Below are 72,089 nucleotides of genomic sequence, written 5' to 3' on the forward strand. Positions count from 1 at the left end.
AGTAGAATAAATAGAGCATGCCCATGGGAGGCATGTGTCCTGGTCTAAGATGTTCGCAGTGTCATGGTCCAAGCTGATGTCCTGCAGCGCCCGGCCCGTCTGCGACTGAGGTTCCCTGCAATGTGAGGCTGTGCACACAGGAAAAACATGCTTATCACAAGATTTATGAACATGCTATGTGACACAGAGTATTTAAAAGTAATAATAATAATAATAATAATAATAATAATAATTAATTTAACTTCACAGGGGCTACCAAGATGTAGTAGTTGACAGACCTAACCACAGCTAGCTAGCTACACTATACCACTGAAATGACTCACTTTTTAAAACATTTCGACAGAAATGATTAAATTGGGGGAGTAATTAGGCTGCATTATTCGTATAGTCACACGCTGAATCGAGGTATGGAGGTAGGTAGGTAGATAGCCAAGCAGCTTTCCGCCTTGCAAGCCAGAGAATATTACGTTTTGTAATTAAAACGAAATGTGCGACATGCCAGCTTTGTCTTACGATATATTTCTAATGTAAAAATACATACATGATGTGTTTATACAGCTGGAAAGTTCTTTCATTCATTCGTTCTGTGTATTAACAGCAACGATAAACGTATTGAACAGCGCGAAAGCCAACTAGCTAGCCTGCTCTGACCATCGCTAACATGAAAATACAAATGATTCTTCTCATTTTAATAAAAATTTCATTAGAAAACGCATTGAAAGCTTACCTTTCACCGATGCGGGAGCAATGGCCGACGCGCCGATTTGAGTCAAAACGGAGGAAGAGCTACAATTGGCCGGCTAAACACGTGATGAATTTGGAACAAACACGTGTTCAATTTGGAACAAATCCGGCCATCTGATTGGCTGAGCCGCTTTGTCAAAGTTGGTGAAAGTTGTAAATTGGAACAAGGCACGGCCTCTGATTGGCTCCAATATTGGAACATATTGGAACATTGGAACAGAGAAGATCGGTAAAGTGGCCAAATCCATTCGACTTTTAAGAGGCCAGCCTGTAGTGCAGTGGCAAGGTCGGCGGTTCGAGCCCCGGTGTAGCTGCGATAAGATCCGCACAGCTGTTGGGCCCTTGGGGGATGCCCTTAACACCCCATTGCTCCAGGGCTGTTTCCTGCTTAGTCTAATCAGGACTTGTCGGTCGCTTTGGATAAAAGCGTCTGCTAAATAACAAATGATTATTTATTTATAGCTTGCATTGTAGCAACTAGACCTAACATCCTCAGAATGACCTACACCGTGGCACGGTGTCATTTTGTTGGGAATGTTAAATGAACCAAAATAAAGAAGAAGAAAAAAAAAAAGTGAAACAGCAAAGTTGGGTGAATTTTGTAACTTTGAGTTGCATCAGGCAAGTATATTTCTCGAGTTATCAAAATACATTAGTTGTATTGTAGACTGGTTTCCGGTTTAATTTTGTCTTTCAACCTATAGGTACAACACACATCAGGACATGTAGGTCTCTTTGGATAAAAGCGTCTGCTAAATAACATTTATTTATTTATTTATTTATTTATTTATTTATTTATTTATTTATTTATTTATTTATTTATTTATTTATTTATTTATTTATTTATTTATTTATTTATTTATTTATTTATTTATTTATTGCTAGCATTGTGGCAACTCAACCTAACATCCTCAGGATGGCCTACACAGTGGCACGGTGTTATTTTGTTGGGAATGTAAGGTATATTTCTCGAGTTATGAAAATACATTAGTTGTATTGTAGACTGGTTTTATTTTGTCTTTGAACCTGTAGGTACACCGCACATCCCGATAGAAACACACATCAGGACTTGTCGGTAGCTTTGGATAAAAGCGTCATCCTCAGGAAGGCCTACACAGTGGCACGGTGTTATTTTGTTGAGAATGTCTGTCCTCCAGGGTCCTCGTCGCACTTCATTGTGCGTCGCTCTGGATAAGAGCGTCTGCTAAATGCCTGCAATGTAATGTAATGTAATGTGAAAAAGAAAGAACGGGAAACCGCAATGCTGTGTGAATTCTGTTGGGTGAAACATTCGCAGCATTGAAAACCATTCGCGTTTTTTCCCCTTTACATAGTTCTGAATGAAGATCAGGTATATCATTCTGAGTACAGTAAAAAATAAAATAAAAAAGGAACTTTGTACATGGGGTATATTCCAGATGTCTCATTAAAAATGCATGTCTTACGAAATTTAAAACGAAATTAGATTGAAGGCTTCACAATAGCCCACAGTCTTGTCCCGGAGGCTAGAACCTAAAGGCATATGGTGATGCAGCGTCTTTTGGTTATTACTGCTCTAGCCTTTGGAATAGCCTGCCGATGGGTCTTCGCGACTCCAAATCCGTAGACATTTTAAAAAGAAATCGTAAGACACACCCTGTTGTAGTTCTGTCTGTAACGTGGTACACAAATAAAGTTTTGCGTAGCCACGCCTGTATTTGCACTCGGCCTACACGGGCAGATGGCTTCGTCGCCTACGGGAGATAATATTGTATTTTTCCAAATAGTTTCACTTGTTTCAGTTCGGTGCAATATGGACGCGTGCTCACATAAAACAGTGCTACTGCGGCCGGACGTCTCTCGGGTAAGGTTGCCTGCTGTAGGCGGTCCGCATGTCACGTTAACTTGGTGTGTAATTAGCTTGTTCGCTTGCTAGCTAACGACTGGTGGCCATAGTCCTTCGCCTCCGCGTCGTACAGTAACCCCCTTGTTAACAAGATTATTCCTGATACACGTCGTAAATACAGTCGTGTAGGCTATTTATTGCATTTTCTGGAAGGCAGCTGTGCGAGGATTATCCAGCTACTGAGCAAACTGTTTCCACGTGCTAGGCCGGCTGTAGCTAGCTCGTTTGCTACCTTGGCGAGGCGATGTAATTTAGTGCTCCGGTGCCTCGCTTATTGTATGTGTCTGGCCATTTTGCATGCTTAGAGATTGGGGAAGTAGATGAGAAGCACCGTACGTGGCACAGGTAAAGACAATTGTCACAACATTTTCAGAGGCCTTGTTGGAAAACGTGGCATTTCCCCCACGTAGGCCCAGCGGACGCCAAAAGTCGCCGTGTTAAGTTAGCCTACACCACAGAAGTAAATAATCGTGTGCCATAGTGGCTAGCTAACGAAAACGACAACGCAGAAGAACCACTCAGCTTGCTTTGGTTGGATATACACACACGGCAGTCTGCTGAGTGGTCAAAGAGGGAATGCTGCTTTCCACGTTTGTTTTGAGCAAAGACTCGTGTTTCGAAGAACTCGTTTCCTCCGCGTTTTCGTCCTTTTTAGTGAATTTCGAGTGCTTACTCTAAATTAACTTTTGATGAATTGCCTTGAAAAACTCAGCCTCCAGTTTCTGTTATAGTGTAAAGTACCTTTCGGGCGTACTGTATATGGTATTAAAAACCATGCAGTGTTTTTTTGTTTTTTTCTCAAGTGTCTCTATTAATTGTATGTAAACGATGTTCTTCCCATAGACTGTATCAAAGTAAGGCTCTTCCGTGCATGCACCGTCTTTTTGACGGTTTTCCCTTTTCTAGCTGGAGAGCCCTTGTGAAAGGAATGAGCCGACTGACCTCTGGTGGCAATTACTAGCAATGTACGGGGAGATCCGGAAGTACCGTATTTGAATTTGAAGATGGCGGGCTCCTTGTTTACTTTTCTTCAGATTTTACCTTTTGCTGTCAGATGGCCTGACCTTACCTATACCTAGTAATACTATTGTTTTGTTGTTGTGTTTTTTCTTTTTCTTTCAGTGTGCGATGAATCTTTCAAGCATGTTCAGCTGATGGTGACTGAGATGAGGACAGCATGCAGCGGACAGGCTGGAGGTGGTGACAGTGCAGTTCTTTGTGAGGGTGCAGCCAATAGCAGGATCGAGGCAGTCGGCTGCATAAGTCGGCAGCGCACATCCGTGGACTCCATTTGCCTGCCTCGGAGGGACATTGATGTCTAAATGTGTTCAGCTCAACATGAGAGGTTGTGTTTGATAAACCTCCTGATGCAGATTTGTCTTGTTTGTAAGTGCTGCCAGTTTAGGCTGTCCTTACGAGGCACACACGCGTGCTATGCATGCTTTCGCACTCAGTCCATGACTGCGAACCATGGCCAGAACCCGCCCCTTAGGTAGCGCAGGCTCAGGTAGGTCTCTTGTGCTCGCTCCGGCAGCACATATACTAAAATTGGAACGATACAGAGAAGATTAGCATGGCCCCTGCGCAAGGATGACACGCAAATTCGTGAAGCGTTCCATATTTTTAACCTTACCTGCGCACCAGTTGATATTTTCATGCCTAACCTGAGCTCTGGGTAACATTTTTTGTGAAGCGGTGCATATTTTGTGCCTTGCCTGAGGTCCAGGTAACATTTATTGGTGATTCTGTGCCTTACCTGAGCTCCAGGGTAACATGTTTTGTGATTTTTGTAAAACAGAAAGTTCTATTTTCATTTATACAAGCTGCTGTCCGGGTGTACCTAATAAAGTGGTCACCGAGTGTCCACTAACTCTGCTCGAGGGCAGAGGCTATTGTGACATCACAGGCTATTGTGACGGCACAGGAAATGGGTGGGCCAAATATTTGCATTTACAGGCTGGTGGACAGGTGTACCTAATAAAGTGGTCACTGAGTGTGTATGAACCGCTAGAGGGCAACGGCTGTTGTGATAGCACAGGCTACTGTGACGTCACGGCAAATTGGTGGTCTTAAGTACGAGTGTAGAGATAAACCTAATAAAGTGAAACTGTCCTATTTTAAAAATAGAATCTCCATCTCTGCCGACCTTTTTTTTTTTTTTTTTTGAAATAAAATATCCATCTCGGTCCTATTTTAAAGAGTAGAACAGGTTCTCTGTATTGTTCCCATTTCAAGGAGTGCAACAGGCCACTGAGGTGACTCGTCTTTGAAAAAGGCTTCATACGCCAGCGGACAAGTGCCTGGACATGGGCGGATGCTCTGCGTGAGGTGTGGTATGCTTGTGTGGCCCACTGGTGGGCCAGTAGCTGGCCATCTTCCCTCTGATCAAATAAACCCCAATTTCAAAGAGCAAGGGCTCATTTTTGGATGGTTGTTTGCTTTAGACTTGCAACTTGGCACTTTTTTCCCCCTCCGTTGATTGATGCAAATGTTTCTTTGTGCACTGCACACCACCTTGAGTGTATATTGTAAATAAAACTTTAAATGAGACAAATCGCTGTTGTCTGTTACTCTGACGACACTGAGTATCACGAGGGTATCTCCTAATATTTTGTGACTGTTCATATATCCAGGTCTAGCAAACTCGAATTCAGTTCTTGAGAATGTTTTGCTACTCATTGTCCAATTTCATTTCTTTTCCAGGCAGAAATTTTATTTGATAGTACAAAATGCAGAAAGGGAGCACCGTTGTGATTTTTAAAAATGATTATATTATTATTAATAATAATAATAATAATAATGACAATACAAATATGGCACAACTCGTTCACAGCAGAACATGGAGAAATGTCATGAGTACAAGAGATGGACGTGAATGGGGACCTACTTGTTGCTGCAACTAAATTCGGCAATTGTTCCAACAGTAGATAATAAACTGCCATCAAACAAAACAAGGACTGATTTGCACGTCCTCAAACTTAAACTGGAGCTATGCTGACGCCTAGTGTTAAAAGCTGAGCGTTTTTCTGCTGTTCAATATGTATGAAAATATATTTTTCACTGGCTTCTAGAGTGACTGCTATCGCGGTCACATGAGAATGATCACTGGTCTGATATTTTAATCACATAAATAAGTAGAATAAATAGAGCATGCCCATGGGAGGCATGTGTCCTGGTCTAAGATGTTCGCAGTGTCATGGTCCAAGCTGATGTCCTGCAGCGCCCGGCCCGTCTGCGACTGAGGTTCCCTGCAATGTGAGGCTGTGCACACAGGAAAAACATGCTTATCACAAGATTTATGAACATGCTATGTGACACAGAGTATTTAAAAGTAATAATAATAATAATAATAATAATAATAATAATTAATTTAACTTCACAGGGGCTACCAAGATGTAGTAGTTGACAGACCTAACCACAGCTAGCTAGCTACACTATACCACTGAAATGACTCACTTTTTAAAACATTTCGACAGAAATGATTAAATTGGGGGAGTAATTAGGCTGCATTATTCGTATAGTCACACGCTGAATCGAGGTATGGAGGTAGGTAGGTAGATAGCCAAGCAGCTTTCCGCCTTGCAAGCCAGAGAATATTACGTTTTGTAATTAAAACGAAATGTGCGACATGCCAGCTTTGTCTTACGATATATTTCTAATGTAAAAATACATACATGATGTGTTTATACAGCTGGAAAGTTCTTTCATTCATTCGTTCTGTGTATTAACAGCAACGATAAACGTATTGAACAGCGCGAAAGCCAACTAGCTAGCCTGCTCTGACCATCGCTAACATGAAAATACAAATGATTCTTCTCATTTTAATAAAAATTTCATTAGAAAACGCATTGAAAGCTTACCTTTCACCGATGCGGGAGCAATGGCCGACGCGCCGATTTGAGTCAAAACGGAGGAAGAGCTACAATTGGCCGGCTAAACACGTGATGAATTTGGAACAAACACGTGTTCAATTTGGAACAAATCCGGCCATCTGATTGGCTGAGCCGCTTTGTCAAAGTTGGTGAAAGTTGTAAATTGGAACAAGGCACGGCCTCTGATTGGCTCCAATATTGGAACATATTGGAACATTGGAACAGAGAAGATCGGTAAAGTGGCCAAATCCATTCGACTTTTAAGAGGCCAGCCTGTAGTGCAGTGGCAAGGTCGGCGGTTCGAGCCCCGGTGTAGCTGCGATAAGATCCGCACAGCTGTTGGGCCCTTGGGGGATGCCCTTAACACCCCATTGCTCCAGGGCTGTTTCCTGCTTAGTCTAATCAGGACTTGTCGGTCGCTTTGGATAAAAGCGTCTGCTAAATAACAAATGATTATTTATTTATAGCTTGCATTGTAGCAACTAGACCTAACATCCTCAGAATGACCTACACCGTGGCACGGTGTCATTTTGTTGGGAATGTTAAATGAACCAAAATAAAGAAGAAGAAAAAAAAAAAGTGAAACAGCAAAGTTGGGTGAATTTTGTAACTTTGAGTTGCATCAGGCAAGTATATTTCTCGAGTTATCAAAATACATTAGTTGTATTGTAGACTGGTTTCCGGTTTAATTTTGTCTTTCAACCTATAGGTACAACACACATCAGGACATGTAGGTCTCTTTGGATAAAAGCGTCTGCTAAATAACATTTATTTATTTATTTATTTATTTATTTATTTATTTATTTATTTATTTATTTATTTATTTATTTATTTATTTATTTATTTATTTATTTATTTATTTATTTATTTATTTATTTATTTATTTATTTATTTATTGCTAGCATTGTGGCAACTCAACCTAACATCCTCAGGATGGCCTACACAGTGGCACGGTGTTATTTTGTTGGGAATGTAAGGTATATTTCTCGAGTTATGAAAATACATTAGTTGTATTGTAGACTGGTTTTATTTTGTCTTTGAACCTGTAGGTACACCGCACATCCCGATAGAAACACACATCAGGACTTGTCGGTAGCTTTGGATAAAAGCGTCATCCTCAGGAAGGCCTACACAGTGGCACGGTGTTATTTTGTTGAGAATGTCTGTCCTCCAGGGTCCTCGTCGCACTTCATTGTGCGTCGCTCTGGATAAGAGCGTCTGCTAAATGCCTGCAATGTAATGTAATGTAATGTGAAAAAGAAAGAACGGGAAACCGCAATGCTGTGTGAATTCTGTTGGGTGAAACATTCGCAGCATTGAAAACCATTCGCGTTTTTTCCCCTTTACATAGTTCTGAATGAAGATCAGGTATATCATTCTGAGTACAGTAAAAAATAAAATAAAAAAGGAACTTTGTACATGGGGTATATTCCAGATGTCTCATTAAAAATGCATGTCTTACGAAATTTAAAACGAAATTAGATTGAAGGCTTCACAATAGCCCACAGTCTTGTCCCGGAGGCTAGAACCTAAAGGCATATGGTGATGCAGCGTCTTTTGGTTATTACTGCTCTAGCCTTTGGAATAGCCTGCCGATGGGTCTTCGCGACTCCAAATCCGTAGACATTTTAAAAAGAAATCGTAAGACACACCCTGTTGTAGTTCTGTCTGTAACGTGGTACACAAATAAAGTTTTGCGTAGCCACGCCTGTATTTGCACTCGGCCTACACGGGCAGATGGCTTCGTCGCCTACGGGAGATAATATTGTATTTTTCCAAATAGTTTCACTTGTTTCAGTTCGGTGCAATATGGACGCGTGCTCACATAAAACAGTGCTACTGCGGCCGGACGTCTCTCGGGTAAGGTTGCCTGCTGTAGGCGGTCCGCATGTCACGTTAACTTGGTGTGGAATTAGCTTGTTCGCTTGCTAGCTAACGACTGGTGGCCATAGTCCTTCGCCTCCGCGTCGTACAGTAACCCCCTTGTTAACAAGATTATTCCTGATACACGTCGTAAATACAGTCGTGTAGGCTATTTATTGCATTTTCTGGAAGGCTTGGCAGCTGTGCGAGGATTATCCAGCTACTGAGCAAACTGTTTCCACGTGCTAGGCCGGCTGTAGCTAGCTCGTTTGCTACCTTGGCGAGGCGATGTAATTTAGTGCTCCGGTGCCTCGCTTATTGTATGTGTCTGGCCATTTTGCATGCTTAGAGATTGGGGAAGTAGATGAGAAGCACCGTACGTGGCACAGGTAAAGACAATTGTCACAACATTTTCAGAGGCCTTGTTGGAAAACGTGGCATTTCCCCCACGTAGGCCCAGCGGACGCCAAAAGTCGCCGTGTTAAGTTAGCCTACACCACAGAAGTAAATAATCGTGTGCCATAGTGGCTAGCTAACGAAAACGACAACGCAGAAGAACCACTCAGCTTGCTTTGGTTGGATATACACACACGGCAGTCTGCTGAGTGGTCAAAGAGGGAATGCTGCTTTCCACGTTTGTTTTGAGCAAACACTCGTGTTTCGAAGAACTCGTTTCCTCCGCGTTTTCGTCCTTTTTAGTGAATTTCGAGTGCTCACTCTAAATTAACTTTTGATGAATTGCCTTGAAAAACTCAGCCTCCAGTTTCTGTTATAGTGTAAAGTACCTTTCGGGCGTACTGTATATGGTATTAAAAACCATGCAGTGTTTTTTTGTTTTTTTCTCAAGTGTCTCTATTAATTGTATGTAAACGATGTTCTTCCCATAGACTGTATCAAAGTAAGGCTCTTCCGTGCATGCACCGTCTTTTTGACGGTTTTCCCTTTTCTAGCTGGAGAGCCCTTGTGAAAGGAATGAGCCGACTGACCTCTGGTGGCAATTACTAGCAATGTACGGGGAGATCCGGAAGTACCGTATTTGAATTTGAAGATGGCGGGCTCCTTGTTTACTTTTCTTCAGATTTTACCTTTTGCTGTCAGATGGCCTGACCTTACCTATACCTAGTAATACTATTGTTTTGTTGTTGTGTTTTTTCTTTTTCTTTCAGTGTGCGATGAATCTTTCAAGCATGTTCAGCTGATGGTGACTGAGATGAGGACAGCATGCAGCGGACAGGCTGGAGGTGGTGACAGTGCAGTTCTTTGTGAGGGTGCAGCCAATAGCAGGATCGAGGCAGTCGGCTGCATAAGTCGGCAGCGCACATCCGTGGACTCCATTTGCCTGCCTCGGAGGGACATTGATGTCTAAATGTGTTCAGCTCAACATGAGAGGTTGTGTTTGATAAACCTCCTGATGCAGATTTGTCTTGTTTGTAAGTGCTGCCAGTTTAGGCTGTCCTTACGAGGCACACACGCGTGCTATGCATGCTTTCGCACTCAGTCCATGACTGCGAACCATGGCCAGAACCCGCCCCTTAGGTAGCGCAGGCTCAGGTAGGTCTCTTGTGCTCGCTCCGGCAGCACATATACTAAAATTGGAACGATACAGAGAAGATTAGCATGGCCCCTGCGCAAGGATGACACGCAAATTCGTGAAGCGTTCCATATTTTTAACCTTACCTGCGCACCAGTTGATATTTTCATGCCTAACCTGAGCTCTGGGTAACATTTTTTGTGAAGCGGTGCATATTTTGTGCCTTGCCTGAGGTCCAGGTAACATTTATTGGTGATTCTGTGCCTTACCTGAGCTCCAGGGTAACATGTTTTGTGATTTTTGTAAAACAGAAAGTTCTATTTTCATTTATACAAGCTGCTGTCCGGGTGTACCTAATAAAGTGGTCACCGAGTGTCCACTAACTCTGCTCGAGGGCAGAGGCTATTGTGACGTCACAGGCTATTGTGACGTCACAGGAAATGGGTGGGCCAAATATTTGCATTTACAGGCTGGTGGACAGGTGTACCTAATAAAGTGGTCACTGAGTGTGTATGAACCGCTAGAGGGCAACGGCTGTTGTGATAGCACAGGCTACTGTGACGTCACGGCAAATTGGTGGTCTTAAGTACGAGTGTAGAGATAAACCTAATAAAGTGAAACTGTCCTATTTTAAAAATAGAATCTCCATCTCTGCCGACCTTTTTTTTTTTTTTTTTTGAAATAAAATATCCATCTCGGTCCTATTTTAAAGAGTAGAACAGGTTCTCTGTATTGTTCCCATTTCAAGGAGTGCAACAGGCCACTGAGGTGACTCGTCTTTGAAAAAGGCTTCATACGCCAGCGGACAAGTGCCTGGACATGGGCGGATGCTCTGCGTGAGGTGTGGTATGCTTGTGTGGCCCACTGGTGGGCCAGTAGCTGGCCATCTTCCCTCTGATCAAATAAACCCCAATTTCAAAGAGCAAGGGCTCATTTTTGGATGGTTGTTTGCTTTAGACTTGCAACTTGGCACTTTTTTCCCCCTCCGTTGATTGATGCAAATGTTTCTTTGTGCACTGCACACCACCTTGAGTGTATATTGTAAATAAAACTTTAAATGAGACGAATCGCTGTTGTCTGTTACTCTGACGACACTGAGTATCACGAGGGTATCTCCTAATATTTTGTGACTGTTCATATATCCAGGTCTAGCAAACTCGAATTCAGTTCTTGAGAATGTTTTGCTACTCATTGTCCAATTTCATTTCTTTTCCAGGCAGAAATTTTATTTGATAGTACAAAATGCAGAAAGGGAGCACCGTTGTGATTTTTAAAAATGATTATATTATTATTAATAATAATAATAATAATAATAATAATGACAATACAAATATGGCACAACTCGTTCACAGCAGAACATGGAGAAATGTCATGAGTACAAGAGATGGACGTGAATGGGGACCTACTTGTTGCTGCAACTAAATTCGGCAATTGTTCCAACAGTAGATAATAAACTGCCATCAAACAAAACAAGGACTGATTTGCACGTCCTCAAACTTAAACTGGAGCTATGCTGACGCCTAGTGTTAAAAGCTGAGCGTTTTTCTGCTGTTCAATATGTATGAAAATATATTTTTCACTGGCTTCTAGAGTGACTGCTATCGCGGTCACATGAGAATGATCACTGGTCTGATATTTTAATCACATAAATAAGTAGAATAAATAGAGCATGCCCATGGGAGGCATGTGTCCTGGTCTAAGATGTTCGCAGTGTCATGGTCCAAGCTGATGTCCTGCAGCGCCCGGCCCGTCTGCGACTGAGGTTCCCTGCAATGTGAGGCTGTGCACACAGGAAAAACATGCTTATCACAAGATTTATGAACATGCTATGTGACACAGAGTATTTAAAAGTAATAATAATAATAATAATAATAATAATAATAATAATTAATTTAACTTCACAGGGGCTACCAAGATGTAGTAGTTGACAGACCTAACCACAGCTAGCTAGCTACACTATACCACTGAAATGACTCACTTTTTAAAACATTTCGACAGAAATGATTAAATTGGGGGAGTAATTAGGCTGCATTATTCGTATAGTCACACGCTGAATCGAGGTATGGAGGTAGGTAGGTAGATAGCCAAGCAGCTATCCGCCTTGCAAGCCAGAGAATATTACGTTTTGTAATTAAAACGAAATGTGCGACATGCCAGCTTTGTCTTACGATATATTTCTAATGTAAAAATACATACATGATGTGTTTATACAGCTGGAAAGTTCTTTCATTCATTCGTTCTGTGTATTAACAGCAACGATAAACGTATTGAACAGCGCGAAAGCCAACTAGCTAGCCTGCTCTGACCATCGCTAACATGAAAATACAAATGATTCTTCTCATTTTAATAAAAATTTCATTAGAAAACGCATTGAAAGCTTACCTTTCACCGATGCGGGAGCAATGGCCGACGCGCCGATTTGAGTCAAAACGGAGGAAGAGCTACAATTGGCCGGCTAAACACGTGATGAATTTGGAACAAACACGTGTTCAATTTGGAACAAATCCGGCCATCTGATTGGCTGAGCCGCTTTGTCAAAGTTGGTGAAAGTTGTAAATTGGAACAAGGCACGGCCTCTGATTGGCTCCAATATTGGAACATATTGGAACATTGGAACAGAGAAGATCGGTAAAGTGGCCAAATCCATTCGACTTTTAAGAGGCCAGCCTGTAGTGCAGTGGCAAGGTCGGCGGTTCGAGCCCCGGTGTAGCTGCGATAAGATCCGCACAGCTGTTGGGCCCTTGGGGGATGCCCTTAACACCCCATTGCTCCAGGGCTGTTTCCTGCTTAGTCTAATCAGGACTTGTCGGTCGCTTTGGATAAAAGCGTCTGCTAAATAACAAATGATTATTTATTTATAGCTTGCATTGTAGCAACTAGACCTAACATCCTCAGAATGACCTACACCGTGGCACGGTGTCATTTTGTTGGGAATGTTAAATGAACCAAAATAAAGAAGAAGAAAAAAAAAAAGTGAAACAGCAAAGTTGGGTGAATTTTGTAACTTTGAGTTGCATCAGGCAAGTATATTTCTCGAGTTATCAAAATACATTAGTTGTATTGTAGACTGGTTTCCGGTTTAATTTTGTCTTTCAACCTATAGGTACAACACACATCAGGACATGTAGGTCTCTTTGGATAAAAGCGTCTGCTAAATAACATTTATTTATTTATTTATTTATTTATTTATTTATTTATTTATTTATTTATTTATTTATTTATTTATTTATTTATTTATTTATTTATTTATTTATTTATTTATTTATTTATTTATTTATTTATTTATTTATTTATTGCTAGCATTGTGGCAACTCAACCTAACATCCTCAGGATGGCCTACACAGTGGCACGGTGTTATTTTGTTGGGAATGTAAGGTATATTTCTCGAGTTATGAAAATACATTAGTTGTATTGTAGACTGGTTTTATTTTGTCTTTGAACCTGTAGGTACACCGCACATCCCGATAGAAACACACATCAGGACTTGTCGGTAGCTTTGGATAAAAGCGTCATCCTCAGGAAGGCCTACACAGTGGCACGGTGTTATTTTGTTGAGAATGTCTGTCCTCCAGGGTCCTCGTCGCACTTCATTGTGCGTCGCTCTGGATAAGAGCGTCTGCTAAATGCCTGCAATGTAATGTAATGTAATGTGAAAAAGAAAGAACGGGAAACCGCAATGCTGTGTGAATTCTGTTGGGTGAAACATTCGCAGCATTGAAAACCATTCGCGTTTTTTCCCCTTTACATAGTTCTGAATGAAGATCAGGTATATCATTCTGAGTACAGTAAAAAATAAAATAAAAAAGGAACTTTGTACATGGGGTATATTCCAGATGTCTCATTAAAAATGCATGTCTTACGAAATTTAAAACGAAATTAGATTGAAGGCTTCACAATAGCCCACAGTCTTGTCCCGGAGGCTAGAACCTAAAGGCATATGGTGATGCAGCGTCTTTTGGTTATTACTGCTCTAGCCTTTGGAATAGCCTGCCGATGGGTCTTCGCGACTCCAAATCCGTAGACATTTTAAAAAGAAATCGTAAGACACACCCTGTTGTAGTTCTGTCTGTAACGTGGTACACAAATAAAGTTTTGCGTAGCCACGCCTGTATTTGCACTCGCCCTACACGGGCAGATGGCTTCGTCGCCTACGGGAGATAATATTGTATTTTTCCAAATAGTTTCACTTGTTTCAGTTCGGTGCAATATGGACGCGTGCTCACATAAAACAGTGCTACTGCGGCCGGACGTCTCTCGGGTAAGGTTGCCTGCTGTAGGCGGTCCGCATGTCACGTTAACTTGGTGTGGAATCAACTTGTTCGCTTGCTAGCTAACGACTGGTGGCCATAGTCCTTCGCCTCCGCGTCGTACAGTAACCCCCTTGTTAACAAGATTATTCCTGATACACGTCGTAAATACAGTCGTGTAGGCTATTTATTGCATTTTCTGGAAGGCTTGGCAGCTGTGCGAGGATTATCCAGCTACTGAGCAAACTGTTTCCACGTGCTAGGCCGGCTGTAGCTAGCTCGTTTGCTACCTTGGCGAGGCGATGTAATTTAGTGCTCCGGTGCCTCGCTTATTGTATGTGTCTGGCCATTTTGCATGCTTAGAGATTGGGGAAGTAGATGAGAAGCACCGTACGTGGCACAGGTAAAGACAATTGTCACAACATTTTCAGAGGCCTTGTTGGAAAACGTGGCATTTCCCCCACGTAGGCCCAGCGGACGCCAAAAGTCGCCGTGTTAAGTTAGCCTACACCACAGAAGTAAATAATCGTGTGCCATAGTGGCTAGCTAACGAAAACGACAACGCAGAAGAACCACTCAGCTTGCTTTGGTTGGATATACACACACGGCAGTCTGCTGAGTGGTCAAAGAGGGAATGCTGCTTTCCACGTTTGTTTTGAGCAAACACTCGTGTTTCGAAGAACTCGTTTCCTCCGCGTTTTCGTCCTTTTTAGTGAATTTCGAGTGCTCACTCTAAATTAACTTTTGATGAATTGCCTTGAAAAACTCAGCCTCCAGTTTCTGTTATAGTGTAAAGTACCTTTCGGGCGTACTGTATATGGTATTAAAAACCATGCAGTGTTTTTTTGTTTTTTTCTCAAGTGTCTCTATTAATTGTATGTAAACGATGTTCTTCCCATAGACTGTATCAAAGTAAGGCTCTTCCGTGCATGCACCGTCTTTTTGACGGTTTTCCCTTTTCTAGCTGGAGAGCCCTTGTGAAAGGAATGAGCCGACTGACCTCTGGTGGCAATTACTAGCAATGTACGGGGAGATCCGGAAGTACCGTATTTGAATTTGAAGATGGCGGGCTCCTTGTTTACTTTTCTTCAGATTTTACCTTTTGCTGTCAGATGGCCTGACCTTACCTATACCTAGTAATACTATTGTTTTGTTGTTGTGTTTTTTCTTTTTCTTTCAGTGTGCGATGAATCTTTCAAGCATGTTCAGCTGATGGTGACTGAGATGAGGACAGCATGCAGCGGACAGGCTGGAGGTGGTGACAGTGCAGTTCTTTGTGAGGGTGCAGCCAATAGCAGGATCGAGGCAGTCGGCTGCATAAGTCGGCAGCGCACATCCGTGGACTCCATTTGCCTGCCTCGGAGGGACATTGATGTCTAAATGTGTTCAGCTCAACATGAGAGGTTGTGTTTGATAAACCTCCTGATGCAGATTTGTCTTGTTTGTAAGTGCTGCCAGTTTAGGCTGTCCTTACGAGGCACACACGCGTGCTATGCATGCTTTCGCACTCAGTCCATGACTGCGAACCATGGCCAGAACCCGCCCCTTAGGTAGCGCAGGCTCAGGTAGGTCTCTTGTGCTCGCTCCGGCAGCACATATACTAAAATTGGAACGATACAGAGAAGATTAGCATGGCCCCTGCGCAAGGATGACACGCAAATTCGTGAAGCGTTCCATATTTTTAACCTTACCTGCGCACCAGTTGATATTTTCATGCCTAACCTGAGCTCTGGGTAACATTTTTTGTGAAGCGGTGCATATTTTGTGCCTTGCCTGAGGTCCAGGTAACATTTATTGGTGATTCTGTGCCTTACCTGAGCTCCAGGGTAACATGTTTTGTGATTTTTGTAAAACAGAAAGTTCTATTTTCATTTATACAAGCTGCTGTCCGGGTGTACCTAATAAAGTGGTCACCGAGTGTCCACTAACTCTGCTCGAGGGCAGAGGCTATTGTGACATCACAGGCTATTGTGACGGCACAGGAAATGGGTGGGCCAAATATTTGCATTTACAGGCTGGTGGACAGGTGTACCTAATAAAGTGGTCACTGAGTGTGTATGAACCGCTAGAGGGCAACGGCTGTTGTGATAGCACAGGCTACTGTGACGTCACGGCAAATTGCTGGTCTTAAGTACGAGTGTAGAGATAAACCTAATAAAGTGAAACTCTGTCCTATTTTAAAAATAGAATCTCCATCTCTGCCGACCTTTTTTTTTTTTTTTTTTGAAATAAAATATCCATCTCGGTCCTATTTTAAAGAGTAGAACAGGTTCTCTGTATTGTTCCCATTTCAAGGAGTACAACAGGCCACTGAGGTGACTCGTCTTTGAAAAAGGCTTCATACGCCAGCGGACAAGTGCCTGGACATGGGCGGATGCTCTGCGTGAGGTGTGGTATGCTTGTGTGGCCCACTGGTGGGCCAGTAGCTGGCCATCTTCCCTCTGATCAAATAAACCCCAATTTCAAAGAGCAAGGGCTCATTTTTGGATGGTTGTTTGCTTTAGACTTGCAACTTGGCACTTTTTTCCCCCTCCGTTGATTGATGCAAATGTTTCTTTGTGCACTGCACACCACCTTGAGTGTATATTGGAAATAAAACTTTAAATGAGACGAATCGCTGTTGTCTGTTACTCTGACGACACTGAGTATCACGAGGGTATCTCCTAATATTTTGTGACTGTTCATATATCCAGGTCTAGCAAACTCGAATTCAGTTCTTGAGAATGTTTTGCTACTCATTGTCCAATTTCATTTCTTTTCCAGGCAGAAATTTTATTTGATAGTACAAAATGCAGAAAGGGAGCACCGTTGTGATTTTTAAAAATGATTATATTATTATTAATAATAATAATAATAATAATAATAATGACAATACAAATATGGCACAACTCGTTCACAGCAGAACATGGAGAAATGTCATGAGTACAAGAGATGGACGTGAATGGGGACCTACTTTTTGCTGCAACTAAATTCGGCAATTGTTCCAACAGTAGATAATAAACTGCCATCAAACAAAACAAGGACTGATTTGCACGTCCTCAAACTTAAACTGGAGCTATGCTGACGCCTAGTGTTAAAAGCTGAGCGTTTTTCTGCTGTTCAATATGTATGAAAATATATTTTTCACTGGCTTCTAGAGTGACTGCTATCGCGGTCACATGAGAATGATCACTGGTCTGATATTTTAATCACATAAATAAGTAGAATAAATGGAGCATGCCCATGGGAGGCATGTGTCCTGGTCTAAGATGTTCGCAGTGTCATGGTCCAAGCTGATGTCCTGCAGCGCCCGGCCCGTCTGCGACTGAGGTTCCCTGCAATGTGAGGCTGTGCACACAGGAAAAACATGCTTATCACAAGATTTATGAACATGCTATGTGACACAGAGTATTTAAAAGTAATAATAATAATAATAATAATAATAATAATAATTAATTTAACTTCACAGGGGCTACCAAGATGTAGTAGTTGACAGACCTAACCACAGCTAGCTAGCTACACTATACCACTGAAATGACTCACTTTTTAAAACATTTCGACAGAAATGATTAAATTGGGGGAGTAATTAGGCTGCATTATTCGTATAGTCACACGCTGAATCGAGGTATGGAGGTAGGTAGGTAGATAGCCAAGCAGCTATCCGCCTTGCAAGCCAGAGAATATTACGTTTTGTAATTAAAACGAAATGTGCGACATGCCAGCTTTGTCTTACGATATATTTCTAATGTAAAAATACATACATGATGTGTTTATACACCTGGAAAGTTCTTTCATTCATTCGTTCTGTGTATTAACAGCAACGATAAACGTATTGAACAGCGCGAAAGCCAACTAGCTAGCCTGCTCTGACCATCGCTAACATGAAAATACAAATGATTCTTCTCATTTTAATAAAAATTTCATTAGAAAACGCATTGAAAGCTTACCTTTCACCGATGCGGGAGCAATGGCCGACGCGCCGATTTGAGTCAAAACGGAGGAAGAGCTACAATTGGCCGGCTAAACACGTGATGAATTTGGAACAAACACGTGTTCAATTTGGAACAAATCCGGCCATCTGATTGGCTGAGCCGCTTTGTCAAAGTTGGTGAAAGTTGTAAATTGGAACAAGGCACGGCCTCTGATTGGCTCCAATATTGGAACATATTGGAACATTGGAACAGAGAAGATCGGTAAAGTGGCCAAATCCATTTGACTTTTAAGAGGCCAGCCTGTAGTGCAGTGGCAAGGTCGGCGGTTCGAGCCCCGGTGTAGCTGCGATAAGATCCGCACAGCTGTTGGGCCCTTGGGGGATGCCCTTAACACCCCATTGCTCCAGGGCTGTTTCCTGCTTAGTCTAATCAGGACTTGTCGGTCGCTTTGGATAAAAGCGTCTGCTAAATAACAAATGATTATTTATTTATAGCTTGCATTGTAGCAACTAGACCTAACATCCTCAGAATGACCTACACCGTGCCACGGTGTCATTTTGTTGGGAATGTTAAATGAACCAAAATAAAGAAGAAGAAAAAAAAAAAGTGAAACAGCAAAGTTGGGTGAATTTTGTAACTTTGAGTTGCATCAGGCAAGTATATTTCTCGAGTTATCAAAATACATTAGTTGTATTGTAGACTGGTTTCCGGTTTAATTTTGTCTTTCAACCTATAGGTACAACACACATCAGGACATGTAGGTCTCTTTGGATAAAAGCGTCTGCTAAATAACAAATGATTATTTATTTATTTATTTATTTATTTATTTATTTATTTGCTAGCATTGTGGCAACTCAACCTAACATCCTCAGGATGGCCTACACAGTGGCACGGTGTTATTTTGTTGGGAATGTAAGGTATATTTCTCGAGTTATGAAAATACATAAGTTGTATTGTAGACTGGTTTTATTTTGTCTTTGAACCTGTAGGTACACCGCACATCCCGATAGAAACACACATCAGGACTTGTCGGTAGCTTTGGATAAAAGCGTCATCCTCAGGAAGGCCTACACAGTGGCACGGTGTTATTTTGTTGAGAATGTCTGTCCTCCAGGGTCCTCGTCGCACTTCATTGTGCGTCGCTCTGGATAAGAGCGTCTGCTAAATGCCTGCAATGTAATGTAATGTAATGTGAAAAAGAAAGAACGGGAAACCGCAATGCTGTGTGAATTCTGTTGGGTGAAACATTCGCAGCATTGAAAACCATTCGCGTTTTTTCCCCTTTACATAGTTCTGAATGAAGATCAGGTATATCATTCTGAGTACAGTAAAAAATAAAATAAAAAAGGAACTTTGTACATGGGGTATATTCCAGATGTCTCATTAAAAATGCATGTCTTACGAAATTTAAAACGAAATTAGATTGAAGGCTTCACAATAGCCCACAGTCTTGTCCCGGAGGCTAGAACCTAAAGGCATATGGTGATGCAGCGTCTTTTGGTTATTACTGCTCTAGCCTTTGGAATAGCCTGCCGATGGGTCTTCGCGACTCCAAATCCGTAGACATTTTAAAAAGAAATCGTAAGACACACCCTGTTGTAGTTCTGTCTGTAACGTGGTACACAAATAAAGTTTTGCGTAGCCACGCCTGTATTTGCACTCGGCCTACACGGGCAGATGGCTTCGTCGCCTACGGGAGATAATATTGTATTTTTCCAAATAGTTTCACTTGTTTCAGTTCGGTGCAATATGGACGCGTGCTCACATAAAACAGTGCTACTGCGGCCGGACGTCTCTCGGGTAAGGTTGCCTGCTGTAGGCGGTCCGCATGTCACGTTAACTTGGTGTGTAATTAGCTTGTTCGCTTGCTAGCTAACGACTGGTGGCCATAGTCCTTCGCCTCCGCGTCGTACAGTAACCCCCTTGTTAACAAGATTATTCCTGATACACGTCGTAAATACAGTCGTGTAGGCTATTTATTGCATTTTCTGGAAGGCAGCTGTGCGAGGATTATCCAGCTACTGAGCAAACTGTTTCCACGTGCTAGGCCGGCTGTAGCTAGCTCGTTTGCTACCTTGGCGAGGCGATGTAATTTAGTGCTCCGGTGCCTCGCTTATTGTATGTGTCTGGCCATTTTGCATGCTTAGAGATTGGGGAAGTAGATGAGAAGCACCGTACGTGGCACAGGTAAAGACAATTGTCACAACATTTTCAGAGGCCTTGTTGGAAAACGTGGCATTTCCCCCACGTAGGCCCAGCGGACGCCAAAAGTCGCCGTGTTAAGTTAGCCTACACCACAGAAGTAAATAATCGTGTGCCATAGTGGCTAGCTAACGAAAACGACAACGCAGAAGAACCACTCAGCTTGCTTTGGTTGGATATACACACACGGCAGTCTGCTGAGTGGTCAAAGAGGGAATGCTGCTTTCCACGTTTGTTTTGAGCAAAGACTCGTGTTTCGAAGAACTCGTTTCCTCCGCGTTTTCGTCCTTTTTAGTGAATTTCGAGTGCTTACTCTAAATTAACTTTTGATGAATTGCCTTGAAAAACTCAGCCTCCAGTTTCTGTTATAGTGTAAAGTACCTTTCGGGCGTACTGTATATGGTATTAAAAACCATGCAGTGTTTTTTTGTTTTTTTCTCAAGTGTCTCTATTAATTGTATGTAAACGATGTTCTTCCCATAGACTGTATCAAAGTAAGGCTCTTCCGTGCATGCACCGTCTTTTTGACGGTTTTCCCTTTTCTAGCTGGAGAGCCCTTGTGAAAGGAATGAGCCGACTGACCTCTGGTGGCAATTACTAGCAATGTACGGGGAGATCCGGAAGTACCGTATTTGAATTTGAAGATGGCGGGCTCCTTGTTTACTTTTCTTCAGATTTTACCTTTTGCTGTCAGATGGCCTGACCTTACCTATACCTAGTAATACTATTGTTTTGTTGTTGTGTTTTTTCTTTTTCTTTCAGTGTGCGATGAATCTTTCAAGCATGTTCAGCTGATGGTGACTGAGATGAGGACAGCATGCAGCGGACAGGCTGGAGGTGGTGACAGTGCAGTTCTTTGTGAGGGTGCAGCCAATAGCAGGATCGAGGCAGTCGGCTGCATAAGTCGGCAGCGCACATCCGTGGACTCCATTTGCCTGCCTCGGAGGGACATTGATGTCTAAATGTGTTCAGCTCAACATGAGAGGTTGTGTTTGATAAACCTCCTGATGCAGATTTGTCTTGTTTGTAAGTGCTGCCAGTTTAGGCTGTCCTTACGAGGCACACACGCGTGCTATGCATGCTTTCGCACTCAGTCCATGACTGCGAACCATGGCCAGAACCCGCCCCTTAGGTAGCGCAGGCTCAGGTAGGTCTCTTGTGCTCGCTCCGGCAGCACATATACTAAAATTGGAACGATACAGAGAAGATTAGCATGGCCCCTGCGCAAGGATGACACGCAAATTCGTGAAGCGTTCCATATTTTTAACCTTACCTGCGCACCAGTTGATATTTTCATGCCTAACCTGAGCTCTGGGTAACATTTTTTGTGAAGCGGTGCATATTTTGTGCCTTGCCTGAGGTCCAGGTAACATTTATTGGTGATTCTGTGCCTTACCTGAGCTCCAGGGTAACATGTTTTGTGATTTTTGTAAAACAGAAAGTTCTATTTTCATTTATACAAGCTGCTGTCCGGGTGTACCTAATAAAGTGGTCACCGAGTGTCCACTAACTCTGCTCGAGGGCAGAGGCTATTGTGACATCACAGGCTATTGTGACGGCACAGGAAATGGGTGGGCCAAATATTTGCATTTACAGGCTGGTGGACAGGTGTACCTAATAAAGTGGTCACTGAGTGTGTATGAACCGCTAGAGGGCAACGGCTGTTGTGATAGCACAGGCTACTGTGACGTCACGGCAAATTGCTGGTCTTAAGTACGAGTGTAGAGATAAACCTAATAAAGTGAAACTCTGTCCTATTTTAAAAATAGAATCTCCATCTCTGCCGACCTTTTTTTTTTTTTTTTTGAAATAAAATATCCATCTCGGTCCTATTTTAAAGAGTAGAACAGGTTCTCTGTATTGTTCCCATTTCAAGGAGTACAACAGGCCACTGAGGTGACTCGTCTTTGAAAAAGGCTTCATACGCCAGCGGACAAGTTCCTGGACATGGGCGGATGCTCTGCGTGAGGTGTGGTATGCTTGTGTGGCCCACTGGTGGGCCAGTAGCTGGCCATCTTCCCTCTGATCAAATAAACCCCAATTTCAAAGAGCAAGGGCTCATTTTTGGATGGTTGTTTGCTTTAGACTTGCAACTTGGCACTTTTTTCCCCCTCCGTTGATTGATGCAAATGTTTCTTTGTGCACTGCACACCACCTTGAGTGTATATTGGAAATAAAACTTTAAATGAGACGAATCGCTGTTGTCTGTTACTCTGACGACACTGAGTATCACGAGGGTATCTCCTAATATTTTGTGACTGTTCATATATCCAGGTCTAGCAAACTCGAATTCAGTTCTTGAGAATGTTTTGCTACTCATTGTCCAATTTCATTTCTTTTCCAGGCAGAAATTTTATTTGATAGTACAAAATGCAGAAAGGGAGCACCGTTGTGATTTTTAAAAATGATTATATTATTATTAATAATAATAATAATAATAATAATGACAATACAAATATGGCACAACTCGTTCACAGCAGAACATGGAGAAATGTCATGAGTACAAGAGATGGACGTGAATGGGGACCTACTTGTTGCTGCAACTAAATTCGGCAATTGTTCCAACAGTAGATAATAAACTGCCATCAAACAAAACAAGGACTGATTTGCACGTCCTCAAACTTAAACTGGAGCTATGCTGACGCCTAGTGTTAAAAGCTGAGCGTTTTTCTGCTGTTCAATATGTATGAAAATATATTTTTCACTGGCTTCTAGAGTGACTGCTATCGCGGTCACATGAGAATGATCACTGGTCTGATATTTTAATCACATAAATAAGTAGAATAAATGGAGCATGCCCATGGGAGGCATGTGTCCTGGTCTAAGATGTTCGCAGTGTCATGGTCCAAGCTGATGTCCTGCAGCGCCCGGCCCGTCTGCGACTGAGGTTCCCTGCAATGTGAGGCTGTGCACACAGGAAAAACATGCTTATCACAAGATTTATGAACATGCTATGTGACACAGAGTATTTAAAAGTAATAATAATAATAATAATAATAATAATAATAATAATAATAATTAATTTAACTTCACAGGGGCTACCAAGATGTAGTAGTTGACAGACCTAACCACAGCTAGCTAGCTACACTATACCACTGAAATGACTCACTTTTTAAAACATTTCGACAGAAATGATTAAATTGGGGGAGTAATTAGGCTGCATTATTCGTATAGTCACACGCTGAATCGAGGTATGGAGGTAGGTAGGTAGATAGCCAAGCAGCTATCCGCCTTGCAAGCCAGAGAATATTACGTTTTGTAATTAAAACGAAATGTGCGACATGCCAGCTTTGTCTTACGATATATTTCTAATGTAAAAATACATACATGATGTGTTTATACACCTGGAAAGTTCTTTCATTCATTCGTTCTGTGTATTAACAGCAACGATAAACGTATTGAACAGCGCGAAAGCCAACTAGCTAGCCTGCTCTGACCATCGCTAACATGAAAATACAAATGATTCTTCTCATTTTAATAAAAATTTCATTAGAAAACGCATTGAAAGCTTACCTTTCACCGATGCGGGAGCAATGGCCGACGCGCCGATTTGAGTCAAAACGGAGGAAGAGCTACAATTGGCCGGCTAAACACGTGATGAATTTGGAACAAACACGTGTTCAATTTGGAACAAATCCGGCCATCTGATTGGCTGAGCCGCTTTGTCAAAGTTGGTGAAAGTTGTAAATTGGAACAAGGCACGGCCTCTGATTGGCTCCAATATTGGAACATATTGGAACATTGGAACAGAGAAGATCGGTAAAGTGGCCAAATCCATTTGACTTTTAAGAGGCCAGCCTGTAGTGCAGTGGCAAGGTCGGCGGTTCGAGCCCCGGTGTAGCTGCGATAAGATCCGCACAGCTGTTGGGCCCTTGGGGGATGCCCTTAACACCCCATTGCTCCAGGGCTGTTTCCTGCTTAGTCTAATCAGGACTTGTCGGTCGCTTTGGATAAAAGCGTCTGCTAAATAACAAATGATTATTTATTTATAGCTTGCATTGTAGCAACTAGACCTAACATCCTCAGAATGACCTACACCGTGCCACGGTGTCATTTTGTTGGGAATGTTAAATGAACCAAAATAAAGAAGAAGAAAAAAAAAAAGTGAAACAGCAAAGTTGGGTGAATTTTGTAACTTTGAGTTGCATCAGGCAAGTATATTTCTCGAGTTATCAAAATACATTAGTTGTATTGTAGACTGGTTTCCGGTTTAATTTTGTCTTTCAACCTATAGGTACAACACACATCAGGACATGTAGGTCTCTTTGGATAAAAGCGTCTGCTAAATAACAAATGATTATTTATTTATTTATTTATTTATTTATTTATTTATTTGCTAGCATTGTGGCAACTCAACCTAACATCCTCAGGATGGCCTACACAGTGGCACGGTGTTATTTTGTTGGGAATGTAAGGTATATTTCTCGAGTTATGAAAATACATTAGTTGTATTGTAGACTGGTTTTATTTTGTCTTTGAACCTGTAGGTACACCGCACATCCCGATAGAAACACACATCAGGACTTGTCGGTAGCTTTGGATAAAAGCGTCATCCTCAGGAAGGCCTACACAGTGGCACGGTGTTATTTTGTTGAGAATGTCTGTCCTCCAGGGTCCTCGTCGCACTTCATTGTGCGTCGCTCTGGATAAGAGCGTCTGCTAAATGCCTGCAATGTAATGTAATGTAATGTGAAAAAGAAAGAACGGGAAACCGCAATGCTGTGTGAATTCTGTTGGGTGAAACATTCGCAGCATTGAAAACCATTCGCGTTTTTTCCCCTTTACATAGTTCTGAATGAAGATCAGGTATATCATTCTGAGTACAGTAAAAAATAAAATAAAAAAGGAACTTTGTACATGGGGTATATTCCAGATGTCTCATTAAAAATGCATGTCTTACGAAATTTAAAACGAAATTAGATTGAAGGCTTCACAATAGCCCACAGTCTTGTCCCGGAGGCTAGAACCTAAAGGCATATGGTGATGCAGCGTCTTTTGGTTATTACTGCTCTAGCCTTTGGAATAGCCTGCCGATGGGTCTTCGCGACTCCAAATCCGTAGACATTTTAAAAAGAAATCGTAAGACACACCCTGTTGTAGTTCTGTCTGTAACGTGGTACACAAATAAAGTTTTGCGTAGCCACGCCTGTATTTGCACTCGGCCTACACGGGCAGATGGCTTCGTCGCCTACGGGAGATAATATTGTATTTTTCCAAATAGTTTCACTTGTTTCAGTTCGGTGCAATATGGACGCGTGCTCACATAAAACAGTGCTACTGCGGCCGGACGTCTCTCGGGTAAGGTTGCCTGCTGTAGGCGGTCCGCATGTCACGTTAACTTGGTGTGTAATTAGCTTGTTCGCTTGCTAGCTAACGACTGGTGGCCATAGTCCTTCGCCTCCGCGTCGTACAGTAACCCCCTTGTTAACAAGATTATTCCTGATACACGTCGTAAATACAGTCGTGTAGGCTATTTATTGCATTTTCTGGAAGGCAGCTGTGCGAGGATTATCCAGCTACTGAGCAAACTGTTTCCACGTGCTAGGCCGGCTGTAGCTAGCTCGTTTGCTACCTTGGCGAGGCGATGTAATTTAGTGCTCCGGTGCCTCGCTTATTGTATGTGTCTGGCCATTTTGCATGCTTAGAGATTGGGGAAGTAGATGAGAAGCACCGTACGTGGCACAGGTAAAGACAATTGTCACAACATTTTCAGAGGCCTTGTTGGAAAACGTGGCATTTCCCCCACGTAGGCCCAGCGGACGCCAAAAGTCGCCGTGTTAAGTTAGCCTACACCACAGAAGTAAATAATCGTGTGCCATAGTGGCTAGCTAACGAAAACGACAACGCAGAAGAACCACTCAGCTTGCTTTGGTTGGATATACACACACGGCAGTCTGCTGAGTGGTCAAAGAGGGAATGCTGCTTTCCACGTTTGTTTTGAGCAAACACTCGTGTTTCGAAGAACTCGTTTCCTCCGCGTTTTCGTCCTTTTTAGTGAATTTCGAGTGCTTACTCTAAATTAACTTTTGATGAATTGCCTTGAAAAACTCAGCCTCCAGTTTCTGTTATAGTGTAAAGTACCTTTCGGGCGTACTGTATATGGTATTAAAAACCATGCAGTGTTTTTTTGTTTTTTTCTCAAGTGTCTCTATTAATTGTATGTAAACGATGTTCTTCCCATAGACCGTATCAAAGTAAGGCTCTTCCGTGCATGCACCGTCTTTTTGACGGTTTTCCCTTTTCTAGCTGGAGAGCCCTTGTGAAAGGAATGAGCCGACTGACCTCTGGTGGCAATTACTAGCAATGTACGGGGAGATCCGGAAGTACCGTATTTGAATTTGAAGATGGCGGGCTCCTTGTTTACTTTTCTTCAGATTTTACCTTTTGCTGTCAGATGGCCTGACCTTACCTATACCTAGTAATACTATTGTTTTGTTGTTGTGTTTTTTCTTTTTCTTTCAGTGTGCGATGAATCTTTCAAGCATGTTCAGCTGATGGTGACTGAGATGAGGACAGCATGCAGCGGACAGGCTGGAGGTGGTGACAGTGCAGTTCTTTGTGAGGGTGCAGCCAATAGCAGGATCGAGGCAGTCGGCTGCATAAGTCGGCAGCGCACATCCGTGGACTCCATTTGCCTGCCTCGGAGGGACATTGATGTCTAAATGTGTTCAGCTCAACATGAGAGGTTGTGTTTGATAAACCTCCTGATGCAGATTTGTCTTGTTTGTAAGTGCTGCCAGTTTAGGCTGTCCTTACGAGGCACACACGCGTGCTATGCATGCTTTCGCACTCAGTCCATGACTGCGAACCATGGCCAGAACCCGCCCCTTAGGTAGCGCAGGCTCAGGTAGGTCTCTTGTGCTCGCTCCGGCAGCACATATACTAAAATTGGAACGATACAGAGAAGATTAGCATGGCCCCTGCGCAAGGATGACACGCAAATTCGTGAAGCGTTCCATATTTTTAACCTTACCTGCGCACCAGTTGATATTTTCATGCCTAACCTGAGCTCTGGGTAACATTTTTTGTGAAGCGGTGCATATTTTGTGCCTTGCCTGAGGTCCAGGTAACATTTATTGGTGATTCTGTGCCTTACCTGAGCTCCAGGGTAACATGTTTTGTGATTTTTGTAAAACAGAAAGTTCTATTTTCATTTATACAAGCTGCTGTCCGGGTGTACCTAATAAAGTGGTCACCGAGTGTCCACTAACTCTGCTCGAGGGCAGAGGCTATTGTGACATCACAGGCTATTGTGACGGCACAGGAAATGGGTGGGCCAAATATTTGCATTTACAGGCTGGTGGACAGGTGTACCTAATAAAGTGGTCACTGAGTGTATGAACCGCTAGAGGGCAACGGCTGTTGTGATAGCACAGGCTACTGTGACGTCACGGCAAATTGCTGGTCTTAAGTACGAGTGTAGAGATAAACCTAATAAAGTGAAACTCTGTCCTATTTTAAAAATAGAATCTCCATCTCTGCCGACCTTTTTTTTTTTTTTTTTGAAATAAAATATCCATCTCGGTCCTATTTTAAAGAGTAGAACAGGTTCTCTGTATTGTTCCCATTTCAAGGAGTACAACAGGCCACTGAGGTGACTCGTCTTTGAAAAAGGCTTCATACGCCAGCGGACAAGTGCCTGGACATGGGCGGATGCTCTGCGTGAGGTGTGGTATGCTTGTGTGGCCCACTGGTGGGCCAGTAGCTGGCCATCTTCCCTCTGATCAAATAAACCCCAATTTCAAAGAGCAAGGGCTCATTTTTGGATGGTTGTTTGCTTTAGACTTGCAACTTGGCACTTTTTTCCCCCTCCGTTGATTGATGCAAATGTTTCTTTGTGCACTGCACACCACCTTGAGTGTATATTGGAAATAAAACTTTAAATGAGACGAATCGCTGTTGTCTGTTACTCTGACGACACTGAGTATCACGAGGGTATCTCCTAATATTTTGTGACTGTTCATATATCCAGGTCTAGCAAACTCGAATTCAGTTCTTGAGAATGTTTTGCTACTCATTGTCCAATTTCATTTCTTTTCCAGGCAGAAATTTTATTTGATAGTACAAAATGCAGAAAGGGAGCACCGTTGTGATTTTTAAAAATGATTATATTATTATTAATAATAATAATAATAATAATAATGACAATACAAATATGGCACAACTCGTTCACAGCAGAACATGGAGAAATGTCATGAGTACAAGAGATGGACGTGAATGGGGACCTACTTGTTGCTGCAACTAAATTCGGCAATTGTTCCAACAGTAGATAATAAACTGCCATCAAACAAAACAAGGACTGATTTGCACGTCCTCAAACTTAAACTGGAGCTATGCTGACGCCTAGTGTTAAAAGCTGAGCGTTTTTCTGCTGTTCAATATGTATGAAAATATATTTTTCACTGGCTTCTAGAGTGACTGCTATCGCGGTCACATGAGAATGATCACTGGTCTGATATTTTAATCACATAAATAAGTAGAATAAATGGAGCATGCCCATGGGAGGCATGTGTCCTGGTCTAAGATGTTCGCAGTGTCATGGTCCAAGCTGATGTCCTGCAGCGCCCGGCCCGTCTGCGACTGAGGTTCCCTGCAATGTGAGGCTGTGCACACAGGAAAAACATGCTTATCACAAGATTTATGAACATGCTATGTGACACAGAGTATTTAAAAGTAATAATAATAATAATAATAATAATAATAATAATAATTAATTTAACTTCACAGGGGCTACCAAGATGTAGTAGTTGACAGACCTAACCACAGCTAGCTAGCTACACTATACCACTGAAATGACTCACTTTTTAAAACATTTCGACAGAAATGATTAAATTGGGGGAGTAATTAGGCTGCATTATTCGTATAGTCACACGCTGAATCGAGGTATGGAGGTAGGTAGGTAGATAGCCAAGCAGCTATCCGCCTTGCAAGCCAGAGAATATTACGTTTTGTAATTAAAACGAAATGTGCGACATGCCAGCTTTGTCTTACGATATATTTCTAATGTAAAAATACATACATGATGTGTTTATACACCTGGAAAGTTCTTTCATTCATTCGTTCTGTGTATTAACAGCAACGATAAACGTATTGAACAGCGCGAAAGCCAACTAGCTAGCCTGCTCTGACCATCGCTAACATGAAAATACAAATGATTCTTCTCATTTTAATAAAAATTTCATTAGAAAACGCATTGAAAGCTTACCTTTCACCGATGCGGGAGCAATGGCCGACGCGCCGATTTGAGTCAAAACGGAGGAAGAGCTACAATTGGCCGGCTAAACACGTGATGAATTTGGAACAAACACGTGTTCAATTTGGAACAAATCCGGCCATCTGATTGGCTGAGCCGCTTTGTCAAAGTTGGTGAAAGTTGTAAATTGGAACAAGGCACGGCCTCTGATTGGCTCCAATATTGGAACATATTGGAACATTGGAACAGAGAAGATCGGTAAAGTGGCCAAATCCATTTGACTTTTAAGAGGCCAGCCTGTAGTGCAGTGGCAAGGTCGGCGGTTCGAGCCCCGGTGTAGCTGCGATAAGATCCGCACAGCTGTTGGGCCCTTGGGGGATGCCCTTAACACCCCATTGCTCCAGGGCTGTTTCCTGCTTAGTCTAATCAGGACTTGTCGGTCGCTTTGGATAAAAGCGTCTGCTAAATAACAAATGATTATTTATTTATAGCTTGCATTGTAGCAACTAGACCTAACATCCTCAGAATGACCTACACCGTGCCACGGTGTCATTTTGTTGGGAATGTTAAATGAACCAAAATAAAGAAGAAGAAAAAAAAAAAGTGAAACAGCAAAGTTGGGTGAATTTTGTAACTTTGAGTTGCATCAGGCAAGTATATTTCTCGAGTTATCAAAATACATTAGTTGTATTGTAGACTGGTTTCCGGTTTAATTTTGTCTTTCAACCTATAGGTACAACACACATCAGGACATGTAGGTCTCTTTGGATAAAAGCGTCTGCTAAATAACAAATGATTATTTATTTATTTATTTATTTATTTATTTATTTATTTATTGATTGATTGATTGATTGATTGATTGATTGATTGATTGATTGCATTGTGGCAACTCAACCTAACATCCTCAGGATGGCCTACACAGTGGCACGGTGTTATTTTGTTGGGAATGTAAGGTATATTTCTCGAGTTATGAAAATACATTAGTTGTATTGTAGACTGGTTTTATTTTGTCTTTGAACCTGTAGGTACACCGCACATCCCGATAGAAACACACATCAGGACTTGTCGGTAGCTTTGGATAAAAGCGTCATCCTCAGGAAGGCCTACACAGTGGCACGGTGTTATTTTGTTGAGAATGTCTGTCCTCCAGGGTCCTCGTCGCACTTCATTGTGCGTCGCTCTGGATAAGAGCGTCTGCTAAATGCCTGCAATGTAATGTAATGTAATGTGAAAAAGAAAGAACGGGAAACCGCAATGCTGTGTGAATTCTGTTGGGTGAAACATTCGCAGCATTGAAAACCATTCGCGTTTTTCCCCTTTACATAGTTCTGAATGAAGATCAGGTATATCATTCTGAGTACAGTAAAAAATAAAATAAAAAAGGAACTTTGTACATGGGGTATATTCCAGATGTCTCATTAAAAATGCATGTCTTACGAAATTTAAAACGAAATTAGATTGAAGGCTTCACAATAGCCCACAGTCTTGTCCCGGAGGCTAGAACCTAAAGGCATATGGTGATGCAGCGTCTTTTGGTTATTACTGCTCTAGCCTTTGGAATAGCCTGCCGATGGGTCTTCGCGACTCCAAATCCGTAGACATTTTAAAAAGAAATCGTAAGACACACCCTGTTGTAGTTCTGTCTGTAACGTGGTACACAAATAAAGTTTTGCGTAGCCACGCCTGTATTTGCACTCGGCCTACACGGGCAGATGGCTTCGTCGCCTACGGGAGATAATATTGTATTTTTCCAAATAGTTTCACTTGTTTCAGTTCGGTGCAATATGGACGCGTGCTCACATAAAACAGTGCTACTGCGGCCGGACGTCTCTCGGGTAAGGTTGCCTGCTGTAGGCGGTCCGCATGTCACGTTAACTTGGTGTGTAATTAGCTTGTTCGCTTGCTAGCTAACGACTGGTGGCCATAGTCCTTCGCCTCCGCGTCGTACAGTAACCCCCTTGTTAACAAGATTATTCCTGATACACGTCGTAAATACAGTCGTGTAGGCTATTTATTGCATTTTCTGGAAGGCAGCTGTGCGAGGATTATCCAGCTACTGAGCAAACTGTTTCCACGTGCTAGGCCGGCTGTAGCTAGCTCGTTTGCTACCTTGGCAAGGCGATGTAATTTAGTGCTCCGGTGCCTCGCTTATTGTATGTGTCTGGCCATTTTGCATGCTTAGAGATTGGGGAAGTAGATGAGAAGCACCGTACGTGGCACAGGTAAAGACAATTGTCACAACATTTTCAGAGGCCTTGTTGGAAAACGTGGCATTTCCCCCACGTAGGCCCAGCGGACGCCAAAAGTCGCCGTGTTAAGTTAGCCTACACCACAGAAGTAAATAATCGTGTGCCATAGTGGCTAGCTAACGAAAACGACAACGCAGAAGAACCACTCAGCTTGCTTTGGTTGGATATACACACACGGCAGTCTGCTGAGTGGTCAAAGAGGGAATGCTGCTTTCCACGTTTGTTTTGAGCAAAGACTCGTGTTTCGAAGAACTCGTTTCCTCCGCGTTTTCGTCCTTTTTAGTGAATTTCGAGTGCTTACTCTAAATTAACTTTTGATGAATTGCCTTGAAAAACTCAGCCTCCAGTTTCTGTTATAGTGTAAAGTACCTTTCGGGCGTACTGTATAAGGTATTAAAAACCATGCAGTGTTTTTTTGTTTTTTTCTCAAGTGTCTCTATTAATTGTATGTAAACGATGTTCTTCCCATAGACTGTATCAAAGTAAGGCTCTTCCGTGCATGCACCGTCTTTTTGACGGTTTTCCCTTTTCTAGCTGGAGAGCCCTTGTGAAAGGAATGAGCCGACTGACCTCTGGTGGCAATTACTAGCAATGTACGGGGAGATCCGGAAGTACCGTATTTGAATTTGAAGATGGCGGGCTCCTTGTTTACTTTTCTTCAGATTTTACCTTTTGCTGTCAGATGGCCTGACCTTACCTATACCTAGTAATACTATTGTTTTGTTGTTGTGTTTTTTCTTTTTCTTTCAGTGTGCGATGAATCTTTCAAGCATGTTCAGCTGATGGTGACTGAGATGAGGACAGCATGCAGCGGACAGGCTGGAGGTGGTGACAGTGCAGTTCTTTGTGAGGGTGCAGCCAATAGCAGGATCGAGGCAGTCGGCTGCATAAGTCGGCAGCGCACATCCGTGGACTCCATTTGCCTGCCTCGGAGGGACATTGATGTCTAAATGTGTTCAGCTCAACATGAGAGGTTGTGTTTGATAAACCTCCTGATGCAGATTTGTCTTGTTTGTAAGTGCTGCCAGTTTAGGCTGTCCTTACGAGGCACACACGCGTGCTATGCATGCTTTCGCACTCAGTCCATGACTGCGAACCATGGCCAGAACCCGCCCCTTAGGTAGCGCAGGCTCAGGTAGGTCTCTTGTGCTCGCTCCGGCAGCACATATACTAAAATTGGAACGATACAGAGAAGATTAGCATGGCCCCTGCGCAAGGATGACACGCAAATTCGTGAAGCGTTCCATATTTTTAACCTTACCTGCGCACCAGTTGATATTTTCATGCCTAACCTGAGCTCTGGGTAACATTTTTTGTGAAGCGGTGCATATTTTGTGCCTTGCCTGAGGTCCAGGTAACATTTATTGGTGATTCTGTGCCTTACCTGAGCTCCAGGGTAACATGTTTTGTGATTTTTGTAAAACAGAAAGTTCTATTTTCATTTATACAAGCTGCTGTCCGGGTGTACCTAATAAAGTGGTCACCGAGTGTCCACTAACTCTGCTCGAGGGCAGAGGCTATTGTGACATCACAGGCTATTGTGACGGCACAGGAAATGGGTGGGCCAAATATTTGCATTTACAGGCTGGTGGACAGGTGTACCTAATAAAGTGGTCACTGAGTGTGTATGAACCGCTAGAGGGCAACGGCTGTTGTGATAGCACAGGCTACTGTGACGTCACGGCAAATTGGTGGTCTTAAGTACGAGTGTAGAGATAAACCTAATAAAGTGAAACTCTGTCCTATTTTAAAAATAGAATCTCCATCTCTGCCGACCTTTTTTTTTTTTTTTTTGAAATAAAATATCCATCTCGGTCCTATTTTAAAGAGTAGAACAGGTTCTCTGTATTGTTCCCATTTCAAGGAGTACAACAGGCCACTGAGGTGACTCGTCTTTGAAAAAGGCTTCATACGCCAGCGGACAAGTGCCTGGACATGGGCGGATGCTCTGCGTGAGGTGTGGTATGCTTGTGTGGCCCACTGGTGGGCCAGTAGCTGGCCATCTTCCCTCTGATCAAATAAACCCCAATTTCAAAGAGCAAGGGCTCATTTTTGGATGGTTGTTTGCTTTAGACTTGCAACTTGGCACTTTTTTCCCCCTCCGTTGATTGATGCAAATGTTTCTTTGTGCACTGCACACCACCTTGAGTGTATATTGGAAATAAAACTTTAAATGAGACGAATCGCTGTTGTCTGTTACTCTGACGACACTGAGTATCACGAGGGTATCTCCTAATATTTTGTGACTGTTCATATATCCAGGTCTAGCAAACTCGAATTCAGTTCTTGAGAATGTTTTGCTACTCATTGTCCAATTTCATTTCTTTTCCAGGCAGAAATTTTATTTGATAGTACAAAATGCAGAAAGGGAGCACCGTTGTGATTTTTAAAAATGATTATATTATTATTAATAATAATAATAATAATAATGACAATACAAATATGGCACAACTCGTTCACAGCAGAACATGGAGAAATGTCATGAGTACAAAAGATGGACGTGAATGGGGACCTACTTGTTGCTGCAACTAAATTCGGCAATTGTTCCAACAGTAGATAATATACTGCCATCAAACAAAACAAGGACTGATTTGCACGTCCTCAAACTTAAACTGGAGCTATGCTGACGCCTAGTGTTAAAAGCTGAGCGTTTTTCTGCTGTTCAATATGTATGAAAATATATTTTTCACTGGCTTCTAGAGTGACTGCTATCGCGGTCACATGAGAATGATCACTGGTCTGATATTTTAATCACATAAATAAGTAGAATAAATGGAGCATGCCCATGGGAGGCATGTGTCCTGGTCTAAGATGTTCGCAGTGTCATGGTCCAAGATGATGTCCTGCAGCGCCCGGCCCGTCTGCGACTGAGGTTCCCTGCAATGTGAGGCTGTGCACACAGGAAAAACATGCTTATCACAAGATTTATGAACATGCTATGTGACACAGAGTATTTAAAAGTAATAATAATAATAATAATAATAATAATAATAATAATAATTAATTTAACTTCACAGGGGCTACCAAGATGTAGTAGTTGACAGACCTAACCACAGCTAGCTAGCTACACTATACCACTGAAATGACTCACTTTTTAAAACATTTCGACAGAAATGATTAAATTGGGGGAGTAATTAGGCTGCATTATTCGTATAGTCACACGCTGAATCGAGGTATGGAGGTAGGTAGGTAGATAGCCAAGCAGCTTTCCGCCTTGCAAGCCAGAGAATATTACGTTTTGTAATTAAAACGAAATGTGCGACATGCCAGCTTTGTCTTACGATATATTTCTAATGTAAAAATACATACATGATGTGTTTATACAGCTGGAAAGTTCTTTCATTCATTCGTTCTGTGTATTAACAGCAACGATAAACGTATTGAACAGCGCGAAAGCCAACTAGCTAGCCTGCTCTGACCATCGCTAACATGAAAATACAAATGATTCTTCTCATTTTAATAAAAATTTCATTAGAAAACGCATTGAAAGCTTACCTTTCACCGATGCGGGAGCAATGGCCGACGCGCCGATTTGAGTCAAAACGGAGGAAGAGCTACAATTGGCCGGCTAAACACGTGATGAATTTGGAACAAACACGTGTTCAATTTGGAACAAATCCGGCCATCTGATTGGCTGAGCCGCTTTGTCAAAGTTGGTGAAAGTTGTAAATTGGAACAAGGCACGGCCTCTGATTGGCTCCAATATTGGAACATATTGGAACATTGGAACATTGGAACAGAGAAGATCGGTAAAGTGGCCAAATCCATTTGACTTTTAAGAGGCCAGCCTGTAGTGCAGTGGCAAGGTCGGCGGTTCGAGCCCCGGTGTAGCTGCGATAAGATCCGCACAGCTGTTGGGCCCTTGGGGGATGCCCTTAACACCCCATTGCTCCAGGGCTGTTTCCTGCTTAGTCTAATCAGGACTTGTCGGTCGCTTTGGATAAAAGCGTCTGCTAAATAACAAATGATTATTTATTTATAGCTTGCATTGTAGCAACTAGACCTAACATCCTCAGAATGACCTACACCGTGGCACGGTGTCATTTTGTTGGGAATGTTAAATGAACCAAAATAAAGAAGAAAAAAAAAAAAAAAGTGAAACAGCAAAGTTGGGTGAATTTTGTAACTTTGAGTTGCATCAGGCAAGTATATTTCTCGAGTTATCAAAATACATTAGTTGTATTGTAGACTGGTTTCCGGTTTAATTTTGTCTTTCAACCTATAGGTACAACACACATCAGGACATGTAGGTCTCTTTGGATAAAAGCGTCTGCTAAATAACAAATGATTATTTATTTATTTGTTTGTTTGTTTGTTTGTTTGTTTGTTTGTTTATTTATTTATTTATTTATTTATTTATTTATTTGCTAGCATTGTGGCAACTCAACCTAACATCCTCAGGATGGCCTACACAGTGGCACGGTGTTATTTTGTTGGGAATGTAAGGTATATTTCTCGAGTTATGAAAATACATAAGTTGTATTGTAGACTGGTTTTATTTTGTCTTTGAACCTGTAGGTACACCGCACATCCCGATAGAAACACACATCAGGACTTGTCGGTAGCTTTGGATAAAAGCGTCATCCTCAGGAAGGCCTACACAGTGGCACGGTGTTATTTTGTTGAGAATGTCTGTCCTCCAGGGTCCTCGTCGCACTTCATTGTGCGTCGCTCTGGATAAGAGCGTCTGCTAAATGCCTGCAATGTAATGTAATGTAATGTGAAAAAGAAAGAACGGGAAACCGCAATGCTGTGTGAATTCTGTTGGGTGAAACATTCGCAGCATTGAAAACCATTCGCGTTTTTTCCCCTTTACATAGTTCTGAATGAAGATCAGGTATATCATTCTGAGTACAGTAAAAAATAAAATAAAAAAGGAACTTTGTACATGGGGTATATTCCAGATGTCTCATTAAAAATGCATGTCTTACGAAATTTAAAACGAAATTAGATTGAAGGCTTCACAATAGCCCACAGTCTTGTCCCGGAGGCTAGAACCTAAAGGCATATGGTGATGCAGCGTCTTTTGGTTATTACTGCTCTAGCCTTTGGAATAGCCTGCCGATGGGTCTTCGCGACTCCAAATCCGTAGACATTTTAAAAAGAAATCGTAAGACACACCCTGTTGTAGTTCTGTCTGTAACGTGGTACACAAATAAAGTTTTGCGTAGCCACGCCTGTATTTGCACTCGGCCTACACGGGCAGATGGCTTCGTCGCCTACGGGAGATAATATTGTATTTTTCCAAATAGTTTCACTTGTTTCAGTTCGGTGCAATATGGACGCGTGCTCACATAAAACAGTGCTACTGCGGCCGGACGTCTCTCGGGTAAGGTTGCCTGCTGTAGGCGGTCCGCATGTCACGTTAACTTGGTGTGTAATTAGCTTGTTCGCTTGCTAGCTAACGACTGGTGGCCATAGTCCTTCGCCTCCGCGTCGTACAGTAACCCCCTTGTTAACAAGATTATTCCTGATACACGTCGTAAATACAGTCGTGTAGGCTATTTATTGCATTTTCTGGAAGGCAGCTGTGCGAGGATTATCCAGCTACTGAGCAAACTGTTTCCACGTGCTAGGCCGGCTGTAGCTAGCTCGTTTGCTACCTTGGCGAGGCGATGTAATTTAGTGCTCCGGTGCCTCGCTTATTGTATGTGTCTGGCCATTTTGCATGCTTAGAGATTGGGGAAGTAGATGAGAAGCACCGTACGTGGCACAGGTAAAGACAATTGTCACAACATTTTCAGAGGCCTTGTTGGAAAACGTGGCATTTCCCCCACGTAGGCCCAGCGGACGCCAAAAGTCGCCGTGTTAAGTTAGCCTACACCACAGAAGTAAATAATCGTGTGCCATAGTGGCTAGCTAACGAAAACGACAACGCAGAAGAACCACTCAGCTTGCTTTGGTTGGATATACACACACGGCAGTCTGCTGAGTGGTCAAAGAGGGAATGCTGCTTTCCACGTTTGTTTTGAGCAAAGACTCGTGTTTCGAAGAACTCGTTTCCTCCGCGTTTTCGTCCTTTTTAGTGAATTTCGAGTGCTTACTCTAAATTAACTTTTGATGAATTGCCTTGAAAAACTCAGCCTCCAGTTTCTGTTATAGTGTAAAGTACCTTTCGGGCGTACTGTATATGGTATTAAAAACCATGCAGTGTTTTTTTGTTTTTTTCTCAAGTGTCTCTATTAATTGTATGTAAACGATGTTCTTCCCATAGACTGTATCAAAGTAAGGCTCTTCCGTGCATGCACCGTCTTTTTGACGGTTTTCCCTTTTCTAGCTGGAGAGCCCTTGTGAAAGGAATGAGCCGACTGACCTCTGGTGGCAATTACTAGCAATGTACGGGGAGATCCGGAAGTACCGTATTTGAATTTGAAGATGGCGGGCTCCTTGTTTACTTTTCTTCAGATTTTACCTTTTGCTGTCAGATGGCCTGACCTTACCTATACCTAGTAATACTATTGTTTTGTTGTTGTGTTTTTTCTTTTTCTTTCAGTGTGCGATGAATCTTTCAAGCATGTTCAGCTGATGGTGACTGAGATGAGGACAGCATGCAGCGGACAGGCTGGAGGTGGTGACAGTGCAGTTCTTTGTGAGGGTGCAGCCAATAGCAGGATCGAGGCAGTCGGCTGCATAAGTCGGCAGCGCACATCCGTGGACTCCATTTGCCTGCCTCGGAGGGACATTGATGTCTAAATGTGTTCAGCTCAACATGAGAGGTTGTGTTTGATAAACCTCCTGATGCAGATTTGTCTTGTTTGTAAGTGCTGCCAGTTTAGGCTGTCCTTACGAGGCACACACGCGTGCTATGCATGCTTTCGCACTCAGTCCATGACTGCGAACCATGGCCAGAACCCGCCCCTTAGGTAGCGCAGGCTCAGGTAGGTCTCTTGTGCTCGCTCCGGCAGCACATATACTAAAATTGGAACGATACAGAGAAGATTAGCATGGCCCCTGCGCAAGGATGACACGCAAATTCGTGAAGCGTTCCATATTTTTAACCTTACCTGCGCACCAGTTGATATTTTCATGCCTAACCTGAGCTCTGGGTAACATTTTTTGTGAAGCGGTGCATATTTTGTGCCTTGCCTGAGGTCCAGGTAACATTTATTGGTGATTCTGTGCCTTACCTGAGCTCCAGGGTAACATGTTTTGTGATTTTTGTAAAACAGAAAGTTCTATTTTCATTTATACAAGCTGCTGTCCGGGTGTACCTAATAAAGTGGTCACCGAGTGTCCACTAACTCTGCTCGAGGGCAGAGGCTATTGTGACATCACAGGCTATTGTGACGGCACAGGAAATGGGTGGGCCAAATATTTGCATTTACAGGCTGGTGGACAGGTGTACCTAATAAAGTGGTCACTGAGTGTGTAATGAACCGCTAGAGGGCAACGGCTGTTGTGATAGCACAGGCTACTGTGACGTCACGGCAAATTGCTGGTCTTAAGTACGAGTGTAGAGATAAACCTAATAAAGTGAAACTCTGTCCTATTTTAAAAATAGAATCTCCATCTCTGCCGACCTTTTTTTTTTTTTTTTGAAATAAAATATCCATCTCGGTCCTATTTTAAAGAGTAGAACAGGTTCTCTGTATTGTTCCCATTTCAAGGAGTACAACAGGCCACTGAGGTGACTCGTCTTTGAAAAAGGCTTCATACGCCAGCGGACAAGTGCCTGGACATGGGCGGATGCTCTGCGTGAGGTGTGGTATGCTTGTGTGGCCCACTGGTGGGCCAGTAGCTGGCCATCTTCCCTCTGATCAAATAAACCCCAATTTCAAAGAGCAAGGGCTCATTTTTGGATGGTTGTTTGCTTTAGACTTGCAACTTGGCACTTTTTTCCCCCTCCGTTGATTGATGCAAATGTTTCTTTGTGCACTGCACACCACCTTGAGTGTATATTGGAAATAAAACTTTAAATGAGACGAATCGCTGTTGTCTGTTACTCTGACGACACTGAGTATCACGAGGGTATCTCCTAATATTTTGTGACTGTTCATATATCCAGGTCTAGCAAACTCGAATTCAGTTCTTGAGAATGTTTTGCTACTCATTGTCCAATTTCATTTCTTTTCCAGGCAGAAATTTTATTTGATAGTACAAAATGCAGAAAGGGAGCACCGTTGTGATTTTTAAAAATGATTATATTATTATTAATAATAATAATAATAATAATAATGACAATACAAATATGGCACAACTCGTTCACAGCAGAACATGGAGAAATGTCATGAGTACAAGAGATGGACGTGAATGGGGACCTACTTGTTGCTGCAACTAAATTCGGCAATTGTTCCAACAGTAGATAATAAACTGCCATCAAACAAAACAAGGACTGATTTGCACGTCCTCAAACTTAAACTGGAGCTATGCTGACGCCTAGTGTTAAAAGCTGAGCGTTTTTCTGCTGTTCAATATGTATGAAAATATATTTTTCACTGGCTTCTAGAGTGACTGCTATCGCGGTCACATGAGAATGATCACTGGTCTGATATTTTAATCACATAAATAAGTAGAATAAATGGAGCATGCCCATGGGAGGCATGTGTCCTGGTCTAAGATGTTCGCAGTGTCATGGTCCAAGCTGATGTCCTGCAGCGCCCGGCCCGTCTGCGACTGAGGTTCCCTGCAATGTGAGGCTGTGCACACAGGAAAAACATGCTTATCACAAGATTTATGAACATGCTATGTGACACAGAGTATTTAAAAGTAATAATAATAATAATAATAATAATAATAATAATTAATTTAACTTCACAGGGGCTACCAAGATGTAGTAGTTGACAGACCTAACCACAGCTAGCTAGCTACACTATACCACTGAAATGACTCACTTTTTAAAACATTTCGACAGAAATGATTAAATTGGGGGAGTAATTAGGCTGCATTATTCGTATAGTCACACGCTGAATCGAGGTATGGAGGTAGGTAGGTAGATAGCCAAGCAGCTATCCGCCTTGCAAGCCAGAGAATATTACGTTTTGTAATTAAAACGAAATGTGCGACATGCCAGCTTTGTCTTACGATATATTTCTAATGTAAAAATACATACATGATGTGTTTATACACCTGGAAAGTTCTTTCATTCATTCGTTCTGTGTATTAACAGCAACGATAAACGTATTGAACAGCGCGAAAGCCAACTAGCTAGCCTGCTCTGACCATCGCTAACATGAAAATACAAATGATTCTTCTCATTTTAATAAAAATTTCATTAGAAAACGCATTGAAAGCTTACCTTTCACCGATGCGGGAGCAATGGCCGACGCGCCGATTTGAGTCAAAACGGAGGAAGAGCTACAATTGGCCGGCTAAACACGTGATGAATTTGGAACAAACACGTGTTCAATTTGGAACAAATCCGGCCATCTGATTGGCTGAGCCGCTTTGTCAAAGTTGGTGAAAGTTGTAAATTGGAACAAGGCACGGCCTCTGATTGGCTCCAATATTGGAACATATTGGAACATTGGAACAGAGAAGATCGGTAAAGTGGCCAAATCCATTTGACTTTTAAGAGGCCAGCCTGTAGTGCAGTGGCAAGGTCGGCGGTTCGAGCCCCGGTGTAGCTGCGATAAGATCCGCACAGCTGTTGGGCCCTTGGGGGATGCCCTTAACACCCCATTGCTCCAGGGCTGTTTCCTGCTTAGTCTAATCAGGACTTGTCGGTCGCTTTGGATAAAAGCGTCTGCTAAATAACAAATGATTATTTATTTATAGCTTGCATTGTAGCAACTAGACCTAACATCCTCAGAATGACCTACACCGTGGCACGGTGTCATTTTGTTGGGAATGTTAAATGAACCAAAATAAAGAAGAAAAAAAAAAAAAAAGTGAAACAGCAAAGTTGGGTGAATTTTGTAACTTTGAGTTGCATCAGGCAAGTATATTTCTCGAGTTATCAAAATACATTAGTTGTATTGTAGACTGGTTTCCGGTTTAATTTTGTCTTTCAACCTATAGGTACAACACACATCAGGACATGTAGGTCTCTTTGGATAAAAGCGTCTGCTAAATAACAAATGATTATTTATTTATTTATTTATTTATTTATTTATTTATTTATTTATTTATTTATTTATTTATTTATTTATTTATTTATTTATTTATAGCTAGCATTGTGGCAACTCAACCTAACATCCTCAGGATGGCCTACACAGTGGCACGGTGTTATTTTGTTGGGAATGTAAGGTATATTTCTCGAGTTATGAAAATACATTAGTTGTATTGTAGACTGGTTTTATTTTGTCTTTGAACCTGTAGGTACACCGCACATCCCGATAGAAACACACATCAGGACTTGTCGGTAGCTTTGGATAAAAGCGTCATCCTCAGGAAGGCCTACACAGTGGCACGGTGTTATTTTGTTGAGAATGTCTGTCCTCCAGGGTCCTCGTCGCACTTCATTGTGCGTCGCTCTGGATAAGAGCGTCTGCTAAATGCCTGCAATGTAATGTAATGTAATGTGAAAAAGAAAGAACGGGAAACCGCAATGCTGTGTGAATTCTGTTGGGTGAAACATTCGCAGCATTGAAAACCATTCGCGTTTTTTCCCCTTTACATAGTTCTGAATGAAGATCAGGTATATCATTCTGAGTACAGTAAAAAATAAAATAAAAAAGGAACTTTGTACATGGGGTATATTCCAGATGTCTCATTAAAAATGCATGTCTTACGAAATTTAAAACGAAATTAGATTGAAGGCTTCACAATAGCCCACAGTCTTGTCCCGGAGGCTAGAACCTAAAGGCATATGGTGATGCAGCGTCTTTTGGTTATTACTGCTCTAGCCTTTGGAATAGCCTGCCGATGGGTCTTCGCGACTCCAAATCCGTAGACATTTTAAAAAGAAATCGTAAGACACACCCTGTTGTAGTTCTGTCTGTAACGTGGTACACAAATAAAGTTTTGCGTAGCCACGCCTGTATTTGCACTCGGCCTACACGGGCAGATGGCTTCGTCGCCTACGGGAGATAATATTGTATTTTTCCAAATAGTTTCACTTGTTTCAGTTCGGTGCAATATGGACGCGTGCTCACATAAAACAGTGCTACTGCGGCCGGACGTCTCTCGGGTAAGGTTGCCTGCTGTAGGCGGTCCGCATGTCACGTTAACTTGGTGTAGAATCAACTTGTTCGCTTGCTAGCTAACGACTGGTGGCCATAGTCCTTCGCCTCCGCGTCGTACAGTAATCCCCTTGTTAACAAGATTATTCCTGATACACGTCGTAAATACAGTCGTGTAGGCTATTTATTGCATTTTCTGGAAGGCTTGGCTGCTGTGCGAGGATTATCCAGCTACTGAGCAAACTGTTTCCACGTGCTAGGCCGGCTGTAGCTAGCTCGTTTGCTACCTTGGCGAGGCGATGTAATTTAGTGCTCCGGTGCCTCGCTTATTGTATGTGTCTGGCCATTTTGCATGCTTAGAGATTGGGGAAGTAGATGAGAAGCACCGTACGTGGCACAGGTAAAGACAATTGTCACAACATTTTCAGAGGCCTTGTTGGAAAACGTGGCATTTCCCCCACGTAGGCCCAGCGGACGCCAAAAGTCGCCGTGTTAAGTTAGCCTACACCACAGAAGTAAATAATCGTGTGCCATAGTGGCTAGCTAACGAAAACGACAACGCAGAAGAACCACTCAGCTTGCTTTGGTTGGATATACACACACGGCAGTCTGCTGAGTGGTCAAAGAGGGAATGCTGCTTTCCACGTTTGTTTTGAGCAAACACTCGTGTTTCGAAGAACTCGTTTCCTCCGCGTTTTCGTCCTTTTTAGTGAATTTCGAGTGCTTACTCTAAATTAACTTTTGATGAATTGCCTTGAAAAACTCAGCCTCCAGTTTCTGTTATAGTGTAAAGTACCTTTCGGGCGTACTGTATATGGTATTAAAAACCATGCAGTGTTTTTTTGTTTTTTTCTCAAGTGTCTCTATTAATTGTATGTAAACGATGTTCTTCCCATAGACTGTATCAAAGTAAGGCTCTTCCGTGCATGCACCGTCTTTTTGACGGTTTTCCCTTTTCTAGCTGGAGAGCCCTTGTGAAAGGAATGAGCCGACTGACCTCTGGTGGCAATTACTAGCAATGTACGGGGAGATCCGGAAGTACCGTATTTGAATTTGAAGATGGCGGGCTCCTTGTTTACTTTTCTTCAGATTTTACCTTTTGCTGTCAGATGGCCTGACCTTACCTATACCTAGTAATACTATTGTTTTGTTGTTGTGTTTTTTCTTTTTCTTTCAGTGTGCGATGAATCTTTCAAGCATGTTCAGCTGATGGTGACTGAGATGAGGACAGCATGCAGCGGACAGGCTGGAGGTGGTGACAGTGCAGTTCTTTGTGAGGGTGCAGCCAATAGCAGGATCGAGGCAGTCGGCTGCATAAGTCGGCAGCGCACATCCGTGGACTCCATTTGCCTGCCTCGGAGGGACATTGATGTCTAAATGTGTTCAGCTCAACATGAGAGGTTGTGTTTGATAAACCTCCTGATGCAGATTTGTCTTGTTTGTAAGTGCTGCCAGTTTAGGCTGTCCTTACGAGGCACACACGCGTGCTATGCATGCTTTCGCACTCAGTCCATGACTGCGAACCATGGCCAGAACCCGCCCCTTAGGTAGCGCAGGCTCAGGTAGGTCTCTTGTGCTCGCTCCGGCAGCACATATACTAAAATTGGAACGATACAGAGAAGATTAGCATGGCCCCTGCGCAAGGATGACACGCAAATTCGTGAAGCGTTCCATATTTTTAACCTTACCTGCGCACCAGTTGATATTTTCATGCCTAACCTGAGCTCTGGGTAACATTTTTTGTGAAGCGGTGCATATTTTGTGCCTTGCCTGAGGTCCAGGTAACATTTATTGGTGATTCTGTGCCTTACCTGAGCTCCAGGGTAACATGTTTTGTGATTTTTGTAAAACAGAAAGTTCTATTTTCATTTATACAAGCTGCTGTCCGGGTGTACCTAATAAAGTGGTCACCGAGTGTCCACTAACTCTGCTCGAGGGCAGAGGCTATTGTGACATCACAGGCTATTGTGACGTCACAGGAAATGGGTGGGCCAAATATTTGCATTTACAGGCTGGTGGACAGGTGTACCTAATAAAGTGGTCACTGAGTGTGTAATGAACCGCTAGAGGGCAACGGCTGTTGTGATAGCACAGGCTACTGTGACGTCACGGCAAATTGCTGGTCTTAAGTACGAGTGTAGAGATAAACCTAATAAAGTGAAACTCTGTCCTATTTTAAAAATAGAATCTCCATCTCTGCCGACCTTTTTTTTTTTTTTTTTTTTGAAATAAAATATCCATCTCGGTCCTATTTTAAAGAGTAGAACAGGTTCTCTGTATTGTTCCCATTTCAAGGAGTACAACAGGCCACTGAGGTGACTCGTCTTTGAAAAAGGCTTCATACGCCAGCGGACAAGTGCCTGGACATGGGCGGATGCTCTGCGTGAGGTGTGGTATGCTTGTGTGGCCCACTGGTGGGCCAGTAGCTGGCCATCTTCCCTCTGATCAAATAAACCCCAATTTCAAAGAGCAAGGGCTCATTTTTGGATGGTTGTTTGCTTTAGACTTGCAACTTGGCACTTTTTTCCCCCTCCGTTGATTGATGCAAATGTTTCTTTGTGCACTGCACACCACCTTGAGTGTATATTGGAAATAAAACTTTAAATGAGACGAATCGCTGTTGTCTGTTACTCTGACGACACTGAGTATCACGAGGGTATCTCCTAATATTTTGTGACTGTTCATATATCCAGGTCTAGCAAACTCGAATTCAGTTCTTGAGAATGTTTTGCTACTCATTGTCCAATTTCATTTCTTTTCCAGGCAGAAATTTTATTTGATAGTACAAAATGCAGAAAGGGAGCACCGTTGTGATTTTTAAAAATGATTATATTATTATTAATAATAATAATAATGACAATACAAATATGGCACAACTCGTTCACAGCAGAACATGGAGAAATGTCATGAGTACAAGAGATGGACGTGAATGGGGACCTACTTGTTGCTGCAACTAAATTCGGCAATTGTTCCAACAGTAGATAATAAACTGCCATCAAACAAAACAAGGACTGATTTGCACGTCCTCAAACTTAAACTGGAGCTATGCTGACGCCTAGTGTTAAAAGCTGAGCGTTTTTCTGCTGTTCAATATGTATGAAAATATATTTTTCACTGGCTTCTAGAGTGACTGCTATCGCGGTCACATGAGAATGATCACTGGTCTGATATTTTAATCACATAAATAAGTAGAATAAATGGAGCATGCCCATGGGAGGCATGTGTCCTGGTCTAAGATGTTCGCAGTGTCATGGTCCAAGCTGATGTCCTGCAGCGCCCGGCCCGTCTGCGACTGAGGTTCCCTGCAATGTGAGGCTGTGCACACAGGAAAAACATGCTTATCACAAGATTTATGAACATGCTATGTGACACAGAGTATTTAAAAGTAATAATAATAATAATAATAATAATAATAATAATAATAATAATAATAATAATAATTAATTTAACTTCACAGGGGCTACCAAGATGTAGTAGTTGACAGACCTAACCACAGCTAGCTAGCTACACTATACCACTGAAATGACTCACTTTTTAAAACATTTCGACAGAAATGATTAAATTGGGGGAGTAATTAGGCTGCATTATTCGTATAGTCACACGCTGAATCGAGGTATGGAGGTAGGTAGGTAGATAGCCAAGCAGCTATCCGCCTTGCAAGCCAGAGAATATTACGTTTTGTAATTAAAACGAAATGTGCGACATGCCAGCTTTGTCTTACGATATATTTCTAATGTAAAAATACATACATGATGTGTTTATACAGCTGGAAAGTTCTTTCATTCATTCGTTCTGTGTATTAACAGCAACGATAAACGTATTGAACAGCGCGAAAGCCAACTAGCTAGCCTGCTCTGACCATCGCTAACATGAAAATACAAATGATTCTTCTCATTTTAATAAAAATTTCATTAGAAAACGCATTGAAAGCTTACCTTTCACCGATGCGGGAGCAATGGCCGACGCGCCGATTTGAGTCAAAACGGAGGAAGAGCTACAATTGGCCGGCTAAACACGTGATGAATTTGGAACAAACACGTGTTCAATTTGGAACAAATCCGGCCATCTGATTGGCTGAGCCGCTTTGTCAAAGTTGGTGAAAGTTGTAAATTGGAACAAGGCACGGCCTCTGATTGGCTCCAATATTGGAACATATTGGAACATTGGAACAGAGAAGATCGGTAAAGTGGCCAAATCCATTTGACTTTTAAGAGGCCAGCCTGTAGTGCAGTGGCAAGGTCGGCGGTTCGAGCCCCGGTGTAGCTGCGATAAGATCCGCACAGCTGTTGGGCCCTTGGGGGATGCCCTTAACACCCCATTGCTCCAGGGCTGTTTCCTGCTTAGTCTAATCAGGACTTGTCGGTCGCTTTGGATAAAAGCGTCTGCTAAATAACAAATGATTATTTATTTATAGCTTGCATTGTAGCAACTAGACCTAACATCCTCAGAATGACCTACACCGTGGCACGGTGTCATTTTGTTGGGAATGTTAAATGAACCAAAATAAAGAAGAAGAAAAAAAAAAAAGTGAAACAGCAAAGTTGGGTGAATTTTGTAACTTTGAGTTGCATCAGGCAAGTATATTTCTCGAGTTATCAAAATACATTAGTTGTATTGTAGACTGGTTTCCGGTTTAATTTTGTCTTTCAACCTATAGGTACAACACACATCAGGACATGTAGGTCTCTTTGGATAAAAGCGTCTGCTAAATAACAAATGATTATTTATTTATTTGTTTGTTTGTTTGTTTGTTTATTTATTTATTTATTTATTTGCTAGCATTGTGGCAACTCAACCTAACATCCTCAGGATGGCCTACACAGTGGCACGGTGTTATTTTGTTGGGAATGTAAGGTATATTTCTCGAGTTATGAAAATACATAAGTTGTATTGTAGACTGGTTTTATTTTGTCTTTGAACCTGTAGGTACACCGCACATCCCGATAGAAACACACATCAGGACTTGTCGGTAGCTTTGGATAAAAGCGTCATCCTCAGGAAGGCCTACACAGTGGCACGGTGTTATTTTGTTGAGAATGTCTGTCCTCCAGCGTCCTCGTCGCACTTCATTGTGCGTCGCTCTGGATAAGAGCGTCTGCTAAATGCCTGCAATGTAATGTAATGTAATGTGAAAAAGAAAGAACGGGAAACCGCAATGCTGTGTGAATTCTGTTGGGTGAAACATTCGCAGCATTGAAAACCATTCGCGTTTTTTCCCCTTTACATAGTTCTGAATGAAGATCAGGTATATCATTCTGAGTACAGTAAAAAATAAAATAAAAAAGGAACTTTGTACATGGGGTATATTCCAGATGTCTCATTAAAAATGCATGTCTTACGAAATTTAAAACGAAATTAGATTGAAGGCTTCACAATAGCCCACAGTCTTGTCCCGGAGGCTAGAACCTAAAGGCATATGGTGATGCAGCGTCTTTTGGTTATTACTGCTCTAGCCTTTGGAATAGCCTGCCGATGGGTCTTCGCGACTCCAAATCCGTAGACATTTTAAAAAGAAATCGTAAGACACACCCTGTTGTAGTTCTGTCTGTAACGTGGTACACAAATAAAGTTTTGCGTAGCCACGCCTGTATTTGCACTCGGCCTACACGGGCAGATGGCTTCGTCGCCTACGGGAGATAATATTGTATTTTTCCAAATAGTTTCACTTGTTTCAGTTCGGTGCAATATGGACGCGTGCTCACATAAAACAGTGCTACTGCGGCCGGACGTCTCTCGGGTAAGGTTGCCTGCTGTAGGCGGTCCGCATGTCACGTTAACTTGGTGTGTAATTAGCTTGTTCGCTTGCTAGCTAACGACTGGTGGCCATAGTCCTTCGCCTCCGCGTCGTACAGTAACCCCCTTGTTAACAAGATTATTCCTGATACACGTCGTAAATACAGTCGTGTAGGCTATTTATTGCATTTTCTGGAAGGCAGCTGTGCGAGGATTATCCAGCTACTGAGCAAACCGTTTCCACGTGCTAGGCCGGCTGTAGCTAGCTCGTTTGCTACCTTGGCGAGGCGATGTAATTTAGTGCTCCGGTGCCTCGCTTATTGTATGTGTCTGGCCATTTTGCATGCTTAGAGATTGGGGAAGTAGATGAGAAGCACCGTACGTGGCACAGGTAAAGACAATTGTCACAACATTTTCAGAGGCCTTGTTGGAAAACGTGGCATTTCCCCCACGTAGGCCCAGCGGACGCCAAAAGTCGCCGTGTTAAGTTAGCCTACACCACAGAAGTAAATAATCGTGTGCCATAGTGGCTAGCTAACGAAAACGACAACGCAGAAGAACCACTCAGCTTGCTTTGGTTGGATATACACACACGGCAGTCTGCTGAGTGGTCAAAGAGGGAATGCTGCTTTCCACGTTTGTTTTGAGCAAAGACTCGTGTTTCGAAGAACTCGTTTCCTCCGCGTTTTCGTCCTTTTTAGTGAATTTCGAGTGCTTACTCTAAATTAACTTTTGATGAATTGCCTTGAAAAACTCAGCCTCCAGTTTCTGTTATAGTGTAAAGTACCTTTCGGGCGTACTGTATATGGTATTAAAAACCATGCAGTGTTTTTTTGTTTTTTTCTCAAGTGTCTCTATTAATTGTATGTAAACGATGTTCTTCCCATAGACTGTATCAAAGTAAGGCTCTTCCGTGCATGCACCGTCTTTTTGACGGTTTTCCCTTTTCTAGCTGGAGAGCCCTTGTGAAAGGAATGAGCCGACTGACCTCTGGTGGCAATTACTAGCAATGTACGGGGAGATCCGGAAGTACCGTATTTGAATTTGAAGATGGCGGGCTCCTTGTTTACTTTTCTTCAGATTTTACCTTTTGCTGTCAGATGGCCTGACCTTACCTATACCTAGTAATACTATTGTTTTGTTGTTGTGTTTTTTCTTTTTCTTTCAGTGTGCGATGAATCTTTCAAGCATGTTCAGCTGATGGTGACTGAGATGAGGACAGCATGCAGCGGACAGGCTGGAGGTGGTGACAGTGCAGTTCTTTGTGAGGGTGCAGCCAATAGCAGGATCGAGGCAGTCGGCTGCATAAGTCGGCAGCGCACATCCGTGGACTCCATTTGCCTGCCTCGGAGGGACATTGATGTCTAAATGTGTTCAGCTCAACATGAGAGGTTGTGTTTGATAAACCTCCTGATGCAGATTTGTCTTGTTTGTAAGTGCTGCCAGTTTAGGCTGTCCTTACGAGGCACACACGCGTGCTATGCATGCTTTCGCACTCAGTCCATGACTGCGAACCATGGCCAGAACCCGCCCCTTAGGTAGCGCAGGCTCAGGTAGGTCTCTTGTGCTCGCTCCGGCAGCACATATACTAAAATTGGAACGATACAGAGAAGATTAGCATGGCCCCTGCGCAAGGATGACACGCAAATTCGTGAAGCGTTCCATATTTTTAACCTTACCTGCGCACCAGTTGATATTTTCATGCCTAACTTGAGCTCTGGGTAACATTTTTTGTGAAGCGGTGCATATTTTGTGCCTTGCCTGAGGTCCAGGTAACATTTATTGGTGATTCTGTGCCTTACCTGAGCTCCAGGGTAACATGTTTTGTGATTTTTGTAAAACAGAAAGTTCTATTTTCATTTATACAAGCTGCTGTCCGGGTGTACCTAATAAAGTGGTCACCGAGTGTCCACTAACTCTGCTCGAGGGCAGAGGCTATTGTGACATCACAGGCTATTGTGACGTCACAGGAAATGGGTGGGCCAAATATTTGCATTTACAGGCTGGTGGACAGGTGTACCTAATAAAGTGGTCACTGAGTGTGTATGAACCGCTAGAGGGCAACGGCTGTTGTGATAGCACAGGCTACTGTGACGTCACGGCAAATTGCTGGTCTTAAGTACGAGTGTAGAGATAAACCTAATAAAGTGAAACTCTGTCCTATTTTAAAAATAGAATCTCCATCTCTGCCGACCTTTTTTTTATTTTTATTTTAAATAAAATATCCATCTCGGTCCTATTTTAAAGAGTAGAACAGGTTCTCTGTATTGTTCCCATTTCAAGGAGTACAACAGGCCACTGAGGTGACTCGTCTTTGAAAAAGGCTTCATACGCCAGCGGACAAGTGCCTGGACATGGGCGGATGCTCTGCGTGAGGTGTGGTATGCTTGTGTGGCCCACTGGTGGGCCAGTAGCTGGCCATCTTCCCTCTGATCAAATAAACCCCAATTTCAAAGAGCAAGGGCTCATTTTTGGATGGTTGTTTGCTTTAGACTTGCAACGTGGCACTTTTTTCCCCCTCCGTTGATTGATGCAAATGTTTCTTTGTGCACTGCACACCACCTTGAGTGTATATTGTAAATAAAACTTTAAATGAGACGAATCGCTGTTGTCTGTTACTCTGACGACACTGAGTATCACGAGGGTATCTCCTAATATTTTGTGACTGTTCATATATCCAGGTCTAGCAAACTCGAATTCAGTTCTTGAGAATGTTTTGCTACTCATTGTCCAATTTCATTTCTTTTCCAGGCAGAAATTTTATTTGATAGTACAAAATGCAGAAAGGGAGCACCGTTGTGATTTTTAAAAATGATTATATTATTATTAATAATAATAATAATAATAATAATAATAATGACAATACAAATATGGCACAACTCGTTCACAGCAGAACATGGAGAAATGTCATGAGTACAAGAGATGGACGTGAATGGGGACCTACTTGTTGCTGCAACTAAATTCGGCAATTGTTCCAACAGTAGATAATAAACTGCCATCAAACAAAACAAGGACTGATTTGCACGTCCTCAAACTTAAACTGGAGCTATGCTGACGCCTAGTGTTAAAAGCTGAGCGTTTTTCTGCTGTTCAATATGTATGAAAATATATTTTTCACTGGCTTCTAGAGTGACTGCTATCGCGGTCACATGAGAATGATCACTGGTCTGATATTTTAATCACATAAATAAGTAGAATAAATGGAGCATGCCCATGGGAGGCATGTGTCCTGGTCCAAGATGATGTCCTGCAGCGCCCGGCCCGTCTGCGACTGAGGTTCCCTGCAATGTGAGGCTGTGCACACAGGAAAAACATGCTTATCACAAGATTTATGAACATGCTATGTGACACAGAGTATTTAAAAGTAATAATAATAATAATAATAATAATAATAATAATAATAATTAATTTAACTTCACAGGGGCTACCAAGATGTAGTAGTTGACAGACCTAACCACAGCTAGCTAGCTACACTATACCACTGAAATGACTCACTTTTTAAAACATTTCGACAGAAATGATTAAATTGGGGGAGTAATTAGGCTGCATTATTCGTATAGTCACACGCTGAATCGAGGTATGGAGGTAGGTAGGTAGATAGCCAAGCAGCTTTCCGCCTTGCAAGCCAGAGAATATTACGTTTTGTAATTAAAATGTGCGACATGCCAGCTTTGTCTTACGATATATTTCTAATGTAAAAATACATACATGATGTGTTTATACAGCTGGAAAGTTCTTTCATTCATTCGTTCTGTGTATTAACAGCAACGATAAACGTATTGAACAGCGCGAAAGCCAACTAGCTAGCCTGCTCTGACCATCGCTAACATGAAAATACAAATGATTCTTCTCATTTTAATAAAAATTTCATTAGAAAACGCATTGAAAGCTTACCTTTCACCGATGCGGGAGCAATGGCCGACGCGCCGATTTGAGTCAAAACGGAGGAAGAGCTACAATTGGCCGGCTAAACACGTGATGAATTTGGAACAAACACGTGTTCAATTTGGAACAAATCCGGCCATCTGATTGGCTGAGCCGCTTTGTCAAAGTTGGTGAAAGTTGTAAATTGGAACAAGGCACGGCCTCTGATTGGCTCCAATATTGGAACATATTGGAACATTGGAACAGAGAAGATCGGTAAAGTGGCCAAATCCATTTGACTTTTAAGAGGCCAGCCTGTAGTGCAGTGGCAAGGTCGGCGGTTCGAGCCCCGGTGTAGCTGCGATAAGATCCGCACAGCTGTTGGGCCCTTGGGGGATGCCCTTAACACCCCATTGCTCCAGGGCTGTTTCCTGCTTAGTCTAATCAGGACTTGTCGGTCGCTTTGGATAAAAGCGTCTGCTAAATAACAAATGATTATTTATTTATAGCTTGCATTGTAGCAACTAGACCTAACATCCTCAGAATGACCTACACCGTGGCACGGTGTCATTTTGTTGGGAATGTTAAATGAACCAAAATAAAGAAGAAAAAAAAAAAAAAAGTGAAACAGCAAAGTTGGGTGAATTTTGTAACTTTGAGTTGCATCAGGCAAGTATATTTCTCGAGTTATCAAAATACATTAGTTGTATTGTAGACTGGTTTCCGGTTTAATTTTGTCTTTCAACCTATAGGTACAACACACATCAGGACATGTAGGTCTCTTTGGATAAAAGCGTCTGCTAAATAACAAATGATTATTTATTTATTTATTTATTTATTTATTTATTTATTTATTTATTTATTTATTTATTTATTTATTTATTTATTTATTTATTTATAGCTAGCATTGTGGCAACTCAACCTAACATCCTCAGGATGGCCTACACAGTGGCACGGTGTTATTTTGTTGGGAATGTAAGGTATATTTCTCGAGTTATGAAAATACATTAGTTGTATTGTAGACTGGTTTTATTTTGTCTTTGAACCTGTAGGTACACCGCACATCCCGATAGAAACACACATCAGGACTTGTCGGTAGCTTTGGATAAAAGCGTCATCCTCAGGAAGGCCTACACAGTGGCACGGTGTTATTTTGTTGAGAATGTCTGTCCTCCAGGGTCCTCGTCGCACTTCATTGTGCGTCGCTCTGGATAAGAGCGTCTGCTAAATGCCTGCAATGTAATGTAATGTAATGTGAAAAAGAAAGAACGGGAAACCGCAATGCTGTGTGAATTCTGTTGGGTGAAACATTCGCAGCATTGAAAACCATTCGCGTTTTTTCCCCTTTACATAGTTCTGAATGAAGATCAGGTATATCATTCTGAGTACAGTAAAAAATAAAATAAAAAAGGAACTTTGTACATGGGGTATATTCCAGATGTCTCATTAAAAATGCATGTCTTACGAAATTTAAAACGAAATTAGATTGAAGGCTTCACAATAGCCCACAGTCTTGTCCCGGAGGCTAGAACCTAAAGGCATATGGTGATGCAGCGTCTTTTGGTTATTACTGCTCTAGCCTTTGGAATAGCCTGCCGATGGGTCTTCGCGACTCCAAATCCGTAGACATTTTAAAAAGAAATCGTAAGACACACCCTGTTGTAGTTCTGTCTGTAACGTGGTACACAAATAAAGTTTTGCGTAGCCACGCCTGTATTTGCACTCGGCCTACACGGGCAGATGGCTTCGTCGCCTACGGGAGATAATATTGTATTTTTCCAAATAGTTTCACTTGTTTCAGTTCGGTGCAATATGGACGCGTGCTCACATAAAACAGTGCTACTGCGGCCGGACGTCTCTCGGGTAAGGTTGCCTGCTGTAGGCGGTCCGCATGTCACGTTAACTTGGTGTGTAATTAGCTTGTTCGCTTGCTAGCTAACGACTGGTGGCCATAGTCCTTCGCCTCCGCGTCGTACAGTAACCCCCTTGTTAACAAGATTATTCCTGATACACGTCGTAAATACAGTCGTGTAGGCTATTTATTGCATTTTCTGGAAGGCAGCTGTGCGAGGATTATCCAGCTACTGAGCAAACTGTTTCCACGTGCTAGGCCGGCTGTAGCTAGCTCGTTTGCTACCTTGGCGAGGCGATGTAATTTAGTGCTCCGGTGCCTCGCTTATTGTATGTGTCTGGCCATTTTGCATGCTTAGAGATTGGGGAAGTAGATGAGAAGCACCGTACGTGGCACAGGTAAAGACAATTGTCACAACATTTTCAGAGGCCTTGTTGGAAAACGTGGCATTTCCCCCACGTAGGCCCAGCGGACGCCAAAAGTCGCCGTGTTAAGTTAGCCTACACCACAGAAGTAAATAATCGTGTGCCATAGTGGCTAGCTAACGAAAACGACTACGCAGAAGAACCACTCAGCTTGCTTTGGTTGGATATACACACACGGCAGTCTGCTGAGTGGTCAAAGAGGGAATGCTGCTTTCCACGTTTGTTTTGAGCAAACACTCGTGTTTCGAAGAACTCGTTTCCTCCGCGTTTTCGTCCTTTTTAGTGAATTTAGAGTGCTTACTCTAAATTAACTTTTGATGAATTGCCTTGAAAAACTCAGCCTCCAGTTTCTGTTATAGGGTAAAGTACCTTTCGGGCGTACTGTATATGGTATTAAAAACCATGCAGTGTTTTTTTTGTTTTTTTCTCAAGTGTCTCTATTAATTGTATGTAAACGATGTTCTTCCCATAGACTGTATCAAAGTAAGGCTCTTCCGTGCATGCACCGTCTTTTTGACGGTTTTCCCTTTTCTAGCTGGAGAGCCCTTGTGAAAGGATCTGTCCACTGAGCCCACCTCCGCTCTTCCGCCCACTTCCCTCTCCGATTGCTTGCTGGAAATCAAATCCTGGTTCTCAATCAACTTTCTAAAGCTCAACATTGAAAAAACAGAGGTTCTCCTCGTTGGCACCAAATCCATTTTGGCTAAATCTGACAGTTTCTCCCTCACCATTGACAACTCCACAGTCTCCCCTTCCCCTCAGGTTAAGAGTCTGGGTGTCATCCTTGACAGCACATTATCCTTTGAAAAACACATCAATAATGTTACTCGGTCTGCATACTTCCACTTACGCAATATTAATCGTCTTCGCCCATCACTTACACCTACCAGCACTGCCATTCTTGTCAACGCCCTGGTTACATCCCGTATTGATTATTGCAACTCCATCCTCTTTGGTCTTTCACGCAAGTGTCTCCATAAAGTTCAACTGGTCCAGAACTCAGCTGCACGTATCATCACCAGAACTCCTTCCATTGATCACATCACTCCAGTTCTCCAGCAACTTCATTGGCTCCCAGTTAAATCCCGTATTGATTTTAAGATCTTGCTGCTCACATTCAAAGCCCTTCATAACATGGCACCTTCATATCTCTCTGAACTCCTCCATAGCCACATTCCCTCACGTACTCTCAGATCCTCCGCTGCCTCCTTACTTGCCACACCATCTGCCCCCCGCCTGACTACCATGGGATCTAGAGCCTTTAGTCGTTCTGCCCCCCGCCTCTGGAACTCTCTGCCACAAGACATTCGCAACATTGACACTCTCCTCACTTTTAAATCTAGACTCAAGACACACCTTTTCACACTGGCATATTTAACCTGACCCTGATTGATGAGTTTTATGTTTTATGTTGAAAATTTTATATGTCTTGTTGTATATAACATGTCGGTGCTATTGATTGATTAGTTTTTGTATGATGTTTTTACTGTGTCTTGTAAGGTGTCCTTGAGTGCTCTGAAAGGCGCCCACAAATACAATCTATTATTATTATTATTATATTATGACTACATATGGGTTGATGGAAATGTATCAATCAAAGGCATAAGTATCAACTAAAGACCCACCAGGAGGTGCTAGACGTCCCCCTTCTTGCTCCTGATTGGCTGCTCTGCTTCTGCTTCCTGGTGCCTTCCTACAACTGTGCTATGAGTGCACTTTGTCCCCCCCAGAGATCAGTGCCTTTAATCTTGTGCTTCTCTGTGACATTTAGACCCTCTGGTGTCTTTCCAAACCCACTGCGTATGATAATCAATCAAGCTTCAATAATAAATCTCTATCATGAGTAAATCTGTGTGTGGCTGTTCATTGGGGGGAGAGGGGACCAGTTCTTTCTCCAGATCTTATGACTATAAGGGTCACAAATTAAAATGTGCCACTTGTGTCACAACTTGATTAAAATACAGAGGGTTTTCTAGGCTAGTGAGTGGTGTTTCTCATTAATGCTTCATACCAACTACATTTCAGACATAACATCACACATTCATTTAAACTGCCATTTTAAATATGATTTAAACAGTTCAATTAAAGCAATTGTGGTTGTTCTCTCTATCTCTCAATTCAGTTCAATTCAAAATGATGTGTGTTTGTGTGAATCCCTAATATGGTAGTTTGGGCAAAATGTATGTGTTTTTTGTCTGTGTTTCTGCAGTAACAACTACAGTCATATTGCCAAAGTAACACATATAATACAATATACTTTATTTTGAAACACAGAACACACTACAAACTCAAAACAGTTAATATACTCTCATATCCTACTACACAATGAGCCTGACCAGATTCAGGTTTTAAATCTGTCCAAATGACAGGGATTTGTTTGACAAAAAAAAAACAATGGTCTTTTATTTCAGCTGATGAATAATTATATTCTGTAGTTGGGGGTCTGATTGAGGGTGGATAGGCCTATAGAAACCAACTGAACAAATGGCACAGAATGTCATTCTTCAGAAAAGTTTGGTGAATTCTATCAGATTGCAGAAAACCAGTTGCATTCTTGTAACTTTCTATTTGAAAGTGCAAATCACTCCAGTAAACCATATCTAAGGTATGTAAAGTAGAAATAATAATTTGAAACAAGATTTAAGATAAATCATATTTATTTTGGGTAAATATTTAAGTTTTAATCAACAATGTTGGGCTACTACCAATGAGACAAACCTAAAGGATGGCAACTTATGTTCAGTTGAGACTGTATGTTTACAAGTTAACAAGGACAATTCAAAACAGCATGAAATGGCTGGGGATGAAGTTGGCAGGTGTAAAACTCCACGCTAACCCAACAATGGAATTTAGCGAGGGCCAAAGGTATTTGCATGCTTGTCCTTCTGGTGTTGCTGGAAGAATATTAGCAGGGTTGAATAATAATGACGGCTATGCGGAGAGTCTAGATCAGCCAATAAATAAACCACGTTACAAAGACAATAGTACCACTCTGCCTTCCGCTCTTTAATGGTCCAGGCTGACCAAGAATCGGTGCAAATTCACATGCAGAGGATTTGCCAGAGTGCCCAAGGAGATCTCTTGTCAAACCGTCCGAAAAACAAATTTTATAGTGCCACCACGACGCAATAAACAGGCATTGCGATACACTCCATTGCCAAACAGCTCCCACAGTGGAGTGGAGTGGAGAAGGATGACTTCTGAGGGAAAATACAGAGCGAATACAGAAAATACAGAAAGCAGTTTGTCTTTTTTGTTGATGGTTTTGTAGAACTCTGCATGTCTTTAAGGCAGTGATGGTCATAGAGATGGTGATGAGGCATAATAATTCCTCAGAAAAATAATAAGGATGTGTTATTTGGTAACAAAAATGGCGGACCAAAAAAAGGCAACTCTGAATACACACTCGGAAACTGGTAAAAGTTGGTAACAGTCTTTAATGAAAGTAGGCCCAGAGGTACACAAAATCCAGGGATATAAACTCAGGAGTCTTCAGGGGCGCAAGAGAGGGGGGAATCTGGAGAACAGAAATCTACCAGCAAGCTAGCGAGAAATAACACTAGTTAAAGTCCAAACACAAAATAAGGCTACGGCTGACAGGAAAAAAAACGAGCTGGGGGGATAAAAAACAGATACAGCCGAGTAGAAGTTACTGCAAAATATTCCTTAGCTGGTTTGAAGAACCGAGAGGCTTGAGGAGAGTTCACCGCTTGTACACAGACGATCTGGCGAGGGGGGATCTTCAGAGTCACCCTCTTATACTGGAGCTGATGAGGAAATTCAAGACTGGTGTGCATGGGGGCGGAGACTCCTGAAGCCAGCATGAGCCACGCCTACAGCCAGTTGGTGTAGGCTCACATACACACAGACAGAGGGAGACACACCCACACACAACCCAAGAGGGAGGGGAAACAAAAACACAGACACCGGGAAGGCAGGAACTGCTGACCTCATGACAGGATGTTGATGCAAAAAATATGTCAGTTAAAACTTCAACAGATTGTGTTGTAATGCAGGATGTAGGATGGAAATCCACATTCCAAAAGTCACCTTTGTGCGTTTAGCCTCATTGAACACTTTATTAGGTATTTATTAGACAAGGATCTGCACTTTGTTGTACATCATTCTGGATAAGAGCGTCTGCTAAATGCCTGTAATGTAATGTCATTTGGATTCAATTTACGTCTTCTGCTGCTGTAGCCTATCCACTGAAGAGGTTTGATGCGTTGTGTATTCAGAGATGCTCTTCTGCATAGTGCTGTTGTAATGCGTGGTTATTTGCATTACTGTCACCTTCCTGTCAGCTTTGACCAGTCTGGCCATTCTCCTCTGACCTATCTCATTAACAACACCTTTTCTCCTGCAGAACTATTGCTCACTGGATGCAGATGGACTAGAGAATGTTGTGAGTGAAAATCTCAGGAGATCATCAGTTTCTGAGATCACACTTCTTCCCTATTCTGACATTTGGTCTGAACAATAGCTGAACCCCTTGCCCACATCTGCATGCTTTTATGCATTTCGTTGCTGCCACATAACATAACATAACATTACATAACATAAGGTAATGGCAAGAAAAGGCCATTCAGCCAAGCAATGCTCGCCTTTTCCTACCCCTAAGTGTACCTACTGCCTAATTTTCCGAAAAGCTAAATAGAACCATATCGTATCAAGCCTGCCCTTGAAAACCCCCAGTGTTTCTGCCTCCACTATACATGCACTAGCAAGCTATTAAACACATTGACCACTCGCTGTGTGAAAAAATACTTCCTAATATCTGTAGAAATTTCTCATTTGCCAATTTCCAATTTCCAAACTCAACCTGAAGAATCTTTGTTAATCCCTTTAATGAATTTAAAAGCCTCAATCAAATCACCCCTGAACCTCCTTTTTCTAAGATGAAAGAGATTAAGCTTATCCTTAAGTCTATTCTCGTAACTCCTATCTTTTATGCATGGAATCAATCTGGTTGCCCTTCTCTGAACCTTTTCCAGTGTCTCTATGTCCTTCTTATATTGTGGTCCCCAGAACTGAACACAGTACTCCAAGTGTGGTCTCACAAGATTATTGTATAAGGTGAGTATAACTTCCTTATCTCTCTGTGTGTGCACACATATCTGTGTGTATGTGTGTGTGTGTATGTGCGTGCACGTATCTGTGTGTATGTGTATGTAAATGGTAAATGGTTGGCATTTATATAGCGCCTTTATCCAAAGCGCTGTACAATTGATGCTTCTCATTGACCCATTCATACACATACTCACACACCAACGGCGATTGGATGCCATGCAAGGTACCAACCAGCTCGTCAGGAGCATTTAGGGGTTAGGTGTCTTGCTCAGAGACACTTACGACACAGCCCGGGTGGGGGATCGAACCGGCAACCCTCCAACTGCCAGACGACTGCTCTTACTGCCTGAGCCATGTCGCCATGTGCGCGTATCTGTGTGTGTGTACACGCGTGTGCGCGTATCTGTGTGTGCGTATCTGTGTGTGTGTACACGCGTGTGCGCGTATCTGTGTGTGCGTATCTGTGTGTGTGTACACGCGTGTGCGCGTATCTGTGTGTGCGCATGTGCATGTGTGCACACTGGGCTGACCGCTGTGTGTCTCTCCTCAGATGAAGACAGTGAGTGTGGCTCTGGTGCTGTGTCTGAACGTCGGAGTGGACCTCTCCCTGTGCCAGGCTCGAGTGTTGGATCGGTAAGCTCCTCCTTCCTACACCTTCTTCTCCTCCTCTAACACTCAGCTCCTGCTCCTCCTCCTCCTCCCCCACTTATGGACTTGAATGAATACTCCTGGCTCTGTATCCTAGCATCCTATTGGTCTTTTTCTACTGCTACCGCACATTGAATAGAACCCAAAAGGCTTTGGTCAACTATGACCCCCAAAACTTGTTTTCTGTCTCACTGACACCTGGCATAAACCTATGGACTATTTCTCACTCAACCAGACTACACTCAATGGATACAGCTCCCTGGAAAAACCATGCTGATGGCTGGGGAGGTGGTATTGCTGTTTTTCACCGGAAAGACATTTAGCTCCTATTTCCATTCCACCTCCACAGTCATTTGAATATCTTGCTCTTGAACTCTCTGGTCCCACCCCTCTGATCATTGCATTTATCTACTGCCCCCCTAACCCTAACCCATCCTTCCTCTCTAACATAGCTGACTTTCCGACCCAGCTGAATTACATCTCATCTTCCATTCTCCTCCTGGGCAACTTTAGCAGCACTGTTTTAATTTCACACAGCACATCGACTTCCCCACCCACAACCGTGGTCACATGTTTTATTTAGTATGCTCCACTGGTCTTGACCTCACTATCTCTGACCACCTGGCCATCACCATGGACATTGATATTCCCACCCCCATACGAAGAGCAAAACACTCTATAACCTTTCGTAACATCAAATCCATCTCCCCTCCTCTTTTTCAGCCTCCCTTGAGGAAAACATTTATATTTCCCCTCCCCCAGTGTCCACCACCCCCTCTGACTTCAACAACACATTCTCCTCCTGCCGTGATCAACTGGCCCCCATCAAAACCAAAACTGCCACCAACTACAACAACACACTCTCCTCTTGCCTTGATCAACTGACCCCCATCAAAACCAAAACTGCCACCAACTACAACAACACACTCTCCTCCTGCCTTGATCAACTGGCCCCCATCAAAACCAAAACTGCCACCAACTACAGCAACACACTCTCCTCCTGCCTTGATCAACTGGCCCCCATCAAAACCAAAACTGCCACCAACTACAACAACACACTCTCCTCCTGCCTTGATCAACTGGCCCCCATCAAAACCAAAACTGTCACCAACTACAACAACACACTCTCCTCCTGCCTTGATCAACTGGCCCCCATCAAAACCAAAACTGTCACCAACTACAACAACACACTCTCCTCCTGCCTTGATCAACTGGCCCCCATCAAAACCAAAACTGTCACCTACAACAACAACACACTCTCCTCCTGCCTTGATCAACTGGCCCCCATCAAAACCAAAACTGTCACCAACTACAACAACACACTCTCCTCCTGCCTTGATCAACTGGCCCCCATCAAAACCAAAACTGTCACCAACTACAACAACACACTCTCCTCCTGCCTTGATCAACTGGCCCCTATCAAAACCAAAACTGTCACCAACTACAACAACACACTCTCCTCCTGCCTTGATCAACTGGCCCCCATCAAAACCAAAACTGTCACCAACTACAACAACACACTCTCCTCCTGCCTTGATCAACTGGCCCCCATCAAAACCAAAACTGTCACCAACTACAACAACACACTCTCCTCCTGCCTTGATCAACTGGCCCCCATCAAAACCAAAACTGTCACCAACTACAACAACACACTCTCCTCCTGCCTTGATCAACTGGCCCCCATCAAAACCAAAACTGTCACCAACTACAACAACACACTCTCCTCCTGCCTTGATCAACTGGCCCCCATCAAAACCAAAACTGTCACCAACTACAACAACACACTCTCCTCCTGCCTTGATCAACTGGCCCCTATCAAAACCAAAACTGTCACCAACTACAACAACACACTCTCCTCCTGCCTTGATCAACTGGCCCCCATCAAAACCAAAACTGTCACCAACTACAACAACACACTCTCCTCCTGCCTTGATCAACTGGCCCCCATCAAAACCAAAACTGTCACCAACTACAACAACACACTCTCCTCCTGCCTTGATCAACAGGCCCCCATCAAAACCAAAACTGTCACCAACTACAGCAACACACTCTCCTCCTGCCTTGATCAACTGGCCCCCATCAAAACCAAAACTGTCACCAACTACAACAACACACTCTCCTCCTGCCTTGATCAACTGGCCCCCATCAAAACCAAAACTGTCACCAACTACAACAACACACTCTCCTCCTGCCTTGATCAACTGGCCCCCATCAAAACCAAAACTGTCACCAACTACAACAACACACTCTCCTCCTGCCTTGATCAACTGGCCCCCATCAAAACCAAAACTGTCACCAACTACAACAACACACTCTCCTCCTGCCTTGATCAACTGGCCCCCATCAAAACCAAAACTGTCACGTCCGTGCCCCTTTCCCTATTATTTTCCCTTTTCTATGTTCCCTGTATTTTCACTCCGGTCCTCCTTTCCCCCCTCTCTTACATTATTACATGTCTCCGCCCTTCACTCCATATTTGGACTTCTTTCCAGTCCTTTGTCAATTCCTTTCACTTGTTCCTCATTTTCTGTTCCCCAGCTCCCACACCTGTTTATTATTTAGTTCATTTGTTAGTCCATTAGTCCATGTAGGTGACAAAACAGTCACCTACAACAACAACACACTCTCCTCCTGCCTTGATCAACTGGCCTCTATCAAAACCAAAACTGTCACCAACTACTTGAAAGACTCCGCAATAAAAAAAACTAACAGTACATATCCAAGCCTACAAAGATCACCTTCAGCAATATAAAGATGCCCTCAGTACTGCCAGCACTTCCTACTACTTTCAACTCATTAAATCTGGCTCCAGTAATCCCAAAGCTCTCTTCTCCACAATAAACAACCTTCTGAAGCCAACTGACAACATCTCCCAATCCTTCACCGTTAATAAATGTAACTTCTTCCAAACAAAAAATTACAGTATTTACAATAGCCTGGCCTTCCCTACCACTCCCTTAAATTAATCTTTTAGTACTGGCCATGTCCCTCGCTCACTCAAGCATGCTGCCATCACTCCTATCCTGAAAAAACCTGGACTCAACCAGAGACGTACCCAATAATTTCAGACCCATCTCCAATCTCCCCTGTCTGTCAAAAATACTGGAATGTGTTGTCACCACACAACTCAAACTCCATCTCACCTGCAATAATCTATTTAACCCATTCCAATCTGGATTCCCTACACAACACATCACTGAAACAGTCCTCCTTAAAGTCACCAATGACCTCCTCCTCTCCTCAGACTCGGGCCAACTCAACATTCTTATCCTCCTGGACCTTAGTGCAGCTTTTGACACCATCAACCATGCCATTCTTCTCTCCTGTTTGGAAACTTCCTTCAATATCACTGGCACTGTCCTTTCCTGGCTTAAATCCAACCACTCGGACAGACAACAATACATCAGCATGAACAACTGCAACTCTGCCACTGTTCCCCTCTCCCAAGGTGTCCCCCTCGGCTCAGTGCTTGGTCCTTCATACTCTACATGCTCCCCCTCGGTGACATCATCCATCATCACAATCTCCATTTCCACTGCTATGTCGATGGCGTCCAGCTGTACATCTCCACCACATCCGTCTCCCCTGCCTCTCACTCCACCCTGACTGACTGCCTAATGGTAATAAAATGCAAGTCAACTTCCTGAAACTGAACTGTGTAAAATCGGAAATTATCATTATCGGTTCGAAAGCTGTCACCAAAACCACTCACAACCTTTCCCTCACCATCAAGTTTTCACAGTGCCCCCCCCTTCAAAAACCGTAACTTTGGAGTAATTTTTGACAATAACCTCTTTTTTCACAAACACGTAAATCACACGGCGAAAACTGCTTTTTTCACCTCAAAAACATTGCCTGCCTCCGCCCATTCCTCTCCTTCGCTGCTGCTGTAACCCTGATCCATGCTTTCATCGCAACCCACATTGATTATTGCAACAGCATCCTCTATGGCACATCCAAAATTCTCAATAAACTTCAGTTCATTCAGAACTCCGCTGCCTGACTGCTCACCCACTCCCGGTCCCGTGACCACATCACTCATGTCCTTCAGTCCCTCCACTGGCTTCCGGTTATACAACAAATTCAATTCAAACTTTTACTCATCACCTACAGGGCTCTCCATAACCAGGCTCCCCCCTACCTCACCAACCTTCTTCACCACCACACTCCCTCCCACAACTTCCGTTCAGCTGATGCCAACCTGCTCTCCCCCATGCAGGACCAAGCACCAGAGTTGGGGAGACAGGGCCGTCTATACTGTCAGCTAATCCTCCTAGTTTTGTATCATCTGCAAATTGAACAAAATTACTTTCAATGCCCATGTCTAGGTCATTTATGTAAATGAGGAAGAGCAGTGGCCACAGCACTGATCCTTGTGGGACTCCACTTCCCACAATACCCTGCTCGGATAAGGCCCCTCCTACGACTCTTTGTGTCCTTTCCCGTAGCCAATTCCGAACCCTCTTCGAAATGGCTTCTACAATTCCTACCGTCCTCATTTTGATAATGACTTTGTCATGTGGTATCTTATCGAATGCTTTTTTGTAATCGAGATATACAATATCATAAGCCCTGCTATCATCAAAACACTTGGTAGCTTCCTCAAAGAATGCCAAAACGTTTGTCAGGCACGACCTACCCTTTCGAAAATCATGCTGGCTATCCCTTAGAATGTTATTATTTTCAAGAAATTATTCCAGTTTGTCCCTGATGATAGATTCCAGTATTTTACATGTGATAAAAGTTAGACTGACAGGCCTGTAGTTTCCGAGATCAGTACAGTCCCCTTTCTTATATATTGGTATTATATTACCTTTTTTCTAGTCATCCGATATTGCTCCAGTTTCTAAAGACTGTCTAAAATGTTTATTTTTGAATTTTTTATTATTTAACCAGGAAATAGTCCCATTGAGATTTACATCTCTTTTACAAGGGAGTCCTGACCAAAATGGCTTAAAATATAACAAATAACACAGATGTTGCATTACACACAGGAGACACAGAAAAACATAGACACTATAAATATTTTTTTGGCTAAAACAAGTAAAAACATCTAGGTGAAACAAGTGCATACAGTGTCCATTGTATCTCTGATAAGCAGTTTAACATTTTCAAAAGGTATCAGTGTATTACACTTGATTATCTCTTATAGCTTCTTCCATGCTGAGGGAGCAGCATAGCTGAACACTTTTTCACCACAAACAGTACACACTTTTGGTACATTAAACAAAATGGCGTCATGTGATCTCAATGCATATGGATTTGTATTTGTCCAATCTAGCACAGAACTTAATTACGGTGGGAGCTGACCACAGGACAGCTTTATCAATCAAAATTAACCAGTGGTATTGCCTACAGGCTGAGAGTGAGGGCAGACCAGCTTTCAGATACAGGGTACAGGGATGTGTGCAATAAGTGGAGTCAGTCATGATAAACACTGCCCAATATGCTTAAGCAGGATTTACTTGTACGCGTGTAAAAAACATCTCCATAATCCATCACTGACAAAAATGTTGCCATTACAAGTTGTTTTCTAGCCTGAAAAGAAAAACATGCTTTGTTTCTATAAAAGAAAATTCGATTTTCAGTTTCAGTTTTCAGTTGTTTTTCTACATGATGTGTGAAAGAAAGTTGACAGTCCATATGAAATCCTAAGTACTTGTATGTATTTGCCTGCTCTATGAATTTATTTTGTCGGGTTACAATGTGTTGTTTCAAGGTTTTAGAAAAGATCATTAACTTAGTCTTATCTGCATTCAAAACCAGTTTCTATTAAAAGCAGTCTGAAGGTCTTCCAAGGCCTCATCGAGAGAAGCCATAAAAGTATATAATACTGTGTCATCTGCATAAAAATGAAGATGGTATTTGTCACTTTTTGAGCCAGTTCATTTACATAAATAGTAAACAGGATAGGGCCGAGAATCTAACCCTGGGCACCCCATTACTTGTGACCATAACATTTGATGTATAATTATCCATTTGGACACATTGACTCCTGTCAAAAAGATCATTTTCATGCCAGCTGACTAATTGCATAGATAGACCTGCGGTGGTTGTACTGTGGGTTTTTTATTTTATTTATTTTTTATTTCATAAAATAAAAAGAACATGATGAATATGAATAACACATTCTTAAATACAAAAGAAAAAGAAAAAAAATATATATATACACAAAAAAATTTAAATAAAATAAAACTAACGAATAAAAAAGCAAAAAAAAAAAGGAACAGTAAAAGGAAAATATGCATGATTATGGATGGGTTAGATTAGGATATGGCATTGCATGAATAGTGTTTCTGGAGTATGTGAGTATATGTTGGTTAGGGTGGGGTTGGGGGGTTAGGTTGGATTAGGATATGGCATTGCATGCATAGTGTTTCCGTGAATGATTTTATGAAAGGACCCCAAATGTTTGCCATGTGTGAGCTTTGGCGCTGGTGTGAAATTAGTTCCATGGATATGTGTTCTTTGAGTAGATTGTGTTATGTTTATTTTGTGTCTTGTTTTCCAGTTCAAGAGGATGGTTTTCTTGGCGATAGCTAGGGCAATGAGTATAGGTTTGGTATTTTGATTTGGTGGGTTGATTGTTGAGAGGCCTCCTAGTAGACAAAGGGATGGACAGAGTGGAATTCTATAGCTGATAATGAGAGATATTTGGTCTGTGACTTGTTTCCAGAAATGGTGAGTTGGCGGGCAGAGCCAGGTCGAGTGGAAGTAATTATCTGGGGTATTCAAAGAGCAGTGAGTGCAAGTGTCTGAGTCCGCAAATCCCATTTTAACCATCTTTTGGTGGGTGATATGAGTTCTGTGAATTACCTTGTATTGTATTGTCCCTCACTGACCTATCCCTATCCACCTTTGAATGCCACACTGTCTCAATTACTCACCCTGTTAAACTTTATATTCTCACTCTCAATCAGACCCCCAACTACAGAATATAATAATTAATCAGCTGGAATAAAAGACCATTGATTTTTTAGTAAAGCACATCCTTGTCATTTGGACAGATATAAAACCTCAACCTGGTCAGGCTCATTGTGTAGTACGCTATGAGATTATACTAACTGTTTTGAGTTCATACTGTGGAATGCAAAAGCATTTGCCCCCTTCCTGAGTTCCTGTATGATTGTATATTCGTCACACTGGGTTCAGATCTTTAGACACACACTTATATCACATTTATGCATTCATCCATACATGCAGGGAGCCAGTGGTAGCAGCTAGTTAGGATGGGCCCCGGTGCAAGATTTTTTTATGGGCCCTTCCTCTGACAAAAAAAGCCAACCAAGACACAGGAACGCACACGCACACAAACACACACACACACAAACACACACACACACACACATATACACACACAGACACACACAAACACACACACATACACACACACTATTTGACAAATATTTTAAAGAAAATACTTTGGATTTTATTTGGCTCATGAGTTACTTTGGTTAGTGGGACACAGGCTCCATCGTTTGTGATACTTTAGGACATTTATATTACAGTTTTTTACAATCGTTTTCACACTTGTCTCAATACCATGTCCACTTTTTCAAAACACTTAACACATTCACCATATCATTAGACTATGTGAACTAAACTGTGGATATTTTTGGAACCATTCACCATCATACATATTTCATTTTGAAGCAGCTAGTGTATTCTCTCTTCAAGATATGCTCATTTTCACCAACTATGAAACAGAGTGCCAAAGCTTGAAATCGTCATTTTGGGGATTTCACAAGCTCTGAATGAGGTTTCTGGCAAATGGGCATATACCTGATAGATTATCGCCCCACCATCAAACCTTTTCCATTTGGATGAAAATTTAGTATTGACTTTCAAGAAATGCGCACTTTGAAAAACTTTGTTCCTGAATGCGAGAAAAGTAAAAGTTTTTATAAGGCCTATATCTACAGCTCCTAAAAGAGCAGTTGGCTACCTTTTGAATATATGTTATGGAACCACTCACCATCATACATATTTCATTTGGAAAGAGCTAGTGTATTCTCTCTTAGAGATAGGCTCATTTTCACCAACTACGAAACAGAGTGCCAAAGCTTGAAATCGTCATTTTGGGGATTTCACAAGCTCTGAATGTGGTTTCTGGAAAATGGGCATATACCTGATAGATTATCGCCCCACCATCAAACCATTTCTTTAATAATAGCGTACAGACATAGTAGCATACAGACACAGCAGCATACAGGCACAGTTGCATCCAGACATTGAAACACACACAGACATATGCAGGTGGGTAGCAAAGATGGAGGTGTACATAACACACGTCACATCTGACAGAGATTAATGTATGCAGTTGTAGTTATCGCAAAGCCATGTTTTAAGGTGTGTTGTAAAGGTGGAGTATGTATGTATGTTTTTTATGTAGTTCCAGTTTTGTATTGCTATAACAGAGAATGATAATTGACCAAATGTACTTTTCCTAAATGGGACTAAGAAGTCGCCTCGTGTGGTGCTTCTGGTGATCTGACTGGTATTGTTACATTGGATTATGAATGAGTTAAGAGGAGGAGGAGCAGTGTTATGCAAGACTTTGTAGACCAGGCAGATGTTTTTGTGTTTGATCACATCTTCCCAGCTCAGAAGTTTACGGTTATTTAGGATGATACAATGATGAGAGCTGTTAGGCTTCTGGTCCAGGACTTTAAGGGTTTGCTTGTAGAGAATTGCTAGTGGTTTGAGTGACGAGCTGTTAGTTTGTCCCCAACTTGTCAAACAGTATGTCAGATGTGACATAATCATGGCGTTCATGTATAATTTGGCAGCATTAAAAGGCATTACATTTCTGATGTATTTAAAATTAGTTAGGCTAAACTTGACTCTTTGGCATACTTTCTTAATGTGTGCTTTGAATGACAGATTGGAGTCAATAATGATACCCAGATATTTAAATTGTGGCACAATGCTAATATTTTTACCTGAGATTGATATATTGGACACGGTGTTACATTGTCTTTTAGTGAAAAACATTCCTACAGTTTTATTTACGTTAAGTTGAAGGCATGAACGGTTCAGCCAATTTGTGATCTGATCCATAGCTGTGATGAGTTTGGCAGCAGCCAGATGTTTGGTCTTGGCATGCACATATATTACAGTGTCATCTGCATATAATTGTGTTTCAACATCAGGGCAGACAGATGGCAGATCATTAATATATAGGCTAAACAGAAGTGGGCCAAGTATTGATCCTTGAGGTACACCGGTGCATAGGTTAAGAGCTGATGAACAGTGGTTGTTCACAGAAACATGTTGGCTTCTACCAGTTAGGTATGACTCAATCCATTTGAGTGCTAACGAGGAGAAGTTAAAAGCAGACAGTTTGGCAATAAGGACCTTATGGTTGACTGTGTCGAAAGCTTTGCGAAGGTCTAAGTACACAGCACCGACAACACCTCCTTTGTCGACCATTGCGCGGACCTTCTCCAAGAAGAAACAGTTAGCTGTTTCAGTGGAGTGATGGGCCCTGAAGCCAAACTGCATGGGATGGAGATTAAATGGACCATTATTTAAGAAAGAAACAAGCTGCTTTGATACCCACTTCTCAGCAACCTTGGAAATCACAGGTAAAATGCTGATTGGGCGATAGTTGCATATGTTCTGGGGATCATCTGACTTGAATATGGGAGATACAATTGCAGTCTTCCAGGTACTTGGGAATGTCCCCTGTAATACTGACAGGTTAATAGTTTGTGTGATAGGGGGGACTATGTATTCTTTCAGAGATTTAGGCATTATAGAATCCATACCATACATATCCTTCGCCGTTGAGGTTCTAAGAGAATTAATGATTGCTTGAGTCTTAAGTTCAGAGATGGGTTGAATGCTGAAGGAAGGCTTGCTTTCGTCAACCTTAATAATATTTTCTGTTGTTAAGGGGAAATTCTGTGCGATTTCGGCTACAGAATTGATAAAATATTCATTAAAGGCTACAGCTATTTGTGCTGGGTCTTGCATTAGCTTACCATTCAGTTTCAGCTCTAACTGGTTCCTAGGCCTGTGGTTGATCCCCATTACATTCTTAATCTGTTCCCAGATCAGCTTTGTGTTACCCTTTGCCTCATTGATAATTGTTATAAAAAAGTTGGCTTTGGCCTTTCTGATTGCTTTGGTTATTTTGTTACGTAATGAGGTGAACCTCTGCCTATCACTATTTAATTTAGTCTTCAGAGCTCTTTTCAATGCAGAGTCTCTTTCCTTCATCAGGTTAAATATTTCAGTATTGAGCCAAGGAAGTGCATTGTTTTTTTTCTTTCCTTTCACTTTTCTAGTGAACTCCTCAACTAAACTATGCAACTTGGTTGTAAGCGTTTTGCAATCTGCTTCTACGTTGCTCCCAGTAAGTATATTTTTCCAATCAGTCTGCTGAACTGCTCTTTCAAAATTAACCATTTCATTTTTTGGAATCCTAAGTTGCTCCACAGGTTTATGAGAATGATGAAAGAGGTGGAGACGGATCAGTAAGGATGTCACAGGTAAAACCAGCAGGTTCACTGTTTACCATGCTTACCTGAGAGAAGGTGTTATTGCTCTCCAGTAGATCCGCCAGGTTGTTGACTTCCTCATTCGCATTAACCGGACCAGGGCACTGATGAATATCTCTTCTTACTTGATTATGGCCCCTTTCATATACAGCAAACATATAAATCTGTACAATTTGTATATGTTAAAACATAATGTTTATTTGTCAGCATACATAGCCATTTTCAGTCATTCAATCATGCTACTTACACAGCAGACATTCTCTTTAAACCAAAAGGAAACAAGAAAATAAATGTTTTGGTTTCAAGTCAGTAAGTGTAAAAGGGTGAACTATCCCTTTAACATTGAACACGCTGTTAAAACGCTTACCGTACTTGGATAAATGTCCATCATTAATAACCCTTTTTAACAAGACCAGGAAAGCCTAGTTGAAGTAGACAACTGCTGGTCACAACTGGTACTGCATGCAGTCCAACAATGGGAATAACTCACCCACTCACATAGGGGGCATTCTCTATTCTAGACAGGGGGCCTGCATGGGTCAGGCAAAAAGTTCTTCAGAGCCATCGGAAGGGCAAACCTAGCCTTAATTGTCAAAAAGCAGTAGGTTCCATCCTTTTGTTTGTCTTGCTGCCGTTTCTTGTGGCGGAGCTCATTGAGTTGATCCCATTTGAGAGGTTGTAGCATTGGGCCATTTTTTCAGTGTAGCTCCTACAATAAAACAAATGAAGGAAAACAGTGGCAGTGGGTCAATTTAAAACATTGTCACAATACTTTTACTTTCCATATACATTTGAGCTGCTGGAACAAATTAGGTCCTTGTTCAATCTTGGTCTACATCCCCCTTGTGGTGATATTCAGTAATCAGGTCATTTCCCCATTATCTCCTGGCTTATGGCATTCACAAACAAATCTAATGCTTCCATTCAATAGGCTACAGTTCAGAAATTTACAGTGTTAATTTAATTAAATTAGCTTACTGTAGCATATTAAATTTAAAATACATATGTTTACAAACCGGCGGCACGGATGGTGCAGTGGGCAGCACTGCCGCCTCACAGCAAGTAGGTCCTGGGTTTGAATCCCCGTCGGCCAGGGCCTCTCTGTGCGGAGTTTGCATGTTCTCCCCGTGTCTGCGTGGGTTTCCTCCGGGTACTCCGGTTTCCTCCCACAGTCCAAAGACATGCAGGATAGGCTGATTGGAGAGTCTAAATTGCCCGTAGGAATGAATGAGTGT

The 72,089-nt window shown here is 42.2% G+C and overlaps 9 non-coding genes across 9 annotated transcripts; all 9 read left to right on the top strand.

The window, feature by feature from the left end:
* Positions 1–4,147: 4,147 nt before the first annotated feature.
* LOC133117286 (U6 spliceosomal RNA) lies at positions 4,148–4,254 on the top strand. The gene has a single exon (XR_009706069.1). It is a non-coding gene; the product is annotated as a U6 spliceosomal RNA (small nuclear RNA).
* A 5,672-nt stretch (positions 4,255–9,926) lies between these two features.
* Positions 9,927–10,033, top strand: LOC133117287 (U6 spliceosomal RNA). The gene has a single exon (XR_009706070.1). It is a non-coding gene; the product is annotated as a U6 spliceosomal RNA (small nuclear RNA).
* Positions 10,034–15,718: 5,685 nt separating this feature from the next.
* LOC133117288 (U6 spliceosomal RNA) lies at positions 15,719–15,825 on the top strand. Its single transcript, XR_009706071.1, has one exon. It is a non-coding gene; the product is annotated as a U6 spliceosomal RNA (small nuclear RNA).
* A 5,588-nt stretch (positions 15,826–21,413) lies between these two features.
* LOC133117289 (U6 spliceosomal RNA) lies at positions 21,414–21,520 on the top strand. Its single transcript, XR_009706072.1, has one exon. It is a non-coding gene; the product is annotated as a U6 spliceosomal RNA (small nuclear RNA).
* A 5,593-nt stretch (positions 21,521–27,113) lies between these two features.
* On the top strand, positions 27,114–27,220 carry LOC133117290 (U6 spliceosomal RNA). Its single transcript, XR_009706073.1, has one exon. It is a non-coding gene; the product is annotated as a U6 spliceosomal RNA (small nuclear RNA).
* A 5,623-nt stretch (positions 27,221–32,843) lies between these two features.
* LOC133117291 (U6 spliceosomal RNA) lies at positions 32,844–32,950 on the top strand. Its single transcript, XR_009706074.1, has one exon. It is a non-coding gene; the product is annotated as a U6 spliceosomal RNA (small nuclear RNA).
* Positions 32,951–38,586: 5,636 nt separating this feature from the next.
* On the top strand, positions 38,587–38,693 carry LOC133117292 (U6 spliceosomal RNA). Its single transcript, XR_009706075.1, has one exon. It is a non-coding gene; the product is annotated as a U6 spliceosomal RNA (small nuclear RNA).
* Positions 38,694–44,330: 5,637 nt separating this feature from the next.
* On the top strand, positions 44,331–44,437 carry LOC133117293 (U6 spliceosomal RNA). Its single transcript, XR_009706076.1, has one exon. It is a non-coding gene; the product is annotated as a U6 spliceosomal RNA (small nuclear RNA).
* A 5,617-nt stretch (positions 44,438–50,054) lies between these two features.
* LOC133117294 (U6 spliceosomal RNA) lies at positions 50,055–50,161 on the top strand. Its single transcript, XR_009706077.1, has one exon. It is a non-coding gene; the product is annotated as a U6 spliceosomal RNA (small nuclear RNA).
* Positions 50,162–72,089: the final 21,928 nt, after the last annotated feature.

Source organism: Conger conger, chromosome 17, assembly GCF_963514075.1.
Source record: "Conger conger chromosome 17, fConCon1.1, whole genome shotgun sequence".
In the NCBI taxonomy this organism is placed as follows: domain Eukaryota; kingdom Metazoa; phylum Chordata; class Actinopteri; order Anguilliformes; family Congridae; genus Conger; species Conger conger.